The sequence below is a fragment of the Mus caroli genome, unplaced genomic scaffold (genome assembly GCF_978045245.1).
Source record: "Mus caroli unplaced genomic scaffold, Mus_caroli_1 scaffold_2, whole genome shotgun sequence".
Taxonomy (NCBI): Eukaryota; Metazoa; Chordata; class Mammalia; order Rodentia; family Muridae; genus Mus; species Mus caroli.
Genome location: NW_028227257.1, coordinates 95,757,552 through 95,829,640, shown reverse-complemented (window position 1 = coordinate 95,829,640; position 72,089 = coordinate 95,757,552). Strand labels below are relative to the sequence as shown.

The 72,089-nt window shown below is 41.8% G+C and overlaps 1 protein-coding gene across 11 annotated transcripts; it reads right to left on the bottom strand.

Annotated features, from left to right (window-relative positions):
* Positions 1-14,243: 14,243 nt before the first annotated feature.
* On the bottom strand, positions 14,244-65,639 carry Ctnnd1 (catenin delta 1). 11 transcript variants are annotated; one of them, XM_085834723.1, is made up of 21 exons: positions 65,275-65,639; positions 41,449-41,566; positions 39,716-40,004; positions 37,460-37,531; positions 36,136-36,288; positions 35,223-35,758; positions 31,853-32,316; positions 30,462-30,645; positions 27,491-27,608; positions 26,375-26,528; positions 25,968-25,985; positions 25,463-25,531; positions 23,999-24,126; positions 23,543-23,693; positions 22,567-22,759; positions 22,001-22,115; positions 21,367-21,454; positions 18,560-18,622; positions 17,095-17,198; positions 16,650-16,736; positions 14,244-16,363 (listed from the first exon to the last, which is right to left on the bottom strand). In XM_085834723.1, exons 3-21 carry the CDS (start codon positions 39,908-39,910, stop codon positions 16,352-16,354), a joined length of 2,904 nt encoding a protein of 967 aa, XP_085690849.1. In that variant the 5' UTR covers positions 39,911-40,004; positions 41,449-41,566; positions 65,275-65,639; the 3' UTR covers positions 14,244-16,351. The 11 variants fall into 11 exon arrangements, with proteins under 11 accessions (XP_085690849.1, XP_085690848.1, XP_085690850.1 ...); XM_085834722.1 differs by lacking the exon at positions 41,449-41,566; XM_085834724.1 differs by lacking the exon at positions 41,449-41,566 and having other exon boundaries at positions 14,244-16,360.
* Between the last annotated feature and the right edge of the window lie 6,450 nt (positions 65,640-72,089).

The following is a 72,089-nucleotide window of genomic DNA, read 5'->3' as shown; positions in this document are numbered from 1 at the left end:
GTGAACCTCTGTAGAGCATTTTTTTCGGGGGGGGGGGGTGAGGTCGAGACAGGGTTTCTCTGTATAGCCCCGGAACTCACTTTGTAAACCAGGCTGGCCTTGAACTCAGAAATCCGTCTGCCTCTGCCTCCCGAGTGCTGGGATTAAAGGCGTGTGCCACCACGCCCGGCGAGCATTTTTAATATAAGTTCAACTTCTAAACGTTAAGATGGATATCTCCATTGATATAAGCTTTCTGGAAAGCAGCTTGGGAATGTATCAGCACAGCTTTTAATATATTCTACAATTTCTGACTCAACAATTCCTCTTTTAAGAAAATAACCCAGAAAACAAAGATTTAGACAGAAATAAGTTTATTGTAGCATATTTATAATATTATACATAGTTATAATATTTAAGTATTCAACAACTGAAAAAATTAAATAAATAATGGTATAGTCATGCAGCCATGAAAATAATTGGTTTTGAAGAATCAATTTAGAAACATGTCTGAAACAATACTGGGCAGGCAATTGCATCACCTGTATTGCATAAGCTTTATTTTATTATTGTTAAATGGACAAAAAACAGATAGAAGAATAACAGAATGTTAATAATGGTTGCCTCTGGATGGAGAGACCCAAGATTATAAGTACTTATCCTGTGTTAAGAAAAACAAAAATGAAACAAAATAAAACTACTCCTTGATACTCTGTAAATTACCTTCAATTACATTTTTCAAATTGTACAGCCGGAAAAACAAAAAGATAGCTACCCAGTACAACTTCCTCTGCTGTTATCAGTAGAATAAATAGCCTTTTAAGATGTAGGCAAACCGCAAAGCAAGCTTGTTTTGTTTGAGACCAGGTCCCATGTAGCATAGTTTGGCATCAAACTCACTATGTAGCTAAGGATGAGCAGTGATACTCCTGCCGCCACTTCACAGGTCCTGGGATTACAGGAGTACAGCAGCACATCCAATTTCTGCAAAATCCTTTCTCATACCTCTCTAATTCCATTTACCAGTCCTCTAACCGGAACTCTGGCTATCACACAGGCCAATACGACTGAGTAAAATGTGCAGAAGCACAAGGCATCCTTCTTGGGTGGGAACAGTTGGAATGGGAGCAAGATGAATACACAGAGTCCGTGGAAAATAGAGGACTTAAGTGAAACAATCCAGGACAGGGCTTGGCTCCCCAAATTCAAAACTGTTCATAGACTCAAAACCACTGTCAGACTCCAAGGCTTACTCCAGAAGAGATTTCATACCCTAGCCCTAAAGGAAAATGGTTGTTCTCTCTAGCAGAGGACCGAGACTTCAGACACTAACCCCTGCAGCTGGGGTTAAAATATACACATAATAACCATGAGGCAGAGTGGCATAGAAGCCAACGGGCGGACACATGAGGATATATATCTAAAAGATTTTAGCCTGCAAGCCTACAATGTTGACAGCTTATTCTCACTAGACATAGGTAGCTTGTGTGTCTCCATGCACTTTTAAAAAGGCACAAAGATGAAAGAGAGTGTAGCTTAGGAGAGATTAACACGTCAATGGCTTTTCCAATATAGAAAGATTTCAAGTTTGAAGAAAAGCAGGAAAAGATGGCAACTGCAGAGTCTTGTAGTCTGGAATTTAAACAGCTATAAGGTACAGTGGGTTGGAGGAGATGGAAAAAGGTATGGTGGCAAACATTACCAAGGTAACACTGTATTCAGGTATGGAAATTGTCAATTGATAACTTTCTTAAAGGTACAGTGGTATTAAAAGGGGTGATATGGATAAGAAGCAGCCATGGTTAAAAGAGGAGCAATTATGGCATCATTCCCTGCCTTCCAACCTGATTGTCACGGTGCACAGGAAAAGGGCTATGAATCCAGGTGCTCTGGTAAGAGCAGGAGAGAGCCAGGTTGCAGCCCATATAATCCAGCTGCACAGAGGGACTGGCTTTGGTGTTTGATACATGAGATTTCCATGCTTCCCTTCTGGCCTTCCTAGAAACAAATTACTATGTACAAATGTACCTCCTGGGCCAAATACTGTGCTAGCATTGTGGCCAATTTCCCCACTTTGTCTACCCTCTACTACAATGTGCTCCAGTCACAGCCTTTAAAGTATCCAAATGATCCAATAGCCATAAACAAAAATTTTAAATTGTCTACAGTCATGCTTATAAATGAAAATTTTACCATCAAGCCAAGTTTAACAAAACTTAAAAACAGCACTGACCTTGCTAAAATGTGACAGGGAGTCTCCTTGGTTCAGCCTTCCTCTTCCATCCTTATGACTGTTCCAGAATTCCCTATCCCAGAACCTCAGTCTCATAGAAATTTGAAACCTAACCTCTGCCTGCACTTGGCAGGAAAAGAAACTCATAACCCAAAAGCCACCTCTACCTATACTGCTGCTGCCTGTCTCGACTGTTTTTCCTGATGCTTGCTTCGTGGTCCTGCACCTCAGTTCCACACATCTAACAGCTTTAATGACTATTCATGGCTAGTCACATTCACACCCCATCCACCGTGCCACCACAGTACTTAAAAGCAGATTTCCCTATCATGGCTTTTCAACCATGAAGCATTCATTCCAACACACTGCTCTAACTATAAAGCTACAATTATACATAGGAGTGGTGGCATACATAGCTAATCCTAGCAAATGGGCAAAGCCAGGCAGTTCTTAAGTTCAGGTCCAGCCTGCAATATACCTCAATGGTGGCATATGCTTATGATCCCAATATTTATATGCAAAGGCAGGAGTATCAGGAATTTAAAGTTACCCTCAGCTACAGAATAAGATAAAGGCCAGTCTGGGTTTTGTTTTTGTTTTGAAATCTTATATGTCCTAAATCTCAAAACCAACCAAACAGGCTGGAAAGAAGGCTCAGTGGTTAAGAGCACTGACTGCTCTTCTAGAGGACCACGGCCAATTCCAAGCACCCACATAGCAGTTCACAACTGTCTGTAATCTAAGCTCCAGGGGAACAGACATTCTCACACAGGATGCAGGGAAAACACCACAACAACGCACATAAAATAAAATAAGTAGATTATTTTTTTAAATGTAAAAAAAAAAAACAACCATAAATTAAGGCCAAAACGTAAAAGATCCTGTCTCAGCCGGGCAGTGGTGGCACACGCCTTTAATGCCAGCACTTGGGAGACAGAGGCAGGCAGATTTCTGAGTTCGAGGCCAGCCTGGTCTACAGAGTGAGTTCCAGGACAGCCAAGGCTACACAGAGAAACCATGTCTCGAGATTTTGTATTTTCCCCAAACTCACACTTAAAAAAATGATCATCCCTTTGTAACAGGCATTCTATGTTGAAATGTCCAATTATCTCACAGAATATGCTTTTGTGAGGGGAGGGCATGATTGGAACACAGTCTCGTGTAACCTAAGATGGTCTAGAACTCCATTTGTAGCTAAGAAGATCTATTAAGTCCTGATCCTCCCTCCCAAGGGCTGGGTTCTTAAGCATGCATTGAGACTGCAATATTGTCCTTCCTACACTCTTTTCTTATTGTAACTAATTTATCAAAGAATTGGGTCATCTTGATAATATAGTTCAGTATTTCCCCTCCCTTACCTCTGTTTAAATACTAGTTGAATCCAAAGGCTTGATCAGACTCAAAGCTAAATTCTTTCTTTGCTGTGCTTGGGAACCGAACAAAGGACTCCCTACATGTGAGACAAGAAGTCTACTACTGAGCCATACCCTCTACCAGAGTTTTTAAACTTCATGGGTGGTATTTCTTTCTTTTTTTTTTTTTTTTTTTTTTTTTTGTGATATCAACCATTGATGCTCAATGCCTGAAAGACCTAGGTATTAGGGATTCCACATTGATGACATTTTTTTTTTCAAACTACTTCATTTACTAGATGAAACGTTTCTACAACGAGAATTCCTCTTGCCGATTTGGTGTCTACTTTTTGCATTTCTATAGTTTTGCACAGTGTTCCATCTGACTTAAATGACTTCAAATCTTCAAGGAGCAGAATCCTAGCTATCCTTTAATGAGCCCAGTAAACCTCAAAGATGGCGTGCGGCCCTTCTGGCGGTCGGCCTCTCTAGTACATGTTTAAGTCACTATTCTAACAGTGCTTACCTTACTGACTCATTTATCTATGGCCTCCATCACCAGAAATGGAGCACTTAGGGACAGGAGGAGCCTGAAGCCCAAGCATCTGAATCAAATGGTTATTACACAAATATTTTCAGGATGAATAAAGTATGAAAGAAATTGGGATTTTATTTAAGAGATCATTTTCCTTAAATGGATCCATTATAATGCAGTTTACAAAGCAACTGGGAATGAAGAAATCATTACTGGAATGTGTTACCAGAACTAAGGTTATATGGGAAATAAAAGTTGAACCAGAATTGGGTTACAAACGTATCCAGTTAAGTACTAACTGTGTTCAGCAAGAAGAGCTCGAGGTCTCAAAACTAGACAGAAGACATGATGAGAATCCGGAGGAGCTAGGGTTCTTCCTAAAGATTGCATCAGACCCTGGTTAGATGTAGATAGTAGCTTTCTAGCAATTGGGTAGGATTCAATTGTAAATCCTCTTGTCTCTGTACTCACACAGTGCCAGGGATATTAAGCCTGAAGATGCCCGATAGAAGAACTTATTTTCAATGAAATAAGGTTTAAAACAAGTCAAATCTCCTTTGAGAGCTGGAAAGATGGCTCAACAGTTAAAGGTCCTTGCTGTTCTTGCAGAGAACTGAGCTCGAATCCCAGCACCCACACAGAAACTTAAAACAGTCTCTAATTAGTTATAGGGATCCAAGACCCTTTCATGGCCTCTGTGGGGCACAGATACACATGTATACAAAACACCCATATACATAAAATATTTAGAAGAAAAACAATTTCCCTTTGGTATGTTCTGAAGGAAACACGAGGGAAGGAGGCTTAGCATCTCTGGCTAGGGGCACAGCTTCCATTCAAATCTTCTGGAAAAGGAAGCAAAGAGTCTGACAAAAGCTGGACCATAGGGAAGGGTGTGCAAGAACGGTCACAACCAGCTCATCTTAAGGAGGGCTTGTCCCCTGAGGATGTAGCCTGTATGGTTTCCATAGCAGCCAGAAATGAGTGCTTTAGAAGCAGGAAGAAAACAGGCCTAAATAAAAATGTGACACAGAGTAACAGTAAAACAGTCAGTCATTAGAAGCATAAAGCATGAGCGAGCACATACAATCGTATATACAGATGTCACATGTAGAGTATGTGACACCACTGCTGAGCAGGTCTAGGTTATGGGAAAAGGAAAATGCCTGAAAGCAGACAAGGAATGGACAACAGGAGTGGCACGAAGGAAACACTTAACTCTACCGTGCTAAATTTTGCTTTTAAAATAGTTATAGCCGGGCGGTGGTGACGCACACCTTTAATCCCAGCACTCGGGAGGCAGAGGCAGGTGGATTTCTGAGTTCGAGGCCAGCCTGGTCTACAAAGTGAGTTCCAGGACAGCCAGGGCTATACAGAGAAACCCTCTCTAGAAAAATCCAAAAGAAAAAAAATAGTTATGTACACTCTTACAGATTAAGAATTTGTGTCGGGGCTCAAGAGATACTTCAGAGGCTAAAAGCACTGGCCGTTCTTCCCGAGGACCCAGGTTCAATTCCCAGCATCCACATGGCAGCTCACGACTAACTCAAGTTCCACCATCATACAGATATGCATGCCAGGAAAATACCAATGTACATACAATAAAAATAAATAAAGCATATAAAAGTGCTTAAAAAAAAAAAAAGAATTTGTCTGACCTGAGGATTAAACTCAAAAACCATGCATAACAGGCATTTGCTCTATCTATCATTACCAAGCTAACTTTAGCTCCTAAACCCCAACTCTGCAAAAAAAAAAAAAAAAAAAAAAAATCAACATATGAAGTAGTGTGAAGTTGGAATGTGACAAGTCAGAAGGTGCATGCCCTTATGCAGGAGGTGATGGCCTCTGACAACACAGGGCACCCATGCATTGTCTCTCCCTCACTGGTGGTTACTAGGCACTGCCCATTTGGAACCTTCTCCACCTTGGGCAGGGTGTTGCTGTGAAGAGCTGCAGTAAGGGCAGAGCTACAACCGGCATTGGTCCCATATAAGCCCTGCAAGTCTGCATTGTAGCAGTAAGTCTGCTGGGACAAAGATGAAGCACTGGTTCTGCGTAAAAGACCCATGAGTTCCCACAGCAGTGTGCCAGCCTCCCACTAGAGAGAAAGTGGGAGAAAAAGGAGGAGAAAAGATAGGTGGAGACCATGGGACAAGTGAGAGAGACCAGGACGAGCCAGGGCAGCCCAGCATACCATGTCTCCTGACAGATGACTATCTCCATTTCTAAAATTCAGAATCTGAACCCAAGTTTAATACGCCAGGGGAAGAGAGTTAAACAGATTGAAACCGTCCTCTCTGTGATTCTAGAGCACAGAGCCCTGCCACCCTGTACTCATCACTGTTTCCTATTTCAGCTAGTGGCTGGTATCAGCCAGCAACCAGAAAAGCATCCTTAACTCATCTTCATCCTTGTGTTCCATTAATTTTGCCTTAAACCAATTGAAATCAGTAGTTTAAAAAAACAAAGGATTCAGGACGGGGCATGGTGGTTACCAGAATCTGTTGGCAGAGGAATGAGGACTGGCCCCAAGTTCAAGGTCTATACTCCAAGTTCCAGGGCAGCAACAAGACCCTCTCTCAAAAAAACCCAAAACAACAACAAAAAACAAACAAAAACAAAAATAGTACTAAAGATATAGCACTGTAGGTAGTAAATTTAAAGCACTTGCCTAGCATGCATCAAGTTCTCCATTCAATGCCTCACACCCCAAGCCAGACATAATAATAGTGCATACTTATAAACCCATTACAAGAGGTGAACACTCAGCCTTGGTTCCAAAACTAGTCCAAGGGAACAAACAAAAATGAGACCTCAGGCAAGTTAGTTAATTACTTTAAAATTAATTTCTTCATCTCTAAAATGTGGATAATTAGCAAGTTGTGGTAAATATTAAACAGGGAAAAAACATGTAATACAAAGCACAGCCTTAGGATTATTTTGTATTGTACGTTTATGTCACTGCCTTCTATACAGGGCTGATGTAAAGAGTAAATGTCAGTATATACAAAGGACTTTAAAAGTGTCATACAGAGAAAGCACTAGCAGGGTGTGTGGATACAGGCATGGAAGCCCAGCACTGGACTGGACTCAGTGGGAGGGTCACAACTGCAAGGCCAGTTTGCAACTTAGTGATACTCTATCTCAGAAGTGAAAATGTGGATACAGCTCAATGATGGAGAGCTTGCCTAGATAACTCAAGGCCTCAAGTTCAAGCCCACAGGGGGGTGGGGAGGAGAGGAGCAAGAAAGAGAGGGGGAGGGCTGGTGAGATGGCTCTGGGGGTAAGAGCACCCGACTGCTCTTCCTGCTCTTCCGAAGGTCCAGAGTTCTAATCCCAGCAACCACATGGTGGCTCACAACCATCCATAATGAGACCTGGCGCCCTCTTCTGGAGTGTCTGAAGACAGCTACAGTGTACTTACATATAATAAATAAATAAATCTTTAAAAAAAAAAAAAGAGGGGGAGAGGAAAGGAGAAGAGATGGGGAGGGGGAAAGAGAGGGGAAGGGAAGGAGGGGAGGGAAAAGGTGAGGAGAGGGAAGAGGGGAGATACCCGCTGTTACTATCATTATTACATAGACCTTGAATTGGTAATCTTTTTTATAATATGTTGCAGTGGTCTAAGCTATCATTATCTCTTGCCTCAAATTATGCAGCTTCCTGTAGTTGGTTACACAACCTTTCCTACTCTATACTGTTCTCCTTAACAGTGATCTAATAACATTACTATTTCAAACTCTTTCTCTGGCTTTCTTAATACAAGGGCCTGTGCTCATGATAACCTTTATAAGCAGAATAAGTCCTCGTATATAGCAATGTACTTAACAAATATATGTAGCTTTTTATGTGACTTCATCCAACTAAATCTTTTCATAGTTCTCATAGGCTCTGCAAGCAAATTACTTCCTTACCTCCCAAGGATTCAGACACCCAAAAAACCTTGGTATTTGGAAAAAAAAAAAAAAAAAAAAAAAAGCCTTTTTCCATCAGGTTCAAAAGTCTATTAAAAGTCTCATCTAGACTTGATGGATACTTCCACCTGGCCTGGCCATAAAGTGATCTGTAAACCCTGACTTTAATTTCCGCACAGATCATTTCTAATAGACATTTAGAATAGGACCTAGATGAGAGAAGTGTAACTATCTATCAAATAACTAATACCACTCTAACCTAATCTGGGAACTGAACATGTACACTAATTGTCATTTTGGGTGGCCCTTGAAATAATCCTTTAAGAAGTTAGACATAACTTACTTAGCAAAATAATCATCGAATTAATATAAACAAATGCATATACATGTACATATAATTGCAGAGAGAACTATCTAATGATAGGTACAATAATAAAGAAATATGTCAGGTATGGTGGCTCATGCCTGAAATCATAGCCATGAAGAAGCTAAGGTAGGAAGACTAGTGTGAGTTCAAGACCAGACTGGGCTAAATAAAGGGAGCCCATCTCAAAATAGTGCTAATAATAATAATAGCTACAACATACTTGGTATGTGCCAATTACAGTTTAAGTGCAATTCCATTCATAATCTCATTTTATTTTCACCATATGTACATATTAGACTCCATGACAAGAGGTACAAAAGATTAAGAAATCTGCCAAAGAGAACTGGGTATATGATTCCTTGGTAAGTGTGATTGCTTAGCATATGCAAGGCTGTAGGCAACCCCCACCACTGAATGAAAGAAACATTTATTAAAAAAACAAAAACAAAAGACAAAAACAAACAAACAAACAAACCAGAGATTGCAAGATTCCACAGCTATGACAGTGAGAATTTAAATTCAGGAAGCCAGGCACCAAAGCCTGAGCTTGGTGCTGAGTAGTTTACACATTTTCATTCTGAATGACTTCAAGACCCCGAGCTAGATATCAGACATTAGTTTCAAGAAAGATTAAAGCAACTGCCGTTTGAGGAAGACATTATATCATCTGGAGCCCATGGAAAATCTAAGCTATGTTCCATGTAAGTAGGAGTGCAAGTAGGAGTGAGTGTCTATTGGAAATGTGTCTCATGATTATGGACCATCTGCATTCCAGATTTTCAGCTAATGGCCCTGAGAGAGATCCTGGATCCCAGGAAATGATGAATGGTGCCCAAATGACCTGAGATAGCACAGTGCTCCTCATTGGCTCTCTTACCCTAAAGGCAGCAGTCTTTGAACAAAGAAGGTACATTTCACAGCGGAGGAAGGGTTGGCTATGCTCGCATAATGACAAGAGGTCAGACTCTCAGCAGCTGTTACATCCAGTTCTTCATCTCCCCCAGCACTAGGGAATAGAGATAGGCACATCCCAGGAGCTCGTTGGCCAGGTGGTCTAGCTAATTAGTAAGCTTCAAGTTCAGAGAGACTTTCCCCCAAAATAGAGACCAAGAGACGCTAATAGAAGTTGGCCTCTGGCCTTCATGTGTGCACATATGTGAACACATGCATAGATACAAGGTTTTCTTAAAAAGCAATTTATAAAATAAGGCAGCAAGATGTAATAGTATTGGGTCCTACCCTTGTGTTCAAGCTTACATGACCAGCTACTGAAGCTTTACTCAAGTTACTTCATCCTTTTGGAAGACGTCTTCTGTCTCTACACTTGCTTCCCACTTATGCTCCGTTCACTTGTTGCATGCTAGCCCTAGCACTGGGATGACATAGGCTCCTCCTCTACTGCTGCAGCCTTTAAGCCCAGCTCATTCTATCAACTTCAGCTACCTTCTGCTTTTGCCTTTTCTTTAGAAGTCATATGCTCTATTTCTATCCTTCAATAGTTACAGCTAATAGAAACACGTTTCACAAAAGTTTTGATCAGCATCTTTACTTTTCTTCAATACAGAATTCTACTCTAATCACCCTTTCAACTTACATGTCATTGTCCAACACGCTTACTCACTAATTACATGCTGTAAGCTTCACATCGTCTCCCAGGGCTTTGCTTAGTAGGCCTTCTGACCACTGGAGCTCACTGACCCAAATCTGTATCTTGTTATAGTGCGTGCTTGTGCCAACATCTGAAGTATTTAGGGATTGGCTTATGCATCTTCTATCACCATTTCCACTGCTCTTTTACTACTCTGCCTAACTTAAGGACCTGGCTCAAGTTTATGGGAGTTGTTTCTAAATCTTCAGAGAAAATGCACCGACTTCTTTAAATCTTCTAGAGGTGTGACCAATGAAGTACCACTTCAAAGTCCCTATTTACGAGTTTGTGGGTCACACAGGTAGTCAAAATTTGCACTGCAAATTATCAAGATCAGTACAAGGGTCTTTGCTGTCTCTCCCAACGGGGTATTTGTTGCTGCTTAATAGGTATGCATGCACTTTTGAGATTGGTTCTCTTTCCACATTTATGTGGGTTCCAAGCATTGAACTTGGATCACAAGGTTTGCATAACAAGCCATCTGGTCATGAGTGTTTATTCATCTCTATGCTAAGCATTCTGTGGACTCCTTCCCTTCTTCCCACATTCCTTAGAAGCTAAAGGTATGCTGTGCTTGGCAACCATTGAGTAAGGCTAGTTTTATCAGATACTTGCAAGGATCCCAGTCTTAGCTTTGTTTTATCAGCTTTATTTTGTGCCTCTTCAGCAGTGTTTAAAGTTATTTTTATATACAGCTGGATGTGACTCAGTGCTAGTGTTTGCCTACCATGTGCGACGCCCAAATTCAATCCCAACAAGACAGGAGTGAAGGGTATTTTTTAATAAATATATATTATCCTACTTTCATCTATGGAAAGCATTTTCAGGGAATCTAATCCACACCATCTTTCCAAAGCAGAGCCTGAATAGTAAAAAAAGGCCCCACATAAATCCTATAACAAGGATTGAGATGAAAACAAAGAGAGCCAAAGGGATGGGAAAGGGATGTGAAGAGCATCAAGAAAACAAATTTTGTTTGAAAATGACAAAACAAAAGAAAACAAAACATATGATGAAGACAAGAAGCGCACAGAACGTGACTGGTACATGAACAGATGTCCCACCCGCATGTATTCCCTTTCCTGGGGCACATTACAGCATTAGACTGTCCTTCAGCACTAAAGATGACAATCAGAGAATGGCAGCAGGACAAGAATACATGCAGGTTCTAGAAAGACTAGTTGTCACATGCTAACAAAAATGTTTGAAATTCCTTCAGTCATTAGGAGCATGGGGGCAAAGCTCTCAACTCAGTTTACTCGTGGCTTTTGACCCTGGTCACTGTACACCACACAAAATATAAACTCAAAAAACTTGTCACAATGATACAGACAGATCGTTAATGGCAACGGACTACTTCACTTCTCCAGCTTTTCTGTCTGTCAGTAATCCTGGCCGCAACAGCTGAAGAACTGATGTTTTAAGGGACAGGTAGCAGAAAACTCAAAAAGTCTCTTCTATGAAAAAGAAGTTTGTTTTAGGCAGTTATCTTATTTCTTCCATGTTTGCTTTCTTGGGCTAGGCCCTTTCTCTGGAATGATTCATTTCCACACCTGATGTCTCTGGCTTTGGATGATGGGACCACTTGCTCCCTAGTTGAGGTACCCTCTGTAGCCAGAAGAAGTTTAATTATTCATAATCCAGGACATTCTTTGTGCCTTAAAAGGCACCACATTCAGGGTCAGCCTGGGAATTGCATAGATGATTACTAAGATAAAGAAGTACTAGACCTTAGATGCCACAGGCCCAGCCTCAACTCAGCTGTTCTCTTTATGAATCGTCTTTTTACCCATACTCACTACTATTGCCAAGAGTTAGCCAGCCATTCTGGGTTCCATACTGAAAACAAGCAAGTGTCCTAGATCAGTTAGATAGCCACCTACATCAACCACATAATCTACGTCACTTTACAAGGTTCAGATTCCTGAGACCAACTTATGAAACAATTTCAAAGTGAAATGCAGGAGTTTATTGTGGTATTGATACAGTACTATCATCTTGTGCCAAAGGCAGCTGATCTACTCCAGAGATACAAGCTCATCCCAAGAAGGGGCTATGGGAAAGGTTGGTCTTTTTATTTTCTGACATAAGAATCTGGCAATGTAGCCCAGGATGGCATCAAACTTATAGCAATCCTCCTGCTTCAGCTTCCCAAATGCTTAGATTACAGGCATGTTTCACTACACCCAGTTTTGGAATCTACAATTTCAAGCACCAAGTACAGGCAATTCTTATCTACTTGCTCAGGTTCATAAAAGTGGATCTCCAGATTCTATAGCTTACAAAGCACTAAGGGGGATAGAGAGAGGGCCTAACAGTTAAGAGAGGACCCAAATTCTGTCTGAATACCTACACCTAAGCAGCCCGTACGTAATTCCATGACTCAGCTCTGAGAGGCTCTGAAGAGCAATCACACAACTGGCACACACTCAAACACACACACCACACATGTACACACCACACATGTACACACTACACACACACACACACACACACACACACACACACACACACACACACGCTGCTTTTCCAGAGGACCTGAGTTCTACTCTGAGCACCCACATAGCAGTTCACAACCACTCACTGTAACTCCAGTTCCAGAGGATGCCACACTCTCTTCTGGTCTCTTTGGACATTATACACATGTGCAATGTGTGTGATGCAAGACATTCATGCAGACAAAACATCCATAGACTATAAAATAAACCTGGAAAAAAAAAAACTAACAAAAACCAGGAAAGCAATCAAAACAAAACCTGAGAAGAGCCACTAAGAAGGAACAAATTCCAAAAGTTTCTTAATGTTAGTATGAGTGAGAAGTATCAAGAGGGCTGCGTCTAAAGCACTGTCAAGAAACTCAGGCATGGTGGCAGTATAATCTCAGCACCTGGGAAGGGTTGTCACAAGCTCAAGGTCAAACTGGTCGGGCTAGCTACAGTGAGGCCCTGGCTTTCAAAACCAATCAAACCATATTTGGCGCTTATAGGTCAGTCCAACATTTCAGTTTAGGTCTGAGCATGAATAACTGATTCATTGACTGACCAAGACAAAGTCTTGCTATGTAGCCCAGGCTGGTGTCTGTCTGTCACCCGAGTGCTGGGATTAGCAGCAGTGCGTACCACTAGGGCTGGCTTGATCTAGACCTTTGAAAACTCTGTAGCGGAACATGGTGATTGGCACCTACAGTCCCAGCACCGAGGAGACAGGCAGGAGGATCATGAGCTAAGGCCAGCCTGCAGCAGGGTTTTGATCTAACTCAATACCAGTGAGGAAAAGTTGCTGACCAGTGGCCAGTTTTCTCTACATAAAAACAGAACCTTTGCAGCAGAGCAGATGCTGAAGTTTTTGGATTTGTATCTTATTTTTCAGCTCTAAGACTACAGGTGTAAGTGCAAGCCAAGCCTTAATCTCCACAGCTCCACTGCTGGAGCTGCCCGGTTCTCACCAGCCCCCAAAAGCTCTTACATCTTGTATAATGTGGTGATCCTGGGCTATCACTGGGAACAGACCAATAATTTTATAATACAGTGATTGAAAATGTCACTATGTAATAAGCATTTTATACAAATTCTCTGGAGATCTTTAAATTATATGACAGGACATAAGGGCCCTGGAAAAGTGTCTTTCCATGAGTCTGAATCTTTGGTATCTGCAGTAAAGATAACCCCCAGTGATCCGGTTTCTGTTAACCATATACAATTTGGCAGGATGTCCTATCAAACAACCCAACCGATTCCATAGGGCCATGATCTGTGATCAGTGCTCTCGTGCAGAGGACTTTGAAATCTTTCACATTTACTAAGGTAGCTGTTGGGACTGCTAGCTTCTAATCTTCTAGATTTGGTATGTTGTGTTCAAAAGAGCCAAGCGTTAGAGGGCTCTGCTCAGTGCTGATTTTGTTGTGACGTACGAGAACCCCGAGAATGGGGAAGCCAGTGTATGCGCTTCACTTCCTAACTCTAATAGCAGAAAGTTCCCATGTCTACTTCAGCCACTCATTAAATATTTTGAAGACTCTGGAGTGGGAGGGTGTTACAAAGAACCTTCCTTCATAAGAATTGGGACTGAAACTAAAGTAAGCCCATCCTGAGACAACCAACCGCCTTCTGGCTGCTCTGCATAGAAAAACAACACTGGCACCAAAGTAACCAAGAAGGAAAGGAGGGAAGAAGTGCAGCTGGAAGTGAAGAAATGACACAGACCTCCCACACACACACTTTAAAAACTTTTATTTATATAAAAAACTCATTTGTTTTTAAAAGCATTAACAAGAGAAAGAGAGAGAGAAAAGATACAGAGCAGAAGATATGCCCCTTAGTAGTATTCGGTGGGAGGGTAGGATTTTTGGTTTGCTGAAATTGAATGTTTAGTGTTTTTATAAATGAAAAAGGAAAAACAAAACAAACAAACAAAAAAACAGTTAAAGGTCCCCAAAGCCCATGGCTATTCTATTACCCACACCCCACCGAGAAGAAAGAGCACCAGGAAGAGCAGAGGAGGACAAGAGAACCCAAAACCAGAGGCAGATAGATGTGGGTGGGGGAGGCTCCCCTGTGCAGTGTACTCTGAGGGTCACAGAGAGCACAGAGCTCCTTTTTACCAGAAAAGGGAAATGGGACTAGGAAGAAATGGGAAGGAAGCAAAGGTTGCAGGGAGGGGGGCGACTGTAATGTATAAGAAAAGGAGTTGGTGGGCTGTGCACTTTTCTCCTACCCCATAGCCTCAATATATTAAGGAACAGGACAAGAGGGATAAAGAATTCCAGTTGCATTGAATAGAGCTTTTAGATTAAGGAAAGAAAACAAATAAGGAAAATGTTAAAAAAAAGATTGCACCCACATAGTAGCTGCTTCTCTAGCCAAGCTGTAACACTCACTACAACAGTAAAGGGTGTAATGGAGGCATGGCCTGATTCCCTGTAGCCTTTCAGAGATGATGGGAACTGAGGACGACTAAGGAGTCAGAGTCACAGCACTCCCTCCTAACAGCCTCACTTTGAGACTTATCAGGATAGATTTTCACCAATCCCAACTGTACACTGTTAAGCAGAAGCCTGTTGTGGCTGTGTCAGAGGCTTTAACAACACCCAGTAGGGACTTGAAGTTCCCTAAGTTACCACTCCTCTCCTTTGCTTCAGCTACTGGGGGGTCAACAATGGGTAGGAAAATAACAAAGTCTAACTTGCAAAATCATGACAAATGAGACTGCAGAGGCAAAGAAAGGCACCTGGAAGAGAGGGAGGAGATGCACCCCAGGCCAAAGGCACAAAGAAGAGGCAAAGCCAGGGCAACTCCTACCTTACAAGGGCAAAGGGGGAGGAGCTATGTACAAGTCTTGTAAGTTGGCCAACAAATCCAGAGAAGGGGAGGAGAGGGAGGACAAGCTTATAAAGGAAGAAGAGAGATGGGGTGAGGGGGCTGGGGAAAGCCAGCTTTGAAGCTTCCTGCCAGTTTCAGACTAACCACTTCATGTACATTCCTCCTAGAGGTTCATCTTCTCAATAGACAATCTTTCTGTTTCTTCTCAACCAAGGGGTTCCATGGCATTCTCCTTTTTACAAAGCATCTTGCAAAACGGCCAGGTCAAGTTAGCAGGTTTATCACAGGGTAGGAGAGGAGGGTTAAGGACAGCCTTGGTCAGGACAGCACCCCAAGGTTGTCCTGAAGCTAACAGAGAGATGGAGTCTGTAGGTCCTTTGTGGTCCCTGCCTCGAACAAGTGGAACAAGAGTTCTCACTCTGAGGTTGGGGAGTACTTCACTTACTTGAGGGCCCTTGCCAGGTGGAATGTGCCAATGTTTCCAGCCTTCTTGGCTTCAAAAATCGCCACTGGATAAGGGAAGAACTCACACTTCCCCATCCAAAACAAAATAAAAAGTTCCCCCCACACCAGAAAAAATAGTCTTGATTAAAAGTCATCAGTTTGTCAGAATGCTGAACAGACAGCGTGTAATTTTCAGTTCTTCCCATTGCTTCCAGTAGAGAGTTCCACTCTCCCTCCCTCTATGCAAGGCCGAGAGTTCCAGGGAAGGCTGGCAAAAAGAGCTAATCTGCAGCAGTTTCTCAAGATATGCAAATAACTGAGTCAGGTTTCTTGGGGGAAAACTGGAAGTAGGGTCTGGGAGGATAGGACAATTAAACTTCAGTGGAAGATGTAGGTAATTCACGGATGTCGGCAGCCAATTTGGGCTACAAGGGTAGGAGTCAGCCTGGCAGTTGGCACAATAGTCCAGCGAAGAAAGGAAAAAAATCATCAGTCCATTTCACCACCAAAAAATAAAAGTAATATATTATAAGCCCATATGGAGCAGGTAGAGTGGTGCTAAATCTTCTGCTGTAGGGAAAAAAGAGAAGGCTGTTAATAAGGCAGAGAACAGGACAACAGGAGAAACACACACAGCTGAGCAAATCTGGAGGCAGGAAAGCAGCACACAACATAGAATCAGCTCATCCGCTGTATCCCAGCCTTGGAAGAGGTCATGATCACAGAAGTAGAACCCTTGAGTACCATGTGGCTCAAACAAGTATCGCAGGCCTGATCAGATCAGCATGATTGGCAAAGAGTAGGCACACAGGAACCTCCTTCCTCAGGACCATTTAGGGGTGACTGGAGGACATACCATGGGGGAGTAAGACACTTGGTTCCCCTCATCATCCAAAACCAACACATCCAACTCTTCCTCCAAAGATTCCTGCCCCTCGTCCTGCTGTGAACACATGCAATTTGTTAGTAAGACAACCAAGGTAAGACTCTCTAAGTGTGTGCCAGATGGAAGGGGAATCCCAACATCTGTAAAGTGAACAAACACTGTTAGAGAGTACAGGTAAGTGCAAGAGCAGGAAGATGTACTAGAGAGCAGATTAGTTAGTGTCAGTGACATCAGCAACGCTTGCAAAATACATCCACACAACCAATGAGAAACATCCCAAGAAACATCAAGATGCATCAAAGAAACACCTACCAAAAAAGATTTATCTTTCTCTTCCCCCCCCCCCCATTTTATATATCATACAGTTTCAAAATAGTATTAGCCTCATACACAGCAATACATAACAAGGATTTACCATCAAGGGTGCTCCCTTCAATGGTTCCATATCACCCAGATCCCCAGATCGGTCCAGTGTTCTGTTGTGGTCTCCTCTCTCATTCAGTGTGGAATAGTTGTTATCTAGAGGAAGAAAGTACACAGAAATAAGATATTCCTTCTAGTATACAATGTATGTGAATTAGATTGAGAATGAGCTGTTTCAGATGCACCAACAAGATATTAAACACCGGTGCTTTTTAAGACTTACACATAACTTGAGTATAATGGGGAAGATGATGTATGAGAAATACCCAGTACTGGGGATGTACTTCAGTGGTAGAGTGGTTAGTCTAGATTCAATTCCCACCACTGCAAAAACAACAAAGCAATAACAACAAGAAACAACAGTGTATTCTATGGTGAGTGATACTAAAGAGACCTGGCCTACAAAAGAGATACAGCCCTGAAATTGAGAGAAGACAGAAATATGTTAACAATTGAAAGAAACTGATAAAGCAAAACACAACTTGAGTTTAGCTTTTGGGAATGAAAAGAATTTAGAAGAACAAAGGGGAAGGACATTCCCATAGAAGCCTTCATATACCCAAGTAGAATGATAGAATAGCAAATAGGAAGGAGGCACAAGAATTCGAGGTCATCCTCAGCTAACCTGGGCTATGAAATCTTGTTTAAAAAAAAAAAAAAAAAAAGACCAGTAGAGAGTAGGGAGAAAGAACAAAGAGAGTTAGGGCTATACTAGTTATATGCCACACGAGACTCTCTGAGAACATATGTGGGAAGAAGAGGATCTATCAAGAATTCAAGGTGATGATAGTTCAGCAGTTCAGTTTGCTATTGCAGAGGGCCTGGATTCAATTCCCATCACTTACTTGGTGGTTCATAACTATCCCTAACTCCAGTTCTATGGATTCTGACATTTGATAGCATGAGCCACCTGGTAAACATACACGCAGGCAAAAAAATCCCACTCATACATACAGAATAAAATAAATTGGCTAGGCATGATAGTGTCCCAACACAGGGGAGGCAGAAATAGGTATATCCCTGTGAGTTTAAGGCCAGTCTGATCTACAAAGCAAGTTTCAGGACAGCCATGAATACACAGAAAGACCTGTCTCAAAAAAGAAAAAGTGTTTTAAAAGTTTTGTAAGTTCAAGGTTGTCCCATCCACAGCAATATGTGAAAATGTAGAAAAAGAGTAGACTGATCAAATTTTATTATATTTTCAGATCTCCTTTTAAATGAGATAATCAATCATTGTACTTCAGGATGTTAAATGGTAAGTCAGGTATGGTGGAGCATATCTATAGTATCAGCACTTGGGAAGTAGAGGCAGGAGGATCAGGAGTTCAAGATCAGACTCAACTGTAGTGAGTTCAAGACCTGAGTATGTGACCTGAGACCCTGTACAGAGAGAGAGAATTCCTACTCACCCCAATTAAACACTATTCTGCAACATTAGACAGGAATTCACCACCTACCTAATGATTTTGTGTTTGACCCCATATTGCTCATTGGAATTTCTTCCCGGTCAGGTTTCTTATCTATATGGAATTAGAAAGTTATCCAAGTCAAAATCCAATACATCAAAATCTATATAAAGTAGACATTTTTTTTGGGAGTGCCATCTTTCCTTGCCTTTATTCAATAGTTTTACTCAGCACATAGTCTGTGCCAAGACTAATCACAACCTACAGTTCTAGGAAAGCCCTAGCAGAATTCTGACCCCTTTCCTATAGACACCCAAATACAAGAAACCTTTCAGAGGCACTTGTCAAGCCTGATGGCCGAATGTATCCCTGGGAACAACCTGTGAAGAAACTGAGCCCTTCAAGTTTCCCTCTGACCTCCACTATGTACCTTCACACCCAAACAAATTAAAGAATAAATGGGGGGAGGGGGGACGACTTTAACAATATGGGCCATTACATCTGAAAGCCCCTTTAATCTTAAAAATTATAAGGGTCTAGCTAAAGATATAGTTCAATAGTAAATAAAGCATTTGCCTCGTCCTCAATCACACACATATGAAATAAATGAGGACGCAAATGACTTTCACTGGCATGGAATGAGCAGATATTACTATATTCAGAAATGTAAACACCTATTCCACATCAGAAATATTTTTTTGCATCATCATAAATGCCTTCAATTTAAAAAGCACTGTATGTGGGCTGGTAAGGTGGCTAAGGGGCTCAAGCACTTGCTGCACAAGCCTGGCAGTCTGAGTTTGAACCCAGAAGTCAGGTATAACTACAAGAACAACCTCCCCTTGAGGCCAGAGTATACGTGCCCACAACACACATCATATACAATAATACATTCTAATGAAAAAACAAACCCGAGCTGGGGAGCACTGTTGAACACTTTTATAGATCACTTTTAACTCTGGGTTACTAGAACAGACTGAAGTTGAGCATAGTCTCATAATTTTAGCACTTAGAAGGCAGAGACACTACAAGTTCCTGCTCCGGGCAACCATGGTAAGACTTTGCATCAAGAAACCCACAAAAAATAGACGGGTTAAGTAACATTTACTTGTACAGATTTTTGAAATATTATGGCACTGTCTCCCTGAGAGAGAACAGTTTACAGAACTATGCAAATGTAAAAAATTAACACATTTTATTATTTATGTGTATTTAAAAAATACATTTATATCACCACTTATATAATCATAAAAGCCTTGAAAAATTATATTATTATACTGTGTGTGTGTGCATGGGCATGAATGTGCATGTAGGAGGGAGGGGGGGGGGAGTGAGTGTGTATGTCCATGTGTCCGTGTCCATCCACAGCATAACATGGATACAGAGGTCTGAGGACCTCTTTCAGGGGTCAGTTCTCTCTCATCAATGGAACTCAGGCTCCTGTCAGGCTCAATAGCAAGTGAACTTACTTGCTGAGCCACTTGATAGCTCTAGAGAAAGTCCTTTCAGTAGTGGGAAGTTACAAGCTCTGAAACATGGGTATGATTTTCTGGGCTGTACTTTTCTCCTTTGGGATCTTGGGGGCAGGGTCTTATTCTACAGCTCAGGCTGGCCTAGAACCCCCTATGTAGCCCATGATAGCTTTAAATGAAGGGCAATCTTCCTGCCTTAGCCTTCCAAGTGCTGGGATGAATCACCACACTCAGTCAAAATTGGTTTTTTTGGTTTTGTTTTGTTTTGTTTTTTGTTTTTGAGACAGGGTTTCTCTGTGTAGCCCTGGCTGTCCTGGAACTCAGTTTGTAGACCAGGCTGGCCTCAAACTCAGAAATCCGCCAGAGCTTCCCATTTCATCCATAGCACTACACATCCAAATAATGTGTACTTAGGGGTAGAAATATGACGTTTATAGCTCCATCTAGGATGCGCCTAAGTGGAGGTAACTTTCTAACTGTAGAATAGGTGGGAATAAAAATGACTTGTTCAGAATAGCGTCACTACCTCATCTATGTTGGGCCGCCAGCAGCAAGCACTGCTGCTATGCCATTGGCACATAAGTCTAAGAATCTTGGGGTCCTCACACCATACTCCAAAAGCCATGGGTGGAATCAAAAGCCAAAAGCCTTATCTTAAGATAAGAAAGGTTACAGTACATACTTTTAGTGAAATAGAAAAATATATATAATACTAAATATATAATTCATCCATGATAAAGCAGTTTAAAAAGCTCTACCTCAGGGACACAGAAAATTTGCCTAGAAAGCCCTGGATTCAAGCCCCAATACCACACAAACACAAAAACACAATCATACACACAGTATAACAGTGGGTTTTTTTTCTTGGGACTAGAAATAATGGACTTTCTGGTTGTCAATGGTTTTTATTTTTTCCAACTAGAAAAGCACTAATAATTAACCAGATTAGTTAGTCATTAGAATAGAAACTTAAGAGAGGAAGAGATTAAACAGAGAACTGATTCACTCTCCGGGAACTTGAAGCTCACAGGCAAATTAAAGGAGCCCCACTCAGGTTACTAACTATCTTGATTTTGGTTTTGTTTTCCCTTGAGCCAGGGTGTCATGTAGCCAATGCTGGCCTTGACTTACTACTGATCCTCCTTCCCCAATTCAGAGTGCTAGCTGGGATTATAAACGTGCACCACCACACCCCTTACTGCTTTGTTAAGATTCCTAAATTCAAACCTATTCTCTTACACACTATAATTATGATGTAAAACATTATTCCCCTACTCTGGGTCCAACTTATTTAGAATAAATACATGTCCCATTTCTTAGTTAATAAGCCATTAAAGAATTCCAGGAGCACTAAACAGAGAAGGCTGCACTGCTTGGTTACAATACCTGATTTTTGATTCCGGTCAATGAGGGGGAGAGTGCTATCATCATATGAATGGCTGCTCTGGCTTCTAGATGCATTGTTTAGATTCACCTGGAGACAAACATAAAACCCAGTGTCATAGAAACCTGAAGGCACCCACTTCTTCCTGGCCCCTCCTCCTAACCATACACCTCCTGCTTCAGAAGCCCTTAAAGAGCATGGGTTTCCTTCTCCACGTTCACCTACCCAAGCCCTCACTCACACATTCTTCCTAAAGGGTTTAGATGCTAGGTGCCTATTGACAGCGGTAACTCCTCAGAAAGAATCTGAGTCTAGGCAGTAGCACATATCTATAGTGCTAGTGGGGGACAGAGGTATAAGGATCAGAGAATGCTAAGTACATGGAAGGATCTGAGAAGACAGGAAGCAAACTCACAGTGGCCATATATGACCACTGTTTACTACCAGCACCATCTACTTACTGTATGTTCAACATTGAGAGAGTAGAACTACTTCAGCAAAAATAAACTGTGAGCACCACTGTACTAAAAAGTAGTGTCTTTACTATCTTGGAAAAGACTTGGACTTAGAAGAAACCGAAGACATATAGGAGTAAAAGAGAAGAAAAGTCAAAGTTTCTGTCAAGAGTTATTGCACCTGGAAGTCTGATTTCTTCCACCCTTCTTTTTCCAGTGGCTTCCGAAGCTCCTTATAGCCCCAGATTGTCTGCAAGACAAGAGCTGCCGCCCGGACTTCTTTTTCTGAACGATTCCTGTGAAGCAAAGTAACGCCATACAAAGTTTGGTTTTCAGAACAGGGAATTTTAGAACCTATACTCTCTAACAAAGTGGTTCTCAACCTTCCTAATGCTATATATAGTTCCTCACGTTATGGTGACCCAAAACATAAATTTATATTTATTGCTACTTCATAACTTGAAACCCACAGGTGAGAACTACTGCTGTAACAGCACAAGGATATAAAAATGTAAAAATGGGTGGAGTCAAATTTCACCAAATCCTGAAACACTGACATAAATAGTTTGATATAACAATCCATGCCAATTTATAGACAAACATGAAGAATGAAAATAGATCAAGACCTCTCCATATGTCACAGGAAGGGGATGTAATCTCACAGAATGGAAGAGGAGGAGAGTGCTATCATCTTTCTTTCTTCTTTCATACTCAAATTCTTTTAGCTGTGATTAAGTAAAAGCTCACCCTGATTTGTTGATCAACACCAGCTTCTCAATACCCTGGGTCTCTCGAAGCTTTTTGGCAGCTTCTAAGTTCTCAGCGATAACTTCATTGATGGTGTTCAATATAGAGACCACAGTATCTTCAGAGAAATTCCAGGAGGAGTTCTGTTGACCTCCTGGCAGATTCTTTACCAAGTTAGGAATAGCATGTTTGCCTACAGCAGTAAAAAAAAAAAAAAAAGGTCAGGAGGAGGCTCACAATACACTTGATTCAGGAATCAGGCCAAGTGTAAGTTCTAGCCACACAAACCAACTCCATTATCACAAAAGATTATCTCAAAGGGGCAAAGAACATGAGACAGCCATAAACTCACTGCCCTTCATCTATTTCCTCAAGTGAACAGAGACAATGCAATGCTGGATATTAAATATACTATCTGGTCTCTTCAGACACACTAATGAAAACAGTATGTTCAGTATTATCTTATGATAATCTATGAGACGTAGTATTTTTTTTTTTATTTTATTTTTTTGAGACAGGGTTTCTCTGTATAGCTCTGGCTGTCCTAGAACTCACTCTGTAGACCAGGCTGGCCTCGAACTCAGAAATCCACCTGCCTCTGCCTCCCCAGTGCTGGGATTAAGGGCATGTGCTACCACTGCCCAGTAAGGCATAACATTCTTTATGAATTTTTTAAAAAATCAGGAACTTGGACTCTGCCACTAAGTAACTAGTTTAATTCTGGGCAAATGAAAAGAAAAAAGTTCTTAACAATGCCTATAGATAAAGCAGATATTCAACAAATAATAGTGGTTATAATGTTCTAGAAGAATCATCACTTCTTGCTTTTTTTAAGGTGCACTAAACCGTGAACCTTCAACACTAAGAAACATAAACTATGGAAGACTACAGTATCCTTCTCTTCAGTGATGTCAACATATGATTAAACATTTGCTGGAATCCAGGCACTGTGCTAGGCACTGGTTCAAATCCTTACCAATTAACTCTTTGTTCCGAGCATCCACAGCCAGATTTCTCAGTGCCCCAGAAGCAGCTTTCACTACTCGCTCATGTTCACTAGTAAGGAGATCAGCTATGGCAGAGAGAGCCTTCTCCTGACGAAGAGCAGAGCGGATGTATCTGCCATACTAGGAAATATGAGCACATTGGAAGCGGTAAAAAAATTACAGAGTAGCAAACTACTACTTTTTTTTTTTTTTTTTTTTTTTTTTTTTTTTTTTTTTTTTTTTTTTTTTTCCTCGAGACAGGGTTTCTCTGTATAGCCCTGGCTGTCCTGGAACTCACTTTGTAGACCAGGCTGGCCTCGAACTCAGAAATCCACCTGCCTCTGCCTCCCAAGTGCTGGGATTAAAGGCGTGCGCCACCACGCCCGGCACAAACTACTACTTATCTACACCCCCATCCCCAAATCCATTTACTTAGAGGTACTCACTGTCCAACGCCCAGCACACAAGTTCTGGATAGCTCCAGCCGAGGCTTCTAAGATGGCAGGTGTCTTGCTCTCCTTAAGGAGTGAAATGTATATTCGCACCACTTCTGGCTGAAATAAGAGTTCATAGCCTGCACAAGAAAGGGCAAGACAGAAATTACTAATCAGTGCCTACAAACCAAGCTCCGGCTGCCTGCAGTGCTGCTTCTCCATTATTAGGCACCGCAATTTCCCTATTAAGTCATAAGCAAATTCAGAGCCTTGATTTCATGTCTCTTTTTTCTTAGAGGTTTTTGTTTTGTCTTTTAAGACACTGTCTTGCAATGTCAAGCAGACTGGCTTCAAATTCACAATCAATCCTCCTGTTTTAATCTCTGAGTAAGGACTACAAGCATGTACCACCATGCCCAGCTGATCCCATGCTTTTTTTTTTTTTTTTTTTTTTTTTTGGTTTTTCGAGACAGGGTTTCTCTGTATAGCCGTGGCTGTCCCAGAACTCACTTTGTGGACCAGGCTGGCCTCGAACTCAGAAATCCACTTGCCTCTGCCTCCTGAGTGCTGGGATTAAAGGCATGCACCACCACGCCCGGCTGATCCCATGCTTTAAGAATAACTACTCTAGCCCAAAGCAGTGTCATACACTTTTAATCCCAGTACTTTTGAAGCAGAGGCAGGCGGATCTCTGTGAGTTTGAAGCCAGCCTGATCTACAGACAGAATTCCAGGACAACCAGGGTCACAGTGTGGCCCTGTCTCAAAAACAAACAAACAGCAACTAATCCATGGTAAAAAGAGAATAGACATCAACTCAGTCGTATTCAATTCCCCTCTCCTTGACTTGTACCTCATAGCTAACTTTAGACTTGTTTGTACCATAAGCAACCAGGCTTAATGATTCAACATGTAAAACAAAGTATTTCTAATTTAACTTGGTCATTCTCCCCATCATGAATGCAACTAAATGATAGACAACCCGAGATTTAACATAATTTAATTAACAACTTTTATATTTATAGAAAGCGAGCAAGTTTATATTCATTAATATACTGGGTCCAAACATCTAAAGTATGATAAAGACATATCTTTTAACAGTAAGGTTCAAGATCCAAAAGCTGCAGTGGCCATTCAGAGAGCTAAGTCTCTGTCTTGTCTTGTCTTGTCTTGTCTTTTCTTTTCTATTTATTTATTTATTTATTTATTTATTTATTTATTTATTTATTTGAGGCATGCTCTCCCTCTGTACCTCCACAAGGCTTTGAACTGGCAGCAATCCTCCTGCCTGCAGTACTAAGGCTATAGGCATGCACCATTATACTCAGCCTAGTTTTGGCTCTAGACTAAATACTGTGACTTTTCCCAACACTTTCACTGTCACCTCAAATCCATTAAGTCAGAGAGAAATATTAACATAGTGCACAGAACATGTTAGCGTATCCAAAGTCTCTGGAGAATAAGGAGGGTAGCTTACCTCGAGCAGGACTAGTTCTTTTAGGGAAATCCACTGTATCATTTGCTGGATCCTCTGTAGGCTTTTTCCCTATGAAAATGGAGAAAAGGTGGAGAGAACAGGGGAAAAAACTTTTTTAAAAAAGGAAAGATTCAACCTGACAGTTTTTCATCCTTCAGTTAGAATCTTCAGATCAGAGATGCAGCATCAAAAGAGGCAAAAGAAGAGAAACCCCACACATAACTGTCCCAACAGGATGATGCAGAAACAAGGAAGACCAAAACAGGCAGTAGACTGTACAAAAGGATGACCACTCCTGTGGCTGTTAATTGAGTTCTGATAACAGGGACTGCTGCCCAGAAACAACATGTAAAACCACTACCCAGAAGATTTAAACTTATTGCAATGCTTTCCCTCAGCTAAGTCTTCCTACATGCATCCCCGGGGAAGGCTAACACGAGATTTTAGAACGGTAAAAAGCAAACCATGCAGTTAGGAGACAAGCGCCTTAAAACATTGCACTCACCTCGGGAGAACCACTCATCTGCCAGTGCATCACCAAGGTGGAAAGCGAGCGAGCGAGGAGAGAAATGAAAACGCAGGAGAAAGATGTCAACAGGATCATGGGCAAGTACACAAGAAAGCAGAGAAGGAGGAGGAATAGGGAGGAAGGCCCCGGTGTAGCTGAGTTCTTGTCCTTCACTGCCCCAGATGCCAATTCACTAACAATCGTCACCATCCTCACACACCACCACCACCACCACCACCACCACCACCACCACCACCATTACCACCCGTCAAAGCATGTAGAACAAGGGAGGAGCAACAGAGCAAAACAACACATCTCTACTAGGGAGACTTCCACACTATTTATTATAAAGCTAAGTGTTCCTCTTGTCCCATATTAAAGAACTGGAACTAAGCAAAACTCACCTTTGCCCTTCTTGGCCCCAAAGCAACTGGCAGCATGTGGCCCAGTACTATTAGCCACAGTAGGAAGGGCCTCCTGGTAACGCTCTGCCTGTGGGATTTCACGATGAACTTGGTATGATAAGTTCCGGAGGAGGCAAACACAATTCTCCACAAGCTTAGGGACATAAAACAAAAAGGTTCATTGGAAAAGAGAATGCTTATAACTTCCAAGAAAATCTAAGTCTCCATGATTTGAGTATTAAAATATCAATCTTAAATGCATAACTCAATCCATCTTCTCTCAGGTTGCCTTGTCAGTACCCCAAGATCCTCAAAATTCTTGTTTCCTTCATGCTAACAGGTCGTCTAATTATAGACATGTACTGGCTTCTACAACTAGTTGGTGACCCAACACTTAGGTCCCTGTTTTCCCTACTAAGAAAATATATAATGTGGAAGACTACTAAGCAGCGTAACTCTACACGGAACACACACACCTAAAGAAAACTACCTTTGGAGCTGAAGGGACGGCTTCGTCATCAACAGCACTTGCTGCACAACAAGTTTGGCATGATCTTGAATGCACCTATAAATCAGTGCTATAAGAACAGCACTAGGCCGGGCGTGGAGGTGCACACCTTTAATCCCAGCACTCGGGAGGCAGAGGCAGGTGGATTTCTTAGTTCGAGGCTAGCCTGGTCTACAAAGTGAGTTCCAGGACAGCCAGGGCTACACAGAGAAACACTGTCTCGAAAAACAAAAAACAAAACAAAAACAAAAAAAAAGAAAGAAAGGAAAAAAAAAAAAAAAGAACAGCATTGCTGAAGAACTTGCTGCCAGTCTAGGAAAAGCACACAACCTCCAGACTCAAGGTGAGACCTTGTCTACAAAGAATAAGGTGGAACGAACAAGGAACAAATGTTCTCCTGGCTTCTTCTCTGTGTACTTGCACACACACAGACACACACACACACACACACACACACACACACGCTTCTCTTTGTCTAAACTAAACGCCCATTTTAGGGAGAGGGGGTAGCATAATAAATATTTTATATGACCTGATAGCCTAAGGTGGTAGGTCTGGACCACAGGCGCCTTAGTGAACAAAATTCACTTAGTCATTCATTAACTTACCTTACTGTCTGAATCCTTCTGCCCAATTTCTGCCTGAACGATGAAAATTAGGGCATCAACTAAGCCGTCACATTCCCGAAGTTTCCGCCGGGCTTCACTCCTCTCTGAGCTTACGTTCCTAAGGGAAACACAAAATTCAGTAGAGGACTCAAATCCATAAAGTGCCCCCCACAGATATCGTTCTTCATTTCCATCTAAAGCTTCCTTAAAACCTTTTCTACTCGGTACAATAGGCAGTTGATACTTAAAAGCAAGGTATTGCAGTTGGAAATTGACTGAAAGTCTGTCTGCTGAGCTTTCTCAAGCTTGTGAAGTCATGTTGAAAAACATGCTGTACTGGCTATTTTTGTGTCAACTTGACACAGCTGGAGTTATCACAGAGAAAGGAGCTTCAGTTGAGGAAATGCCTCAGTGAGATCCAACTGTAAGGCATTTTCTCAATTAGTGATCAAGGGGGAAAGGCCCCTTGTGGGTGGGACCATCCCTGGGCTGGTAGTCTTGGGTTCTATAAGAGAGTAGGCTGAGCAAGCCAGGGGAGGCAAGCCAGTAAAGAACATCCCTCCATGGCCTCTGCATCAGCTCCTGCTCCCTGACCTGTCTGAGTTCCAGTCCTGACTTCCTTTGGTGATGAACAGCAGCATGGAAGTGTAAGCCAAATAAACCCTTTCCTCCCCAACTTGCTTCTTGGTCATGATGTTTGTGCAGGAATAGAAACCCTGACTAAGACAAATTGGTACCAGCAGAGTGGGGTATTCCTGTGACAACCTGACCATGTTTTGGGGAGGACTGTGGAAGGACTTTGGAACTTTGGGCTTGAAGATCCATTCGTTGTTAAGAGCTCTGTCAGATGTTGTGTAGGAGCTTGGAAGATAATGCTGAGAACAGTGAAGATGATGGAGGCCTGGTTTGTGAAATTTCAGAGGGAAAATTAAAGACTCTCTTCAGGGCCATTGCTGTTTTTATTGTGAAGATTTTGTAGTTCTGGTTAGCTGGGGCTGAAGAATCAGCTGTGATTAACAAGATACCAGAACTACTAAAGCAAAAACTTTGCATTACTGGGACTATTGATGCTGGTTAGCTAGAGCTAAGAAATTAGCGGTGATTAAGAAGAGACCAGCATCGTTGAGGTGACATCTTCTGGGAAGTGTTTTCTGAAAGCACAAAGAGGCTGTGTTCCAGAGATAGGCAAGGTTGTACTCCTTCTGCAGTGGGACTTGGTAATGTGTAAGGGTCACCCAGATGGTACTGGTTTTGAAGGCATGAAGGGGTCACACAGCAGCTCAGGCTCGGCACTGTGAGAGGCCATGGAAGGCCATTGGTGAAGGTGCAGCCCCAGTTGTAATTGAAGGCCCAGGACTGAAGGGGTCACACAGTGTTTTGGAGATGCCAGTACCACGAGATGACCACCAAGAGCAGCAGCAGCAGTGGAGTACAGGCATCTGGAGCCCAGAGGACGACGTGTGTGCTACAAAGGGCATGGCTGGAGAAGTGACCCAAGCCCTTGGAGGAGCCCAGAAGATCGTGAGTTGGATCCCAGACGTTGGACGGTTGGAGATTGATTTTTGCTTTGATTGTGACTGTGCCCTGATATTTTCCCTCTTGAAGGAAGAAACTGTTTTAGTGGAGCCCACAGTTAAGAGACTTTTAATTGTAAAAAGACTTTGGATTTTATATTTTAAAGAGATTGAAATTTTAGGAATATGTAAAGACTGTGGGACTTTTAAAGTTATTTAGATCTTGGGGATGAATAAGAATGTAAAGGTTGAGGCTTACTAGTGATGTGTTTGTGTGTCAAGTTGACAAGGGGTCAATTGTACTGGCTATTTTTGTGTCAACTTGACACAGCTGGAGTTATCACAGAGAAAGGAGCTTCAGTTGAGGAAATGCCTCCATGAGATCTAGCTGTAAGGCATTTTCTCAATTAGTGATCAAGGGGGAAAGGCCCCTTGTGGGTGGTGCCATCCCTGGGCTGGTAGTCTTGGGTTCTATAAGAGAGTAGGCTGAGCAAGCCAGGGGAGGCAAGCCAGTAAAGAACATCCCTCCATGGGCTCTGCATCAGCTCCTGCTTTCTGACCTGCTTGAGTTCCAGTCCTGACTTCCTTTGGTGATGAACAGCAGTATGGAAGTGTAAGCCAAATAAACCCTTTCCTCCCCAACTTGCTTCTTGGTCATGATGTTTGTGCAGGAATAGAAACCCTGACTAAGACACATGCATACCAGGAACTGGAACAGGCAGGCAGTGTCAAGAGCACTAGCACTGGATGCTCTTCTAAGGACTTGGGTTCAACCCTCAGCACCCACACAAGGGTTGTAGCTCCAGAGGATCTGACACCCTCTTTCAGGCTAAGTGGCAGAAATCTAGCCAGAAGTCATTTGTTATGTAGCAGTACAAATAAATATAGACAATGACAAAGGTGTCTAATTTGAAATACAGATAACCATGACAGGAACTAAGACACACAAAAATCCACAACTAGGTAAGAAGCTTGTATGTGGGAGGTTCTAAACAGGCATTTACCTAACTAGATTAACAAAATCAAAGAGGAATAAAAAGTGAACAGGAAGAGGGAATAAACACACAAGCTGATAAACATGGTACACACAAGAAAGAAGCAAAGGCAGGTAGGCTGAGGTCAAGTACACACAAGGTAGAGTAAAGGTTGCCTAGAACATGCAATGTCTTGAATTTGATCCCCAGTACCACAAAATAATCATAAATAAAAGAAGCAAGCAAGCAAACAAACAGAAACTCAACTTCTAATTAAAAAAAAAAGAAAAGTGTCCAACTGGGGTGCATGCATATATGTATGGGACTGAAGACTGCACCTAGGGAAGCACTTTAGCAACGAGTTCCATTGTATCTGCAGCCAAACCACATCCCTTTTTGAGACAGGGTCTGACAGGTTTATAGGCCAGCACTACCAACTCCAGCAAAAATTGAATCTTTATAGTCTTGAAAACCCCCACTTACCGAAGGCAGCCAGCAGTGTTGGTAAGCACTGACTCCCATTCAATATGCCGTGGCTTACAGTCTTCATTAGGTTCTCTCTCCCAACCAGAATGTGGAATGATAACTTCATCTGTCAAGGCATGTAGCGCATGGTCCACAATCTCCATTTTGATTGAATCATGGGATGAGAGATTCCACAGGGTTCCTGACAGGGACAATTCATCAGAGAGCTCTTTAGCACCCAAAACAGTATGTCTGCAGAATATCAGAGGCAGCCCTATTCTATTCCTTCTTCTTCAATGACCACAGATTTACCCATTACAGAGTCTATGACTCCATGTAGTGTTAGTCAGGCTTCTGACCCATGGTAATATATATTTTATAGTGTAGTTTAATATAGGCACAAATAGCTTTACAAAACAATCTACACCAGTTTCTTTAGCTCAGCAACAGTCACTTTGGACCACATAATTCTTTGCTGTGGGAAGTTGTCCTGTCTATTGTTGGATGCTTGCCAGAAAATAAGTATCCCTAGCCTTTACTCATTGGATGCCAAGAACATGCTCTACCTAACCTCAAGTTACGACAGCCAAAAGCAACTGCAGCAATGGAGATGTCCTCTTGGGGCAAGAATATCCTGCCAATTAAGAACCAGTATTTCTTTTTCTTTCTGGAATGGTGATTATACCCCCCACAAAATGGATCACCTTGTATAATCTGGAAAATTATTCCAAATAAATGGCCATAAACTCAAATTTCTAAATGAAACAGGCAGCTTGAGTCAAGAAAGGCAAAACAGATTATAAGGTTGTGGATAAATGGCAATTGCTCTCCAGCTTCTGTCTTTGGAAAACAACTTTCTCTACTACTACAGTTGGTCAAAAATAACAGACTGCGCCAGAAACGATGGCCCACTCATTAATCCTAGAACTCAGGAGGCAGAGGCAAGTGGATCTCTGTGAGAGGACAGCCTAATCTACATAGTGAGTTCTAGAACTTGCCTACATAGAGAAAGACTTTATCTCAAAAAAAAAAAAAAAATGAGAAAACATGCAGGTATGCACAATGTGTTGGAGATTACTGTGTGTGTTATGTGTCATCCAATCAAATCTGTAAAGCAGATTTGACCCAAGGCTACTCACTACCTCGGAACCTATAATCAAAAGATAATGGATTGGCCAGGCATGGTAGTGCATGCTTTTTATCACAAAACTTGGGAAGCCGAAGCAGGTAGATTACTTCAAGTCCAACCTGCTCAACATAGTGAGTTCTAGGCCAGCCAGAGCTACATAGTGAGACCCTGACTCAAAAAGAATTCATTATTCAATAAATTAATTAAAAGGTAATCGTCTAGAAATTTCTAGATCCATACCTGTCTATAGATTGACAGTGACCTCTAACCTGGCACTCACCAGTAATCACTTCAGTCAGGTCCATATCACGAGCCTTCCGGAGCAATCGGACCAGAGCAGGAACACCATCACAGTTTTTTATGGCAATCTTGTTATCTTGGTCACGTCCAAAAGAGATATTCTTGAGAGCTCCACAGGCCCCGAGGTGCACTTCCTTTTTGGGATGGTCTAACAATCCTACCAATATCGGGATACCCTTGAGCTTCCGCACGTCAGTCTTCACCTTGTCATTGCGGTAGCATAAGTGCTGCAGGTATGCAGCTGCATTGGACTTAACAGCATCCAAGCGGAAGCCTAACATGGCAATCACCTCTGGCAGCTCAGGTTGTCTCCAGTTTGAAGGTGGGGGCATTCCCTTGCGCAAACTATCCAAGCTTGCTAAACTTCCCCGCTCATGCTGAGCTAAAGGAGCCCAATAGTACTGATCAGGCGGCACCTCTTCACCAATCATGTCTTCATAGCTCCTGCAATTTTGAAAGAACAAAGAACCAAGCAGTTAAATCTGGCTTCATAGACATTCCGATTACCAATCATCTTCAAGGTAGGCTCATAGCTCTACAGAGATCATGTATCTCCTCTGTATGTCAATTTTTAATAATTTTGTGAGCAAGTGCAAGTATTCTCAATGTCCCTTGACATTATTATTATTATTATTTGAGACAGAGTTTCTTCCCAAATCTGAAGCTTGCTGATAAGCTAGTCTGACTGTCCTGCAAGGCCCAAGGATCCTCTTATCTCTGCCACCACAGAGCTTAGCTTGTTATGTAGGTCCTGGACCTCAAATTCTGGTCCTCATGTTGTGCAAAAAGCATTTCACCAACTGAACCCTCTCCCTGGGTCCAATTTTAATAACTTAAAAGTAACCTGTGGCCGGGTGTGGTGGCGCACGCCTTTAATCCCAGCACTTGGGAGGCAGAGGCAGGCGGATTTCTGAGTTCGAGGCCAGCCTGGGCTACAAAGTGAGTTTCAGGATAGCCAGGGCTACACAGAGAAACCCTGTCTCGAAAAACCAATAAATGAATGAATGAATAAATAAATAAATAAACAAATAAAAGTAACCTGTGAAGTTTGCTGATTGAGAAAGACAAGTATTTGGAAAGGTTAATCACAAAGAGAACAAACAAGGAATCTGCACACAGTAAAAAGCTGGCAGAACAAAACTAAGCTCGCCCTACTTTGGAAATTGAAGAGGCACCGATCAAGAAAAATAGAGGATTTCTGGCTATATTGTTGAGGAGTTAGCTTTAGTACTACTGAGGTATACACTTGAACACTAGTTGTCACAGTTCATCCCAGGACCTCACATGCTATTCAGTCAGACAGGTATGTTCCAAGAAGAGTTCCATCCTTCAACTTCTATACTTCTATGTCTGCCAAAATGGCACCTATACACCAACATATATTGGAATGACCCAGCTCTTGGATCAGAAGAAGAAACTGAAAGATGTCAAATGAGAAGCAACTTTTCCTGTTTCAGTACCATCAATACCCACTAGAGGGTGAGCCTGTCACACTGTTATTTATAAGTACAAAGGAAGAACCCTATTATCTGTGAGCTCATCTCACCCCCACCTCCCGGGGCTCCCACTGGGATAGACTCTCCAAATAAGACTGTTGCTTGTTCCATAAAACCACTCCCACAATCACCAAGCATTGAAAATTAGCCTACCTAGCAGGTATCAACACTGATCATTAAACAATAAAAAACTCAGTAGAAAGAATCATTTCATTAAAAAATAAATAGACTCGGCAGTGGTGGCACATGCCTTTAATCTCAGTACTTGGGAGACAGAGGCAAGGCAAATCTCTATGAGTTCAAGGCCAGCCTGGTCTACAGAGAAAGCTCCAGGACAGCCCTGGTCTTGAAAAACCAAGGGAGGCAGGGGGTTGATAGTAAAAGCACCTTTAAATTTAAAATGTCATTTAAACAAAATAAAGTAAGTTGTTTTAAAAGCAGATTGCTAAACACTATATGAAAAAATATTTCCTTTTAATGAGAAAACAGGATACATGTTTTCAAGAAAACCCCAAGGAGACACCAAACTGTCCATGAGAGAATGGTGTTTTAGGCTGTATGCTGAGCATATTTTACTTTTGTTTAAGAAAAGCAACTATAAAAATAATTGCCACTGCCAGATTTTGTTTCAGTCACTCAAGGAAATCTATCTTTATACTTCCTTCTTTCATAGGCAGTAGATCAAGATTCTTTCACAAATAACAAAACTGCACAAATGACCAAATAACTTGCTTGAGGCTATATAGATAATGGCAGAGGCACAACTAGAACCAGGGTTTTCAAGTTCAGTGCTTTTGCCACTAATCACTGCCTTGCTATGAAAGTTTGACCTTGCACTATTCTTGAAGGCTGAAACAGGAAGCAGAATTCTTCTAGTCAAGAATCTTGCTAGTCAAGCAGGATTCCAAACTCAATGTCACCCTGGAATAAACCCAAGAACCAAGCCCCAAACCCTCTCTATGTGACTGGCACTTCAAAGGACAGCAGGGAACGGTCTGGTCATCCACACCCACCTGTGTCTAATCTCTCTTGGCTAATGAGGAAGTCAGAGCAAGCAGACTTCAGCCCCACTCCTAGGGCAGACTGTTCTAATGATAGCTGCTATCTATCTACCCTAGCTAGCTTACACCAGCTAAGATCTGGTGCCCCTTTAGGAATAAAAGGTGAGTCACATGGGAGTTGAATTTGCTAACCACGCCATCTGAAGAGTGTCAGTGACTCAGGCTTAGATAATAGGGCCTCTACTCCTGTCCCAGACTAATTCAGTTTATGGTTAGCCAATACTAGCTAATATACATTTGGAAAGTGCCAAGACCTTTGCTTTGGAAGGTCATGAACCTACTTACAAAGATTGACAACAGCTGCCAGGGCACCCTCACTATCAAGATAACTATAAGCCTTCCTTTATTTCTTAACTTGGAAAATATAGACCCTGATTTTAAAGTAATGTTTGCAGCCCAAGACCAAACATGTTTTTTGTGCACACCCAGAAGTAAGAGTTTTTAAAATAACCTTTTAAAAATATGAAATCCCAACAAGAGACATGACAAAGATACTAATGAACAGCACACAAAGCCTAAAATGGGTCCTTTATAAAAGGCCTACCAGCCAGAGCTAAATAGTGATACCCTGTCTCAACAATAACAAGAATAAAGAAAGGGAAGGAAGAAAGAAAGGGAGGGAGGACCAATCCCATTGTAAAATCTTCTTCCATGGCAACTACTCATCCAAACAGTCATCATGACATCTTCAGCCAGCAAAGATCAGCTCTAGGAGGAAGAACCCTCAGAACAGACAGGTGCTTAGTGACCTCTGGGAGTCCCTAAAGCTACCTCTTCCCCTACTCCTGCCCACCTGAGGCGTCGTCGAGGGTCAGAGGGTGTTCCTGTCCGACGGGCAGTACCATAATCAGACATCATGCCGTAATCGAGGTCATCATAGCCCATGCTGCGCTGGTCATCCTCTAGCCCATAAGGCTCAGGATGAAAACGATGCAGGTCCACACTGCTCCCACCTACTCGAACCTGGGGCTGGGGCCCATAGACATCTTGTCTACTGGGTGCCCGGTAGCCTTCCATGCTGGGCCTATACCGCTCCTCAATTCGGGTCACCCGAGACAGACTGCCGTAGTTGTCACTGCCACCTGGATAACCATCTTCATAGTGTCGGCCATACCCATCTGGAGGATAGTGGAAGTTCCTAGGAAGAGTGGCAGTGCCTGCTTGCCCCACATAGGGACCAGGGCCCCCATTGCCATTCTTGCGGAAATCACGGCCCAAGGTCTGGATATAGTTATTGGAGACTGCTGAGGCATCCACAGGCAGCCCGTCTGGCCCCATGGGGACAGGCTGTACTGTCCGAGTTGTCATTGTCTTCACAACTTTTTTGACCTTCAGTTAAGGAATAAGAAAAGGAAAACCAACTATTGAGGAAATAAAGAATCTAAGTTTAAATTCCACAGTACTCTAAGATAGAAACCCTACCCTCTAGGTCTTTATACAGAAGTGTGTGTCATCTATATTTCTTCTCCATCCTACAGAAGCCCTCAACGGAAAAAACTGCCCAATCACTAACATCCTCTCCAGAAGCTACTGTAACTGTCATACTCCTCCTCTTCCCACTTCCTGAACTTCTTTTACCTTGTCTGTTTCCCCAGGCATCACTTTCTTTCTGGCAGTCAGTGGCTTTGGCTCACTTAATTCGTTAGCTTCTCTACTAAAATACCACAGAGGACCTATCATTCTAAGACATGAAAATCTCAGCTTACTGTGGTCTCCGTGCGTCTGGTGGTCCCATCATCTGTGGTCTCCACAGAAACAACAGACATGGCTCCTTCAGGGTCCTCCTCGGTGTAGGTTTCCACAATTTGTCCTGGCTCCTGCATCCTGGGGATAGTGCTATACAGAAGGTGGTTGTGATCCTGAGAGAGAAAAGAGTGAAAATACAAAATACAACTGAACTTATGTAGTAACAATCTATCCTAGTAAGAAACATAGGTGCCTCTAGAGACAGGAGGCCTTCATGCATCTCCATTGTCCTCAGAAGGTTTTAATAAAAAATGGTTGTCATCTTTAATACTTGTACAAAAAGGCAGTGTATGGTAGTGTACACCTTTAATTCCAGCACTCAAGAGGCAAATGCATGCAGACCTGTAAATGCAAGGCTACCCTAATATACACAGCAAATTCCAGGCCAGCCAGGACCATATGTAAAAAGATAGTAAATAAAACTTCCTAGTATTAGCTACCTAACAAACATAAATTTAAGAAGGTAACTAGAATCATGCTGACATCGCAGTGACTGAGACAGCAGATTTACCTCCCCTTCTGGTCACCGACTTGGATATTAACTGTGTTAATTGTTACATTTACATTGGAGCAATACTTCAAAAAGAACAGCTTACTCAATAAAGAAAAGATTTTAAAAAATAATAAAAATATCAGTTTTTTGCTTTGTTTTGGGTAGCTAGGCAAGCACTCCGCCTACCACTGAAAAAATTTAGAACCCTCTTCCTACTTTTACTTTGGGATAAGGTTCCAGTAATTTCCCAGGTAGGCCTTGAAACTTTTGATCCTCCTGCCACAGCCTCCCAAGAGACTAAGATTAGACTTGCCCCATCAGACCCATCAAAGATTTTGTTAGCCGGGCGTGGAGGTGCACACCTTTAATCCCAGCACTCGGGAAGCAGAGGCAGGTGGATTTCTGGGTTCGAGGCCAGCCTGATCTACAAAGTGAGTTCCAGGAAAGCCAGGGCTACACAGAGAAAACCCTGTCTCGAAAAACCAAAAAAAAAAAAAGAATGTTTAAAAAAAAAAAAGATTTTGTTATTCATCAGATTCATTCATCTTCTCAGTTAGATTTTAGGTAAGCTTTTCTACAATGCAAAATTATGCTCTCCCTCGAAACAACTGCAGTTTTTGGAGGATTAAATGAGATAGGAATACCATGAGAAAAGCCAATGATTAAAAAAAAAAATCAGCAAAACTGTAATTTGGAATGATGGGCACTCCAGCATACCAATATGATCATAAAGACTGGAGAGGTAAAAAGATGTAAATGAAGCCATCTAGACCTTGAGTCACAACAATTACCTGGGGTCCGTTGAGTTTCAAATCTGAAAATTTCTGTCTCTCAAGGTCAGCATCGCCCACAAACCGGCCGTTCTGAAACAGAGCCCACAGAACAATTCATTTTCTGGCTGACCTTTGTTCTGTCTAAGACAACAACTTTCTTTCAAAAACGAAAGGGCTTTTGAGAAGGTATTTGTGGATTGAAATCCTTCTGTCAGTACTCACATAAGAATGGTAACACTCCTTAATCTTAGATACCACTTTCCTCTACAGGCCTAGAATTCTGGCAGGTGGGATTTCTGGAGCATGAGAATGTAAGTTCCATGAGTACACAGGGTTTGAGGTTCAGTAATTTCAAGGCTACTAACATCCCTAACATCCTGAACAGTACTTGGCACATTAGAGGCATTCAAAGACCATTTCCTTAGTAACACAGACTCAGGTAAGCTCCCTACAGAAAACCTTTTGCAAAGCTTTAAGAATGTAAGTTAGGAAAGCTATAATGAGGGGGAGGGATTGTCCACAAAAAGCTTCCTTTTATTATTGTTCTAGGAATCTTCAAGCTGTGGTACCAGGGTAAACTCCCATTCCAGGAAGCTCTTGAAAGAAGAGAGTTAATTCGCCATTTCCAAATATGAAGTACTCAGCAACGCCCCTCAGAAAGTCTTCAACATCTTTATCAAGTTACAGCCACAGAACACATTCTTAAACGTTCTTAAATTGTTCTATCTTAAGCACCAAGACATAACCTAATGAGACTGTATATATAAAGCACATGTCTTGCTCCTCTCCCAATAGAATACAGTTAGATCAAATAACCTTGGGATCTTCTTCCTCCACCCATTCCCCCTTTACACACAGGGTAATGCTGCTGCAGGGGAGGAAGCTAAACACTGCTTTCAGGAAGCAGGAAGGGTGTGGCTTCATTGCAGAGCAGAGGTTAAACATAGAAGAACAAGATAAACCACTAAATCCTGGGATTCCCCACCACCTAAAGTCTGAGCACCCCCACTTTCCTTCAGTGTATCTCATCCCTATCTCTCTACACTCAAGTTCCTGAAAAATTCCCTGAACACTGCCAACATGGTCTGTTGTTTATTTCATGGTCCTGATTATTTCAAATGATATCTACTAATTTAAGGATTAAGCAAGCAACTGGGCACGATTGTAACCCTAGCACTGGGGAATCACAAGGTTGAGGTCAACCTGAGCTATACACCAATACCTAGTCTTCACAGACCCAAAGGTCTAGAAATGTTGTTTAGTGGCATGCACAAGACCCAGGATTCCATCCCCAGCTCCTCATAAATAAGTAAGTAAATAAAGAGTCTAGGACGTAGCTCTATGGTAAAGCATTTGCCTAGCATGTTCAGGGCTCTAGGGTCAATCCCTTGCACAAACAAACAAGCAAGCAAGCAAACAGATAAAAACAAATAAATAATCAGTTAAAAGAACTGAGTGTAAGCATTGTTCTAATTCCACTCAGAGCTCTATAGTCAGTTCACTAATGCAGTACCCACCCAGCCTGTGCGTGTGAACACTCACTGGTAAAACCTCAGATTACATCACAGTAAAGCCAGACGTAAACCACAGGAACACAAATACTTCTCATTTCTAACACCTGTCCTCCCAAGCCACATCGAAGCCATCCAACGCAGAGACCACTACTGGCTCCTGTGGTTATCTGAGTTAAATAATAGCATGATATTCCCCCTCCCCCAGCTCTAACCAGCAAAAGTAACAATGACTCCTTCTTCCAAAACATGATTTATACACCCAACAATAAGCACACAAGGACATATGGGAAAGGAATATACAATTATGAATACTGTAACACTTTCTGAGAACAGACTGTTCTCTAGTTGAGACTGAACTGGAGCTAGGAGCTCAAGATGCCCAACTTCCCCAACCGCTAAGTAGATATACTTTCCTAATTTTTGACCCTGAGAAAAAAGATATTTCAAAGAAAACAGAAGTGACTCTGTGTGTAGCTCCAAAGTACAGTAGCATAACTAGAAATAACTAGAACTGCATTCCTGTCCAGAAAACCCACTCTAGCAAAACAGGAAGTCACAAAGGGTTTCTAAAGTCCACTCAACTCAGATCAGTAACAAATCCCTTATTTCTTAATCAGCATTTATAATATCCCTGGAACAATTCATCGTGAAGTATAAGCACTGGACAGCCCAGGGCCAGTAGCATCCCATTAAGGATATATAGGCCTCAGTTGTGACCATGCCAATGTCCTACCTGCAGGTTTAAAGGAGAGAGGGTTACCTGATGCCGACGGGTGAGGGTGCCATTGGCCATGAGTGAGTTGGCATCTTGTGGTGAGACCCGGACGCGTTCCAGTTGCGCCGAGACATGGCGCCGCTCCTCTTCCAGCGCCCGGGTCAGCTTCTCAAACTGGGCCTCTTGTTCTTTCACAGAGGCCAAGATGCTGGCGGTCGACTCCACCTCTGAGTCGTCCATGAAGGTAAGGGGAGGAGCCGCCGCAGGGCAGGATAAAAAGTAAGGTGGACCACAGAGGGAGTAGAAAGGAGGGAGTAGGTCCCCTCACTTCACACTAGGGAGGGGGGCGGAGAAGAGAGAAGAGAAAAGATCACAGGTCAGAGAAGACAGAAGAATTGTTAATCCCCAGCGCCAAAGATGTCCTCTGTGGTTTTACTGCAGTGCAGAAAGCAAGCCACCACCAACCAAGCTTGGGAGCCCATCACCAGTGTCTGCTTCAAGAGGGCCCCTTGCCTATTACCCTCTTCAATACTCAGCTATGAACTCCCATTGAGAGAAGGGTGGCAGCTTGACCAAAGTCTCTACACTGCTGACAGGACAGGGAGACCATAGCATGGGATTAAAATTAGATTGTTTTTCTCTGGAAATATTTGCAGGCATCTGCTTGATAAAAGTTTTAACTTCCTGGTAAAGGGACAAGCTACTTCTAGATATAATGGAACAACACAAATTTTATTTAACCTCTCCCAAAACTGAACACTATAAATGCAGCTGTAGTGATGAATTATACTAAATTAAAATGTCAGTTAAGAAATGGAGATATAGGATGCTGGAGAGATGGCTCAGCAGTTAACAGCAGTGACTGCTCTTCTGAAGGTCCCCAGTTCAAATCCCAGCAACCACATGGTGGCTCACAACCATCCGTAATGAGATCTGATGCCTTCTTCTGATGTGTCTGAAGACAGCTACAGTGTACTCATATACATAAAATAAATAAATCTTTAAAAAAAAAATGGAGATATAAGCTGAGCGGTGGAGGTGCACGCCTTTAATGTTAATACTTGGGAGGCAGAGCCAAGCGGAGCTCTGTGAGTCCGAGGCCAGCCTGGTCTACATACAGAGAGAGTTCCAGGATAGCCAGGGCTACATACAGAAAGAAACCCTGTCTTAAAAGTCAATAAATAAATACATAAATAAATAAAGACAAAAGAACCTCATACACGTATGAAGAGGTCTTTCTATCTCACTAAATTATACTATATGACAGAGGACAAAACATGCTAATAGAAACAACAGTGACAGAACCACAGACACTGTATAAAAAGGCTTTGCCTCAAGCCACCTGTGGCGCAGCCCTGTAATCCCACCTTCTCAGAAGGTGCAAGATCACAACTTCTGTGGCTGGCCTACATAAGTTTGTGGCCAGCCTGGGCAACTTAACAAGATCTTGTCTCAAGTTTTTGTGGCCAGGTGTGGTAGCTCATAGCTTTAATCTCAGCACTTGGGAGGCAGATGGCAGATAAATTGCTAGAGCTCAAGGCCAGCCTACTCTACAGAGCAAGTTCTAGGACAGCCAGAACTATATAGAGAAATCCTGTCTCAAAAACAGTTAGATAGATAGACAGACAGACAGACAGATAAAATGTATACTGCTGAATGGCAAACTAGGAGGAAATTTTTTCTCTCTCCTATTCCCTTTACTTCTCACCAAACACCTAAGAAAAAGAAAGTACCTAAAATAATTTTCAATTCTTAACAAATATATATTCCATACACACCTGTTAAGAGAAGGCCCGTAATTGATTGGTTTAGCACAGAGAATAGCCCAGTCTAGACTCAGATAAACCATGGAAGCATCCCAGCCACCTCAGCAAGCAGCAAGCAGGAAGGAGAGAGCTGCAGAAATATTTGAAGGAAAAATAAGAATGGGAAGAAAATAAACTACACCCACTGCATACATGTAAGAGGGTAATGGGAGGTATTAGAAATGAAAGGGGGTTATTTAAGTTACAATTTGGAGTTGCTTAATGAAACAGATACCCTTTAGACTTTGCTGTGTTCAGATATCTAGGCTTTGGATGTGAGATTAATTAAAGCTCAGATTGCACTGTCACCTGCAGTTCCTCTACTTGTAAAATCCATGCAGAACCAGACCAGGTTACAATGTAGATAAAACCCAACATATCCTCTGTTATAGGCAACTGATTTGGGGGTGAAATTTGTTGTTGGAATGCCCTTCCCCCTCCTTCCCACCCTTAAGGCAGAAACCTCAAAGCCCAGTCCCAGCATGCCCACAAAGACATTGAGAAACCAATGCAATAGTCATGGGGGGAAGACATGTGGGGACTAGCCTAGGCTGGGCCTTCTGCTTAGACTCCCTTTCCCACGCTTCCCAGAGCCCCACCAAACACAAAAGCTAGGGCCTGTTTGCCTTAAATGTATCCAGCATTCAGCAAGAGTACCCAGAAGGAACTGATAGACAAGTGCCCAGTAAACTGAATCAGTTCAGTCACTAAGTCCAAGAACACGCTGACTGTCCCTAAATGTGTCCTACCCAGCCCTAGGCTCCCACAATCATTTATCAACCACTGTTCTCATTCAGCCCAACGCCCAATATCCCAGTGCCTCTTTCTCATACTCCTACCCCACATTCCAAACGGCCACTCAAAGGTCTTTCTTTAATACGTTGTTTTTTTGTGTGTTTTTGTTTGTCTGTGACAGTCTCCCAGGCTGGCCTCAAACTCACTATAAAGCTTAAGCTGACCATAAATTCCTGATTCTCCTGTCTTTACTTCTCAAGTACTGGAGTATAAGAATTTATCACCACTCCTGGCTTGTTCTAATTGTTTCCTTTTTATCCCTATTTCTTCATTTTAAACACTTGCCTTCATCTGCTATGTACAATGACCTATGAACCTTCCACATCAAGAGAACCCAGCTCAAGAGAGACTCCTCCAGTTACTGATTTTAAACAGGGCCTGTACTGCAGTTACCACTGTGGCAGCCTCCACCCTGTAATCTTCTTGCTAATAAAAGCCCAGGCGACCACTACTATGGGGCACAGAGAAACAACACTCCCTGCCACAGATGACAGTGTTTGTCATCATGCCATAAATGGTCACTTTTTGCCCCCACAACTTTAATTTGATACAGGGAGTTAAAAGGAAAGTTAGGGAAAATACTGAGGGACCTATGTCACAAAGCACAGTCTGGACTTCTCCATCATCCTGGCTTTAAAGCTGACTCTAAGAGGACAATACAGTTAAGTAGAAAAAGCGGTCACACTCCTATGTCTTTATGCATGGATAGCTTTTCTGTTTAAAAGGGAGAAGCAGTGGCTGTGTGAGTCAGGATATAATTCACAAGGCTGGTTCCAGTCCTGGCTTATGTTCTGGTTATTCTCATCTGTGTGATGTCAATAGCAACAGGCCATTCTAAGTCTGGGCTGCCGTGAAGACTGAATGAGATAAAGTGTGTTCTACAAGGTGAGGTATTAAGTTGTTTCAAGAGTTAGATTCAATCTTCCAATTACATTACTTCATGGTAATGTCTCAGCCCCAAAATATTTTGTGAAGTAGTAGATGAAATTAATCGGATCTAGAACACAGTTGAATTCTACAGAGTAGATGAGCTGGTTTCTCTACTCCAGCTCTATGTACTAGAAGGTCCCAACTAAACCAGTGTTTCTGGAACAGGCGTGTTTCTCTAGTGCCTGTCAGTCACTGTACTAGTACAAATCTGTTACATTAATTCTTATTTCTTTCTCAGGGCCTTACAAGTTTGTTAGACAAAGAGAACATGAAAAAATTACCAACGCTGGAATGGCTTTCATTTATTGCCCTAGCAATCACAGAAACCATAAAGAAGTTAAGTTTTACTGCAAATGTTAAATCAGACTCATAGGTGAAAAAAATTAACCAAGTTCCTACAGTTCATAGAAAATTTAGAACTTAAACCTAGATCTCAAATATTTCTCAAGCCTGTACTCTCTTCTATGCCATGCTGTCCAAATATATGTCTAAGCAGGGCACACTGGCAAATGTCTGTAACCCCTGTGCTTGTGAGGTTGAAGCAAGAGAACCACAGGTTCAAGCCAGCCCGGAGCTACCTAGCAAGAAAGAAAGAAGGAGAATGGTCCAAGGCCCTTTGGCCTATAACCTTTGAGAGCTCTCTTCCTTCCTAACCTTTATAGGAAAAGAGGGAGGGGGAAATGTCTATGTCTACAGCGTGCAAAAACAGAAAAAAGGAAAGCATATGACAAGCTATAGCAGAAAGCAGTCTTATAACTTGATGAAGTCTCCTCTTCCTGCCACATATCATAAAAAGAGGGTGCTGCAAACCAATTTGCAAATCACTGACTGACTTTGGCCAGCATTAAAAAATTCCTCTAAGTCTTGTCTAATACCTTTCCAAGTTCACCACTTACTATTGTCAAAAAGACATTTTTATCAAAAAAGGATCATTAAGGGGTGTTTAACCTTATTATTCTAAGATTATATTTTCTGAGAATAGCTGTGTTTACTTTTTAACAAGCCATAAGTCTTTAACAGATGGATTGATCCTACCCATAATAGAAAGACCTTCCAGGTCTACAGCTTATTCATTTGAGCAATGATAAAGTCAGTCTCTTTTGTCAGAACTTCAAGGTATATTAAATTAAATCAACTGTCTAAAAGGACCAAAAGATTCACATAGTGCCAATCAAATAGCAGGGCAATAAAACCAGTCACCAAATAACAGCACAAGCCTAAAATGGTTTGTTTTACTGTAAACTGGCTACAGAAATCTACTTGGGGGCTGGTGAGATGGATGGTTCCTGGGGTAAGATATCATGCTACTGCTGACCTGAGCTGGAGTCCTGGGACCACGTGGTAGAAGGAGAAACCTGCTCCTGCAAGTTGTCCTCTGACCTCTCACAGGAGTAGCAGTACTCATGTTCCAAACATACACACACACAAACAAATAAGTGTAATAAAAACATTTGTTAAAGAAATCTAATTTGGGCTGGGAATAAAAAGACTTGCATACACAACAGCACTTAGGATACTGTGGCCGGAGAACTGGTATAAATAGAAGCTAACCTAGGCTACAAAGTAATAAGACCTGCACCAATCATCACCTTCATCTTCATACTAGAATATGGGCTTTTCAGATCCAATATTTACACAACCCTGGGCAAGGTACCTCAGTTTTCTTCTCTGTAAAATGTAAAAATAAAAAAAATACATGAGTAGTTATGAGAGCTAAGTGAAACAGTCCACATGAAGTACTTAGAGAAAGCCAAGACATATGGGAAGCCATTGACAATGTAACTGTAGTAATTACTACATTTGAACACAAGAAAGTAGTCTGTCTGAGGGGAAACCACACGCTCTTTCACTGGAATTTACTTTTCTTAATGGCAAAGATTAAATGAAACCCCTGACTTCAAAATATCTAAAATCCAATCACTGGTTCTGTCAAAAAATATCTACAAAACCTGGGAGGAACTGTAACCCTGTAAGTTTTACCTTCCATTACCATCCATCCAAAGCTTCATTTAATGACTACAAATAACAGACTCACACATTTCCATGAAGCTCATGTAGATACACCCATATTTGGCCAGACTTGGGTGAGTACTTGAACACCTTTGCTAGAAGAAACCCCAATTTCCCCCAAGGCAAAGATCTATCTAAGCTTTGACCTTCAGGCTCTGGGGAAGAGATTACAATCTTCTATAACCAGTCCCAAAGTCTTCTCCTTTCTTCCTGTTAAAACATTATAAATAAAAACTAATGGCAAAAAATGTATGTTCTCCCTTAAAGCAAATTCCATTTCCGTGTCTTCTGAGGATATAAATTTTTTTTTTTAATCACCAAGCTTCTTACTGATTACCAACTGGTAACATACAGTACTGTGATATAACTTTCAGCCAGAAAAAACAATGTGTCCAAAACTCACCATTCAACGTTCCTGTTCAAGTACACACACACAGAAAGTTACCATTCTGTTTCTAAATCTCAAAATATATTCTGAGAAAAGTTTTTCTAAGCCTCCATAAGTTCCAGCTACCAGGGCTGGAAAGAAGCCCCAGCAGTTAAGAGCACTGACTGCTCTTTGGAAGTCTTGAGTTCAATTCCCAGCAACCACACGGTGGCTCACAACCATCTGTTATGGGGTCTGATGCCCTCTTCTGGTGTGTGTGAAGACAGAGCACTCATATCCACTAAATTAATTAATTAATTAATTAATTAACAAATTAAAAAGTTCCAGCTCCCAACCCATCCCATGAAAATTCTACCTTAATTAATTGAAACTAACTATAGTAATCCTCACTTCTCTGTTTAGATTCATAAGCATACTAACCCCTGGAAAATAAGTCTAAGTGGAGCCTAAGAATCACAAAAAGGAGTTCAATGCCAAGAAGACCACCTCACAAAAGCAATTTCAAGGGCTGGGGATATTAACTCAGTAATATAGTGCTGAGTACAGTCATAAGGCCCTAGGTCTGGTCCTCTGCCATACAAACCAAAGAAAAGATTCAAAGACAAAAGAGCATGCAGTATGTGCCTGTTGCTTAAGCAAGTTCTAGATCAGCCTAGACAGCATAGTATAACAACAATAATAGTAATATACTATATTATTAACAATTAATAAAAATATTATTAATCTAAGGGGACTCTGCTTATTTCACAATTTCATTTCAAGTACAGAATAACAAAACTTACACTCTTGTAATAGCCTAGTCTTTGCAGTTTCTGCATTTCCCCGAGGCTCCAATTTACTGAAAAGGCTGACCAATCATGCCTTACTGTGTCCACCCTAAGGCTCACTCAGGCAGTTAATGGGACCTCTGGTCCTATCATCTTCCTCTGGGGAAAGTAATATAACTGACTCCAGTGGCAAAGGAACAGAACTTAAACAACAAAAGTTTTGTTTTGTTTTTTTAAACTTAAACATGTGGAACTAGAGAGATGGTACAACAGTTACGAAGGCTTATTGTTTTTCCATAGGACCTAAGCTCAGTTCCTGACATCCTAAGTCAAGTAGCTCAAAACTGCTTATAACACTAGTTCCAAGGGATCTAATCCTTCTCCTGGCTTCCTAGGACACCTACACATGTGTATACATACACATAAATAAAAAGAGCCAGAGGGCAGTGCCACACGCGCCTTTATTGCCAGCACTCATGAGGCAGAGGCAGATAGATGTGAGTTTGAGGTCAGCCTGGTAGAGAAAGAGAGTTCCAGGCCAATTAGGGCCACACAGAGAAAGCAAACCCTATTTTAAAAAGAGAAAAGAAGTGAAAGGAAAAAATAACATAAAAAGTTTCTCTTGTGCCTCTGGGGTAGCTTACACCCAATTGGGTTAGCAATCTAAGTACTGAGGAGGTTAAGGCAGGGAGATCCTTGCGAGTCCAGCCTGGGCTACATAAGCTCCATGATAGCCTGGGTTATGCTGTGTGATCCTGTTCTCCCCTCCCCAAAAACAAACCACCCACCAGGAATTTGATTCCATCTTCCCCTGACTGGTATGGTAGCAGCTCTTCTGAGCTTTCTAGGAGCTATGTGCTAGAGCAATGGACCTGTGCTGCATTAAAACGTTCCTTGGTCCTGAGAGATGACCAGGTTTTCAGTAACCAGGGCCACAAAGGTTTCTGGGTCAGGGTCATCTGAAGAGCACAAATACTTAGGCCATAAGTTGGCCATCCTGGCTTGACTCAGCTCCAGGTAGTATGTAGCCAAGCTGAGAGGTGAGCTTGACTTAGTGATATCGACTAAGCTAGCCCAGAATTCAGCATTGCTCCTCATCTCAGCTACCTACTGATGGAACTATGGGTGTGTATTACATCCACGGCAGAATTTAATGTTTGTTTTCTTTTTCATTGCTTGTTTGAGTCAGGGTCTCCACTCTGCAGTCTAAGCTGGCCTGTAACCCTAAATAGTCCAAACTGTCTTCAAACTCTTGAAGTCATCCTCACAAAGCTGAGAAGCTTTCAGAATGCTAAAACTACAGATGATGGCCACCATACAAGATGAATTTGTAGCTCCAACTGTAAATTTGTAATTTCAGAAAAGTATGTGGATACTGAGGAATACAGTTCAGGGGTACAAAGCTAAGAGGTCTTGTGCCACAACAAAAACTGGTCCACAGGCAGGAAGATCACTGGAGTCTAGGATAGGAGTTTGAGGAAACTACATACTGAAAGATATCATCACAAAAGGAAGATGGGTGGGGGAATCACTTCGTCAAGGCCTAAGTTCAGAAACAACATAGAACATTATTTTTGCTCTCCCCCCCCCCCCTACATATCCTTGGAACCCCACAAATCCTAGCATATTAACACTGGCTAAAGTTGGGCTGGCTTTGAAGCAAAAGAAAGGTGTGACTCTATCAAGGAACCCAAGACTGAGAGAGCATGGAAAGAAACAAAACCTGCTTCTCTTTGGAGCTGTATGACACATACACAGGACTGGTCTAACAAGTCCTTCTGATCTCTCAGGCCAGGCCACCTCCCTCTCCTCCCCCATTAGCCAGGTGCCTCTCTCCAAGGCCCTCCACTGGGACAGATACTGAATTTTTTTCAACAGACACCGAGACAGCTACTCATCTAGATCCCTCTGCAACATAAGCAAAGGGACCTTGCCTAGCCTTATAAGGAAAAAGCAGGGCTTGAGAGAAGCCGATAAGGAACCTAAGATAAAAGGGAGGGGTGGGGGAGGTGTCAGACTCCAGGAAGGGGAAAGGCCAAATGCCTTTCTCCTTCCTGAAAAGGGAGGACAGTAAAGTGAGAAAAATCTAACAGAATTTGATGATACTGTGTAACTCTTATTAAAAGTGAAGGAACGGGGGAGGGGGGAGGTTTATGGGGGGCTTTGGGGGATAACATTTGAAATGTAAATGAAGAAAATATCTAATTTAAAAAATTTTTTTAAAAGGGAAGGGAAGGAAAATTCTAAAATTTGCTGTGATTTATTATATTCCCCCCAGGCCTAGAAGAAAAGCTCAAGCTTTGGGTTTAGGAGAAGTCATTCAACTGACATGAACCACATTCTTTGTTGTTAAAACACAGCTTCTCACCAACCCTTTTACTTCCTCTCTATGTCATTCCTCATCTCTTGCTCATCATTTGAAAATAACTTGGAAAAGGTGGAATCATGTACCTGAGCCATATGCACAAAGTCCCTCATTTTTCAAAGCCTTGATGATACTATCAATAGATACCCCTTCTGCGAGGTTTCGGAAACATTTGTCTTTATGAACAACGGTGCATCTATGAAGAAAGCAGTGACAGGAAGCACGACACTTTAACTCTATCAACAGTAACAGGATGAAATGCTTTCCCATCTGAATGAAAGATAAAACCCAGCCCTAGAGCACAGTGTACTACAATCTCCCCATAGAGATTCTCAGCAGAATCTTCTCAGTACCTTCTGATCCAGTACCAACCTGTCTGTAAGGTGGTCGAGCTAGTACCCGTGTGATGGCCATATTCTCTGAAAACCTGGGTGGGCTCCAGTGGTTCTTTGCCCACAGTGGGTAAGTCTACTTACAGTCCTCTGCTCTAATAAGTGGATACAGTCCTAAGTAGCACTGCTGGTAAGTAGCCCTACTCAAGGCCTTACTACTTCTCCCCACACAGGAGGTGTAGGAACTTTCTATGCTTCCGGTGGTTATGAGTCATCCTAAGTACACAAAAGTTAAAACAAGGGATTTTATTGTTATTTTTTGAGCAGGATATGATAGTATTACATACCTGTAATCCAAATACAAAAAATACAAGGTAGGCTGAAACAAGAGAATTTCAAGCTAGTCTAGGCTACAGAGTGAGCTACTAGCTTCTCTCTCTCTCTCTCTCTCTCTCTCTCTCTCTCACACACACACACACACACACACACACACACACACACGTTTGACGTTTGAGGAAAGAAGTAGCTTAGACATGGGCAAGGAGTAGTGGATCCACCCAGAGAGACCTTTGGGTCTTACCTTCCCTTTACAAGGCAACACATTCCTCAGTTGTGGGGCTCGTATTTTATAAGTTTCCTTTTTGTTGTTTTGTTTTTGTATTTAGAGACAGGAGTCTCTCCTTGTAGTCTTTCTGTCCTTGAACTCAAAGAGATCTGCCTACCTGTGGTCCTCAAGCATGAACCACCAGCTCCCAGCATCTGACTAAGTTTCTTTTTATAAGGAACAAGTACTCAAATCAAAAAAGTAACGGACACAAATCAGGTACTTCTTTGTACCAATCACCTACTTTGATTGGCAAGCCTCATCTAGAAACTTAGCAAAAACAGTCACCCTTACGCCACCTCAAATAAGAAAAGCTCATCAAAATATCGTTGATGGATATCCTTCTAGAAGGAACTAGAAGCAGAGAAGACTGTGCTGGCAGCATGAGAACAGAGGGAAGGGATTGTTCTAGCGGTATGTTAGCAATCTGCCTCTAGGGCAGCTGTCCTCCTGGGCAATCAAAGGCGGGTCTGTGTGTGTGTGCTCGGAGCTAGCCAGCTTAGCAAGAAGTTGAGGACTCAGCCACCCAATCAACAGTGATAAAAGATGCCTACTTCACAGCTGGAATGAAGAGTAGGAAAAACAAAACAAGAAAGAAAAGGGGCAGCAGGAGGAGGACAAACTGTCATGGGTACACTACTTCAATCCCAGGGAACTACCAGCTATGCCCGGTTGGGGGAACACTGGCCACCTGCAGTAGGGGATGCTGAGATCAAATAGGCAGGGTGGGTACTGCTGTGGGTAGCAAGGTGCCACACAGAAAGGCTCCAGGATTACCAGTTTCTTTGTCCCCTTCAAACCCCTAACAACTTCTGCAACCTACATAGTACATCAACATTATCTAACATCATCCATGCCCTCCTAGAATTCCATTCTTAATTAAATCCCAGATCCATAAATAAGCATAGCATACACAAAACTCAGTAAGCTCTTCAACGCTAAGAGATCAAGGCCATTTATATAACTCAAGTGCTGAGATGTAAAAGGCCACAGTCAGATCTCACACCCTCTAATCCCTCAGAGTAGCTAGATGCTCTGAGACCCATTAGACACACAAAGGCTGCTCTCTTCTCAGTAGGGCTCTGCAGCAGAGCTGCTCTCCAGGGACAAAGAGATTTCACAGGAGAGCCACAAAGACATCACCCCTCTCTGTTCCCCCACTCCCAGCTTTCTCACTTCCTGTCACAGTAGCACCAGACCACAGTCTCCCAGAAACAAACAAATACAAAGTGCTGGATTCTGGGCTGCAGGCCAACCACATTCCAGGGCATCCTGTCTACCAATCACCAGTTAGAGCTCCTACTTTGCCCTGCTCAGTTCCTTATCGTGTTCAGGAAAACAACCCTCCTCTCAGCCTGAAGCCAACACTACATAGGACAAAGCTCAGGCCTCTAAGAATCAGCACAAAGATACTATATGCACAAACCTAAGTAAGAGTCTGAGGGGCTGGGGGAGGGGTGGAAGAGATTTTTAATATTGTGCTTGGCAAATTTTTTCACCTTAAGACACTGAAATAGGGATTTAAAAGCTAAAGCTGCTATTCCAGTCAGCACAGCTACAAGTGGCACCCCACTCCCCCAAGAAAGTGCCACCAAGATGATCACCAACAGTAGAACATGTCACCCATTTCCACTGCTTTTAAACTCTTCAAACTTGCCTACATGTGGAACTGATTCCTAAAGCCAGCCCCGCCGAGAACAAACAAAGGCAGCAGACTCCACCCTACAGAAAGGCAGTTTATCAAGTTCTGAGGGCAAAGTTCCTGACTTCCCAAGAGAACAGGAGGAGGGCTACTAGGAATTGCACTGTGGCTCAGGCAGCAAAGAGGCTGACAGGCAACCTTAGTTTTTTCCTGCAACCTCGTTAGAAAAAAGCAGCACTGGCCGACTCTGAGAATGGACCAAACTATGTTTTTCTAATACTTTGCACAGTCCATTGGAAGTTAGCTTCCCTAGAAGGAAAACTTTAGACACAGGTCAAACTCCATCAACCAGAGATTCCTGAGATCCAAAGAAGTAGCAGCACCCTTTGCCCCAACTGCATTCACAGTGCATAAGTAGTGCTCAGAAGAGTTCTAAGCAAGAACTATAAATGCCATCTTTCTCATCGTTTGTCTCCTTCCTCCTAGCCACACACACACACACACACACACACACACACACACACTGGAAACATCATCAGCTAAATCCTGAATATCTGGCTCTATCTTGATCTCTGCAGCACAATTTAGAAGCATTATAGTCCTTCAATGGACCTGGCAAAAGAAGTTGGATAAGTAGGGCAAGAATATATACAACAGCTCTTCTAAGTTGATAGAAACCTAGGACCTACACCTTACAAATCATGTCACTGAAGTACACAAACGATTTTCCAGTCTTTTACCTAGCCCCAAATTTAACTAATTCTCTTTTTCTCAAGAATGTTCAAATTTTGAAAATTTAGTTAGAAATATCAGCATTCTTAATGTTTTCTTGCTCATAGCTCAGTGAGAGTTGCTGGTACACAATGAGATTGGCATACAAAGTGTTGTTGTTTTTTTTAATAAAATTAAGGAAGTTTTCTGAAATAAAACGAAAATGGCTGTAAAAGACCCCCCCCACACACACACACACACATACACACTAAATCCACCCCCATGCACGCTGCTGCTGCTCTGAAAAGGTGTCTGGCAGGTAGGTCTGCTTCAAACTAAACAGGTGAGACATAAAAGGAGCGTTGACTAGAAATGTCATCCATCACCCTAGAGTATGAGCCAGGAAAGGAGACTAGTACTGTCAACCAATTACAGTTTAACTTAACTCCACCAGAGATCCTGAGTCTAACTGTATCTCTGGCTCTTTCCAACGTTATTTAGGAAACTCAACCAAAGGGACGTTAAAGAAGGCCCAGGGCTTTAGGAGGATGAATCAGTTTTGGCATCTCTCTTCCCACGTGATGCTCCAAAGCCATAGAATGAGAGGGAAGAGGTCAGGAGTGGTGGCTCTCATCCATAACCCCAGCCCTTGGGAGATGGAGACAGAATGAATTCAAAAGTTCAAAGTTAGCCAGGACTACTTGAGACTTCATTTCAAAAAAAACAAAAACAAAAACAAAAACAAGCCATCGGAGCACATGGAAGGCAGAGGGAGGGGAGAAAAGAATGTGTCTCATAAAGTTAGGGTACATTTCAACTAGCCAACATCCACAGGGCATCAAGTGTCTGGGCAGCCGGTGCCACTCCACTCTTCAGGTCCAGTTCCTGGGCCACCCCTTGCTCCAGAATAATCTTCACAAAGAATAACTGAAAGGGTTTGATAAAGACACCAGCTGTTTCCATGACTTTCCCCCCTCCTCTCCCCCTCCTCCCCAGAGCACAGTTCAAATTCACATCAAACAGTTAATACAATTGACCGTCAGTAGGAAGGAGAAGCCTGGACTAAAATAGCAGGAATGCCAACTGGCCCCACTTGGAATGCTTGCTTGGCTCGATTTAAAAATAAGAAACTTTTGTCATCCACTCCCTCTGTCCAGTTTAATTCTCTTTACAATCTACCTTTCAGTGTCAAATGGTTTCAGTTTCTTCCTTACAAGTCTATTTTCAAATCTCAGAGAATGCAGAGGGAGTGTACATAAATAAGGCTCAATGCAAAATAATGTCTGAGGGATGGGAAAGATTTCTGAACTGCAAAAACAACCTTAGTCCAGAATTCCCCCTGCCCCCAACAACAACAAAGTACACCAGAGGCAAAGGAGAACACAAAACTAAACATAAACTTGATGGTATCTGTTTCTTATGGCTTTGGTAACCAGGTGAGACCAGTAGTAGCACAGCCTGAATGTAGAACATCCTGAATGTTCAGGATAGAACACTTGCCTAGTATGCATGAAGTGTTGTGCAGCACTGAAAGGTGGGGGGGTGGGGGGGAGCAGCGGGGGGGCATGACCGACCAGCTTGTTCCCACCCATATTCCAAGTTAACCAGAGTTAGCCAAGAAGGAAGTTAAGGAAGCCAGCATTTCCCTTTCAGACAGGAAGTAAATTGGCCCTTCCTGTGAGTTTTAAACAAATTGTACAGCTGGGGTTTCAATGCTAACATCCTCTCTTGAATTTGTTCCACAATTTCAAAATTGCAAGGGGGAAATGGAGACGTGGTCTAAAGATTTCCCTTAACAGGCAACTTGAGTTCTCCACAACTTGCTACATGTTGAAGTAACCTTCAAATCTGGATTAACATAGAACCCCAAAACAACACCGAGCAACACTCAAGTAGATAATTTCAAATTAATCAGCCCCACCTCATGTTTACCACCACAAGCCAGTTAGTCCGCTCAATTCAATTAAATACCCACCCACATGAAAATTCAACCCCGAGGGATCACAATCATTTGGGAATCCAGATTTTCAAAAATGCTACATAGTGATTCTCACCGCCTGTAGAAAATCATGTGGTCTGTTCCTGACAATCTAACCACAACATTCCTTTGACAAAAGGGGCAGTAGTTAGAAAATACATTTGGGTCTGTTTTACTGCCCACTAGACAGTTCAGATCATTACTCAGTCTGGATTAGAAACTCTGAAAGCGTAGACTTAAGTATAAGATGGTTGTAGCAGCATAAAGTTAAGTCCTTTGTTTATTTGCTTTGTTTGGTTTGCTTAGACTAACTCTCAGTGCATAGCCCAGTTTGCTTGTTGCTTGTCTCAAACTCACAGTGATCCTGATTGCTGGGATTACAGACCTATGTCACCAAGTTCAGCTTTAAATATTTTTTTTTTAGACTCAGTACCTAGAAAGAAGAGTACCTTGCTACCAGGCCCACTGCCTATGGACTTGTGAGCTGCTCGCTGGAGTACATGCCTATTTACACTGCAGAAGGAACAACATTGTAAATGTTTTAATTTCCTGCAAGGAATGAAGATCTACGCAAAATTCTTAAAGACTCGTTCCATATTCTACTATAAAAGAATCCAAGTCCTAAATCTTCTTCATTCAAGCATTCATGAGTCCTAGATATTTCTAGCCTAGTTGATAATAGATGAGGAATAACCAGAAATTGAAACAGCAGGAGTTATTGCTGAATTTTTCCAAGCAAGTCACTTTAACTTCTAGTTTGAGACCAAATGAGTAGCAAAATGTCCTTAAAGAGCTATAGGGAAAAACATTTCTATGAAAATTGTGTGAGTGAAAATTTAGGCTAAAAAATAATAAAATATGAAAAAGAAAGGAAAGAACAGCATTATATGACAGTCATGACAATCATACATATACTGGAGAAATAAGCATCAACTAGTTACTTAAAGTACCTTGGAAACCTTACAGAGATCTGTGATTACCTAGAGTACTTCCCACATAATGCTACAACTAGGAGAAGGGAATTGAAATGTTCCTTAGTCAACCAGTAAAGATGTTAATACCTAGCACTGGATGACAACCAGATAACTGTATTTAGAGAGCAGAATAATGAGTAATCAGGTCAAATACCAGATCTAAAGTCTTTAACAGAAAGAAGGGGAAAGCTGAGTATAGTAGCACCTACAGGTTAAACCAAGCCTGGGGAGGCTCAAGAAGGAAAACAAAACTAACTACCTGGACTATGGTATAAGCTTGAGGATACACTCAGAGATCAGGGTAGGGGTGCAGTATCTCTAGCTGAAGTATCCCTAACAAACTTGCTAAACCAGAAATCTTGAAAGGAAAAGTAAGTGTGAGTGACACAGGTCCTCTGGTAATCAGGTATTATCTAACTTTGCTATATGGGTTGCCAAAGAACACCAAATCACCAAACAGTTGATTAGTCTTCAGTTCCATCAAAATCAACCAAGCAAAGTGATTCAGTATGTGCTTTGATGATACCTAATAAATTAAACTTACATACCTGAAAAAGAAAAATAGAGCCCTAAGGTTACTTAACAAAGATAATCACCGCTGATACGAAAGGTAGAAATATGGATATGGTAACAGTGACCATAATTCTCCAGTCTCAGGAGGGGGATCCCTGAAACCTTCAAACCCCAACATTAAAAGGAGGAAGGAGGAACTTCAATCCAAGTATGGTAGCCCAAGCCTTAAATCCCAGCAGAGACAGTTGGATTTCTGTTAGTTCCAGGGAGGTAGATGCAGAGAGATCATCTCCTGTCCCAAACAAACAAAACAAAACACCCAGGAACTTTTGGTAAAATGAGCACAAGCAGTAGGTAAGTGGGGGCCCAAAGCACTTAAACAAAAACAACAAATGTAGACAAAAGAAACTGTACAGGGTCTGGGCTGCAATTTCTCCTTTTCCTAGACAACTATGTAGCTAAGAAGAAAATCTTTGATGTTTACAAACACATGTAAACTTATTATAACTGCACTTGTCTTGTGGTCCTTCAAAACAAAGGTCATCACCCCATACAGAATGTGCTAGTATGGTAAGCACTCTCATAGAGCTTCTACAATGGGAAAAAGAGGCTGGGACAGCTGTTGCCTCAAGTTAGTAGGAACACACAAAACACTAGTCACAGCTGTTGTCTCCATAGACCTAAAGACAATTTTACTTTGTACTCTGTAGTGCTAAGCAGGATCCTATACCAGTACTCTGTCTTTCAGTATAAAGCAGCCCAGACAGGTCTCTGTTGATACCCACCCCCCACTATCTCTCTTGATCAGGGGCCAGCCTAGGTCTGTGCCTTCTCTATTCCTCTCCTGTGTATGACAATCAACCACTCATTTCTTTTGTTCTCTTCCAAATATATCTTACATATAAACTCTCCTTGACCACTCATATAATAATCCTCAACATTTGAGACATGAAGTCAGAAGGATTAGGAGTTCATGAGCCAGCCGGGACCATGAAACCCTGTTATTTATTTATTGATTGATTGATGGATAGATAGATAGATAGATAGATAGACGGACAGACAAACAGCATACAGCAACAAATACACACGAATTTTGCCCCCTTGGCCCCATATAGCTTCCATCCTATGTACTAATGCTTTTTTCCAACAGAATTACATAGTGTAACATATGTGCTTGTATACTCATTAAGTCAATTTAGTTTATTATTATACACTAGAGCATGGCACACAGCATTTTTTTGTGCATGTAGGGATCAAATCCAGGAAGTTGTTTATGCCAGGCAAATGCTCTACTACTGAGGTACATCTATCCTCAACCCTCAGTTTTTTGTTTGTCTTTTTCTTTGTTTTATTTTGGTCTTTTCTGTTTTGCTTTTAGAAAGAGTCTTGCTATCTATCTACCCTGGCTAGATCCCATCTCCTGTTCTCCCACATTAGCCTCGGGTGCTAGAGCTGCATGGATACCACCACACCTGCCTTCTTTTAAGTAAAGACGTTTCTCATGTTCAATGAATACAGTTAAATTAAAAAATAAATAAATAATCATTTTGTTTTTATTTAAATACTTCTTTGTTTAGTTGGTTCCAGGTCTGCTGTTTTTGAGACAAGGTCTCGTGTTTCCCACTAAACTCACCACTTACCAATGGTAAGGTACTTCCTGGCCCTCCATTCTCCACTTCTCCATTCATGCACCGTGGCTAGCTCCTTTTTATTATTTTACAGTAATTTTGCACATGCATGTATATGTATATGAACCTATGTCATAAGGCAAACATGCAGAAGTCATCAAGTTTGGCAGCAAGCGTCTTACCCATCGAGCCATCTAACCAGTCCTATTTATCGATATTTTTGGCAAGGTCCACCATGTAGCATAGGCTGGCCCCAAACTCCCAATCTTCCTGCCCCAGCTTCCTCAAAATACTGGAATTACAGACATGTGCCATACCAGGTTCTCTACTTTTTTTTTTTCTAACTGTGATCCTTAGGTCTATCTATGACTGGGGACTTCTATACACTTACAGTCATACCTCCTCCTCCTTTGGCTGACCTTCAGCAGGGTAGGTACTCAAGTGCCCAATGGTGTCCTAGTTTGCAAAGCCAGCAGAGGAAAGAACAGCAGAAAGGTTACAGAATTCCCCCATTCCAACAAAGCAGCAGCAGAGAAATCAGATTGGCATCAATTTCAGATTGAATACACACACCAGCTACTTTACTCAATGAGATTTACTTCACTTGCAATGAAATGGGAACTGCAGGTGCTTTGATAAAGGTACTGAAAAGTTGACCTACTTTCTATAACAATGTCTATGTCCTCAAACATCAGAATAAATTCTGGTCTCCTAAAATATAAGCTTCTACAAACAAACATCTTGTCATTCAACAGTAAGAAATGTGCTGCTCCATTTCAATACAGAATAACATGGGTCACAAATACAAATGTCATTATTTTGGGGAAAGTAAATTTCTTTTGCTCTACTATTGGCTAAGCTATGAATAACTGATTAGGAAAGATAGATGAGGTCTGGAAAAAATAAAGATAAAAACTGAGGGCTGGTTGTACATGCCCTTAATCCCAACACGTGGGAGACAGAGGCTAATGAATCTCTGAGTTCAAGGCCAGCCTGAGACAGCCAGAGTTACACAGAGAAACCCATAGGGTGGAGGGAGGGGCACTAGTTGAATTACTGGATGCACCTTCATGTCAGCCTAATTCAATGAAACCAGAGCTGCATCCTACACTTGTCTTTATCATCAATACAACCAATTAAAATTAAAAATAAAAATCTTGAGAAGACCATCAGCTGAAGGGAGAGAATACAGAAAGTGGGAAAGCAAGCCAACAGGGAAGGATCAGTTGAAACAGTAAAGAGTCTAGACTGAAGAACTGGGTAAGGGAGCTATCACTTAAGGCTAAAGAGTACTAAAGAAATACTATTCAGAACCCTAGTTGCGTAGGCTACATCATATAAAGAAACTACATAGCAGGTGAGGGGTAAAATGGAGAGAAGGAAAATTCTAGACTGGAGGAAACCTACAAGACAGGGCTACATCTAAGATATGCACACACCCCCCAAGCCCAGCTTGGCTTTTCTTCATAAGAAAGCAGACTTTTCTTAGAAGCACACTTTTCACAGGAAGCATTCATGAACTCAAAATTTTTACATGTCACAATTTTACAATCCATAAATATGGGCTGCAAGTGGAATGTTTCCTGAATAAAAAAAAGAGGGAGCCTATTTCAATAAAAATATAGCAAAAGCCTGCCTTTGTTTCTGCACGTCCATTTATATAACCCAGCATTAGCTTACAAACTCCTGACTAGATAAGCTTGATGTGAAGAACCTGGCTCAAAATGAATTGTGACCAAAAAAGAGGGGGGGCTGCTGGTGGTACCTATCTGTAATCCAGGCAACTTGGGGGCAGAGGTAGGAAGCTCTTCACAAGTTTGAAGGCAGCCCGGTCTAAATTCCAAGTCAACCATGGGTACATAGTGAAAGCCAGAAAACAAAAATCTGGTTCAAGCTGATGATAACAAACCCAATCCAAACCCTTCTCGATCCACTCTTATCAAATTACATTTATCCAGAGTTCTGTTTTGGCTGGACACAAAAGGACGGGAGTAACCTGCAGTTCTGCTAAAGTCTTTGAAGAAATTATGAAGCTAATCTGGTGGTGCTACCTGTTTGTCTCCTTCCCTTTCTGCAAGAGTGTTTTTGAGCCCCCACCTCCACAGCTCCCTAAAAGTTGCTGCCCAGCACCAAAATAAAATGTTTCTGAAAATTAACAGAACACCAGAGGCTTGAACATGTCTGTAACCCTATCACTTGGGAGGCTGTGGCAGGAGATTTTGAGTATAAGCAAGTTTGCTACATGGTGAACTTTGTCTCAAAAAAAAAAAAAAAAAAAAAAAAAGACATCTTGTCCAACAGACAAATAATGTTTATTCAGAGTTCTATGGAAAACAAATGCAAAATATTAGTATGAGCTATATACTTTATAAACTTTAAATAGCAAACCAATTGTAATGACAATCCGATATACAAAGTTAAGAGTTAATACATTTTTTTTGTTTGTTTGTTTCTGCATTAGAAGAATCAAACCTAGGGCTTAGAGCATGTTAGGCAAGCACCCTCTGAGATATGTATCCCCACAGAAATTATTAAAACTACCCCCACCTTAGAGAAAAGACCAGGACAAACAGTAACTAAGCAATTTGTCCCAGGGTAAATCAGAAAAATCTAAGATTGGAACTCAACAGTCTTGCTCCAGCAGCTTTTTTAAAAACAGGACTTTCTTTTACAAAACTTTCCTTTCTGTGTGTGTGTTTTTTTAAGCATCAATTGTGCTATCCTTCTTTGCCTTATAACACTGGAGAGATGTACTCTGTAGGAAATTACTTTTTTGGTTGAGTAAATTAAAAAATACTTAGCCTGGCGTAGTGGCGCATGCACACCTTTAATCGCAGCACTGGGGAGGCAGAGGCAGGCCTGGTCTATAGAGTGAGTTCCAGGACAGCCAGGGCTGCACAGAGAAACCCTGTCTCAAAAAACCAAAAAAAAAAAAAAAAAACCAAAAAACTATGCAGCAGTTAAGGTGCTACGTAAATGGGTGTAAGGAAGAGTTAATGTGATTCTTGAAGTTTTTATTGCAAAATTCTGCATGTGTGAAGTAAAAACTGTAAACACCACTTTACCAACCACCATATGAGATTGGTGATAACTTTAACCAAATTACCTAGCACTAATCAGCACTTGGAAAAAACCAACTCTTTATGACTGGAGGAAGCAGGGTGTGGTAGTACTTATCTCTAATTCCACAACTAAGGAGACAGAGGTAAGAGGATCTCTTTGAATTTGGGGGCTAGCCTGGTCTACAGAATCCAGAACAGCCTAGGCTCCTAAACAGAAAAACCCTGTCAAAAACAAAACAAAACAAAGACTAGGGGTAGCTCAATTGATAGACTATTTGTCCAGAATTTAGGAAGCCCTAGGCAAGGCCAAAGACAGCCTGGGCTACTTGAAACTCTGTCTCAAAAATCAAATTAAAAATAATTACACAACTAAATACAAATCAGTCATATTTCAGCTTCCCCTTTTAATTCTAAGCAGGACAGTGTTCATGCTCTATCAGTGCTCTATTTGAAACCTTGGAGGCAGCTACATCTTTTAGGTCAATCAATTCCCATTTCAGCTTCATGTAACATGGATTTGTTGATTTTTATTTTATGTGTATGAGTGTTTTGCCTACATGTATATATGTGTACCATGCATAAATGGTACCCATAGAGGCCAGAAGAGTTCTCATATACCCTGGAACTGGAGTTACACAAATGGTTCTGAGCCACCATGTGTGTGCTATCCTGTGCTAACCCTACACACACACACACACACACACACACACACATCCCCCTACACAATCTCCAGAAAAAAAAGAACATGATATATCAAGTGTAGTAGCAGCCTAGTCCTGTAATTCACAGTAGCACTCAGGAGGTAGAGACAAGATTAGGAGTTGAAGATCAGCCAAGTTACAGGAGACCCTGTCTCAAACTGAGACTTGTAGAGAGGGAAAAAAATGACATCAACTACATTTTCTTTGAATACTTATAATCAAAAGCTAACATCCCAAGACCTTTGTGTTTTTGTTGGTGGTATATAAACCACTGACCCAAGCAGGGGTGAAAACGGTCTTCCTTGCTGCTCTCCACGTTTTTCCCCAGAAAGTGGATAGGCTGCCTTGACTGACTGAAGGCAACAGCTGCCTAAGCTATGAAAGAAATGCACCTTACTTCTTACACCGTTCTTTAGACTGCCAAGAAAAGCTAAACCTTAAAGATCTTCCATTATTTCCCGAAACTTTGTTAAAAAGAAGCTAGTTGTGGTGACACATGTCTATAGCACCAGCATTCAGAAGGGTCAGAGGGATCACAATTTCAAGGTGATCCTCAGTTACGTGAGATTCCACCCCAAAGAAATTATTAGGGTTGGTGAAATATCTAGAGGATAAAAGAACCTGACACCAAGCATCCGGACTTTGAGTTCTCACTGGGAACAAGAACAGATTCTCTCCCATGTCCTAATTGTTCTGACTTCCATACACCTGGCCTTAGCAGGAGCAGGGGCCTGCCCTTCACCACCTAATACAATGAAATGTATGTAAACAGAAAAATGGAATGCAATAAATAAAAAATCTACACTACAGGTTACCATGAAAGTGTCAAAATTACATGGGAATGCAATGAATTCATGTTGTTCTGATTCCTGTCTCCATTTAAGCCTTCTCAGACTCCACTAATTCCCATCAAGTACCTTAATTAAACAAGGCTTACTTACTGAGCACCCAGTTTGTAGCAGACACTACAATAGGTAATGAAGGGCTAGAGATAAGAAAGTACCTACACACAAGCACCTCAAGTTTAGAGTGAAAGATAGTCATTTTTAATTCATTATGACAAACATTATTTATTACAACTACCTCCAAGCTTCTCATTCAACCCAAAGAGCTGAAAATTCTCTGGAAGACAAAATTTCATTAATAAGCAAACGAAGGTTGAGGCAAATCCCAGAAGTTAAAAATAAAGAACAACAGGATGTGGTAGTGCATGCCACTAGACCCAGCACTTTGGAGGCAGAGGCAGATCGGATCTGTGAGTTCAAGGCCAGCCTAGTCTACAGAGTTCCAGGACAACCAGAGCAACATGGAGAAAGCCTGTCTCAAATAAACAAGCAAGCAAGCAAGCAGAACTGGCGATGAGCTCAGTGGCAGAGTACTTGCCTTGCCTGTGTGAGGCTCCTAGTTCAATCCCCAGTAATACAAAAGGGAAAAAAGGGACTAATGTAACGGCAGTGGCATGTACATGATATGGCCCCTGCTTTTAGGGCTAAGATATCTATGCCAGCATATTCAGCTCTCACTTGCTCTAAAGAAACTGGTCTTTTATATACACTGTCCGAACTTGGTGCCTATAAGTAACTACTAAGACACTCCTGCCTATAGCAAGGCTTCATTTATTTTAGTCCCAGCTGTTATGTCCATTCTCTTTGGGTAATGGCAATGTACCCCTGGTTAAATTCATTGACTCTGTGCTCAATCAGACCAGGGTCAATCTTGACCTCCACCAATTAAATAATGAGATGTTTAAGCAAACCCCAGCTTCTTTGTCTCAAATTCATTTTTAAAAAATGGTTATTAGAGACTAAGTAGTCTATGCAAAATGCTTAGCACACAGTAAAATAAAACAATGACAGGGAGGGTAGGGGATTGGAAGACCTAGAAGATACTAACAGAGGGCCGTCACCTACCACAATAGAAAGCAATAAATTATACACAGCTAAATATTTTGATATTGCAATTGATAGTGATCTAAGCAGAATTTATCTGCCTGCATCCTGTCTCATCTACCCCTAGGAACAATTATTTGATAAACCTAAGGCTGGCATGCGATTACTGGAAGCTTTCCCCTTTCTAAGATTTCCAAGAGTCCCAATTTTAGACCAGCTGAAACCATGATGACCCCCACCCCTGACTGTCCATACTGGAATCCTATGAAAGGCACTAACACTCTATCTAACCAACCACACACACCTGAAACTCAGACCCACTACCTTACTCACGTAACAAAGAAACTAACTGAATTCCATATAAAGCAAACAAGGAAAGAAAATCTATACAATTCATACTCATTTGTCATCATTTTCACCCCCAAACCAAAATAAGAAGCACAAAAAATAAAAATAATGGCAAAATAAAAGATTTACTTATCTGTACTCTTTCCTGTAATTCCTGAAAGAATCAAGGAAGGAGAAGTAAAAGACAAAAATCTTCCATCTTATCACCTCAAAAGGCTCTTCACTATACGGCAGGCCAAACAATACCTTAGTTTGTAAATAGTTCTGGACCCTAATGCTGCGCAACACGGCTACACAAAGCTCAGTTTCCAAGCCGGACCCAGATCACCAGCAGTCATCCAGAATCTATTTTCAAACTGCCTTTGTACTCCTCCTTCAGACTCTCATCCCTCCCCCTAAAGGTTGAGTGAGAAACCGACACTGTGGCAGCAACAAACCGACCCTCCAAAGACACAGTGAGAAATCTCCTTGGAAAAGCATTTCAAAGGAAAATTGGAAATGAAAACTGTAGCCCAACACACTGTACATATTGTCTTTTGTCTTTCTTTTCAATTACTTATTTTAATTCTCAGGTCCACTCGTCAAATTTTTTTCTGTAATCCTTGCCTAAATTATATGGAAAGGAAAAGAGGAACAAAACTTGTTTCCTCCAGAAGCCACAACCGCACAAGGACAAAACCACCACACAAGGAATATCTTCCCAGTAGAAAATTATTCAAGGAAATATTCTAGTCTAAAAAGAATGAGGACAGGGACTATGAAATCAAAAGACTAAAGATTCATATCAGTTTAAAGGTAATGAGGAGCTTAGACATTAAGACCCATCTTGATACAATTAGAGCAATATCTATTCCAGCTCTAATTTCCATGCTGATTTCCATTTTAAAAGAAGAAAGTACCTATTTTCCAGCTACTGATGAGTTGGCTATATAATTATCTAGGATCTGCACATTTCCAAGAATGCATATACAAAAATCAAAACCAAGCAAACCTTAAGGTCAATTATAAAACATGAACCAGTCACAGCTTTAACAGAGTTCTAACTTAGTGGTAAGTTAGTTAATCGAGCAGGCAAACAAACAAAAGACACCTCAAAAAAGCATCATTCCAGTGGCTTAAAAATAAAATTCCCTTTATGCTTTCTCAAACGTGCTTTGCAAACTCCAAGTTTTCATTAAGTGGTTTCTCTTCACCTGTCTATTTACAACCTACAAACCTTTCAGAGACCAAAAGGACCGAGACGACTTTCAGGTGTTTTGCCGTTTCACTCCGGTCAACAGAAAGTATGATTAGAATTTCCTTATCCCCTTAAAGGCCAAACATTACCATATCTGTAAGTTTAACACACAACACCTTCACAAATTTGTGCCACTAAAAGGACTTTTAGTACAAAAAGAAAGGAAGGAAGGAAGGAAGGAAGGAAGGAAGGAGTGGCAACTCAAGTTAACGTAGATCCATTTGTTTTCACAAGGCAAAGCAAAGAGCCTCCTAGGCAGGCAGGCAGGCAGGCGACAGCGGCTCCCACCCACCACCACACCTGGAAAAGTGAAAGAGGGATCCACCCAGGAACTGCAGCGCTGAAACCCTTCTGGGCCGTCCACGTTCAGAAGGAAAAAACAATACCATTGAAACTCGAAAGCTTCCTGCAACTTTCCACTGCCACAAATTCAAAGGTGAGGGGGCTAAAAGTTCCGAAACATGGTAAGAGCCATCTGTACGACCAGCTTCCGACCAGGACAGATTCCTTCCCCAACCCACACACAACATGCCCCCCCCCCAAAAAAAAACAACTTTTTGAGCTCTGAAAAATAAGAGTACGTTAGCTAAATCCAGGGGAAAAAAATAATATAAAAGTACACACAAAAAAAAGGAATTTACACAACTTCTACCCAGCTTCTAACCAGCTTCCGGTATTACACCTAGAAGTTTGTTTCCAGGTCTTGTACGTTTTACCTTTTCCTAACTAAATAAAATACCAAGAAACCTCCAAAGTATTAAAAGTGAAAAAAATAATTGGTTAAAATTCACCGTCAGCACTAACAGGCTTTCTCACCCTTTTAAAAGTCCCTCCAGTTACCATTAAGAAAAAAATTCCACTTGAGTTACCCCTTTCCCAATACACACATTTTTAATAAAAGGAAAAAAATTTAAAAAGCACACACCTCAAATGTGGACTTCTAAAGCCAGTCCTTTAAGAAACAAACCCAAAGCTTCACCAATGTGCTGAGAAAAGACAAATCCAGCGAGGTTCGCCGCCTCTTCCTCTTCCTCGTTCCAGGATCTTTCCTGCCTTTCTCCTCTCCCTCCGTGTCTGTCTCACTCGCTTGCTCTCCCTCCCTCCCTCTTGATCGCTCTCTCTCTCTCTCTCTCTCTCTCTCTCTCTCTCTCTCTCTCTCTCTCTCTCTCTCTCTCTCCCTCTCTCCCCCTTTCCCTCTCTCTCTCTCTCCTTTTCCCCTCAGATCCAACACCTAAAATGGAAGTTGCACCCAGCCAAAGGCAAGGCAGCCTGGGTGGTGACAAACTGATCTGGCAGCCCTACCCTAGCTTTCCTAAGTGATGTCAGCCCCTGCGAGCTTCCAATAGGAACCAGGCATAAATCAGGGAGCTGACCTTATCCAATAGGAAACTTTATTATAGGAAATTAAAAAAAAAAAAAAAAAAAAAAAGGAGAGAGAAAGACGAGGAAGTTTTATACATATATATTATATGTATATTTAAAGCGGAGACTATACAATCTCTGAGGGATTACTGCAGATCTGGGGGGAGGTGGGAGGTGCTAAATAACAAAGCATTTTAGAACGGCTCGCCTAAGCCTCAGTTCTCTTTGATGAGGGTCTTGTTCCCTTTCCCTACCTATCTGGGTGGGAAAACAGAAAAGAGCTTACTTTCTTTACCTGCTGCGGTTTGGTTTGCTGCTTTCTTCCCCAAAGCGTTTTCCCAAAGGAAGTCAGGAAAGAAGGAAGGCGAAATCCCAGAAACTGGACTATATGCTGACTGGGATGGTAGGAAATATCTGAGACAAACTCAATTTCATTGTTTTGGCTTAATTGAATTAAAAGCTAATGGAGAAAATAAATACTTAGACTTCTTAATAGTTTGTTAGCCTTTCTTCTCTAAACTAAAAGAAAGCAGAATCCACTGAGCCGGTGAGGGCCAGCACTATCTTCCCATCAAAACAATATGGTTTGCCTGGGACAATGGGCAGAATCCAATAAACAAAGAGTGTAGACTAGTTAAGAATATCATATCGTCGTTAAAAGAATTAAGAGAATGCTATTGCTTAGTCAACTCAAAATTACCTGGCTTTTTTATTTGACCTAAATAAAATATTATAGGGGTTTTCCTACGAATCCCTTTAAAGTTTCTAAGGGGAAGGGGCTGTGTTTGTTGTTGGATTTTGTTTTTTCTTGGGTGGGGAGGTTGCTTTGTTTTGTTTAAGACAGGATCTCACTCTACCCGAGGCTGGCCTCAAACTCAAAAACCCCATGCCTCCGACTTCTGAGTTATAGGGTTGAAGGTATATTACCACCTGGTAAAACTGGTATGAGTTATTCACTAATTACTAAACGAAGATAATGAGTTAGAAGGTTTCTCCTTATATATTTTTAAATTAGATTTCTTTGTGTGTGCATGAGTATGAATATGACACAGCAGTCATACTCAGATCAGAGAATAATTTGTAGGGATCAGTTCTCTCCTTCCTCCATATGGGCCCAGGGGATTAAACTTTGGTCATTACCTTGGTGGTGACCTCTTCTAGCCCTATTTTTAATTTATTTTTACTTTATTTTATTATTTGAGACAGGGTCTCATTATGTACCCCTGACTGACCTAGAACTCTTGATATCTAGACCAGGCAGACTGGCTTTGAGCTCACAGAGATACCCCCTGTGTCTGCCTCCTGAGTGCTGGGACAATAGGTGTGTGTTCCTATTGGCTGCTGCAAAATGTATCTTCATAAAGCTTTCATAATCTATAATGGTTATATACTGGCTAAGAAGAGAGACTGCAGTCAAACTGCTGGCTTCCAGCTACACCTCTACAAGTATACTAGTTCAGTTTTTTGCACCACTATGAGACCTTGGCCAAATTATATAATCTCTGAAGCTCAGTTTCCTTAGCTATAAAATGGAAATAACTGTCTCTCGCTGGAGAGAGAGCTCAGTGGAGACTGCCCACTTGCTGCTCAACCATGAGGGCCTGGTTCAGATTACAGCACCAATGTAAAGAGCCAGACATGGCTATATGAATGCCTATGGATAGGAGGGGGAGTCCAGAGGGTCACTGCAGTTTACTGGTCACCAACCCAGGTCCAAGCTTAAAACAGTAAGTCAGAGAGTGATAGTGCAGAACACTGGATGCCCTTCTCTAGCCTGTGCGCCTATACATCATATGTCACACATACAAATCTGTTGTCAGAATAAAAATACACATAAGTCACTTTTGCTTTTCAGTCAGATCTTGCTATATAGTTCCTACCAGTGTAAAACTCACTTTATAGCCCAAGATAGCCTTGAACTTCCAGTAACCCCACTGCTTCAACCTACAAACTACCAGGATTACAGAGATGGGCCACATTACCTGGCAACATAAATATGGTCTAAAGATGTCTAGCATATAGTATAAACTCATTCAGAATAAACTGTTGGCCTAGGGACATGGCTCATCAGTTAAGAGCACTGCCTGCTCTTGCAGAGGACCAGAATTCAATTTCCAGTACACACACTGTGGCTCAAAGTCATTCAGAACTCCAGTTCCAGGAGATCTGAAGCTGCTACTTCCTTGGGTAATGAATACATATGGTACACACACATACATAAATAAATAAATTTTAAATGAGATGGCTCAGTGGGTAAGGTGCTTGTCATTAGACCTGGAATTTGATTTTGATTCTCAGGCTCCACATGGTGGAAGGAGAGAACTGAACCTCACATGTTGTCCTTTGGTTTTGACACACTCACCCTGGCATGTGCATCCACACACATATACAAAAACTAATTAAAAACTAATTTAAAAAACAAAGAAAAATGGATTATTAAAATGGGTAAGCTAGAGAGAGGCTCAGCAGTTAAGAGCACTGACTGCTCTTTCAGAGGTTCTGAGTTCAATTCCCAGCAACCACATGGTGGTTCACAGACATCTGTAATGGGATCTGGTGCCCTCTTCTGGTGAGTGTGAAGACAGCTACAGTGTACTAATACACATAAATACATATATCTTTTTAAAAAGCGGGCATTGTAGTGCACGTGCCTGTAACCCCAGCATTTGGAAAGTGGAGGAGGCAGAAGGATCAGGAGTTCAGGATCAGCCTTGGCTATACAGTACACTTGAGGTCAGACTGAGCTATTAGGGTTTCTCTGTGTAGCCCTGGCTGTCCTGGAACTTGTTCTGTAGACCAGGCTGGCCTCGAACTCAGAGATCCACCTGACTCTGCCTCCCAAGTGCTAGGATTACAGGCATGGGCAAAAAAAATTTTTAAAGAATGAATTGTGGATTAGATATACCTGTTTGTTGCTAGTGTTTGCCTAGCATGAATGAAGCTTTGACTTCCATTCTCAACACCTCATAAAGTAGGTGTTGTGGCAAATACCTGTCATCCCAGAAGGAAGATCAGAGGTTCAATGTCTTCCTTGGCTATTTTGCAAATTCAAGGACTGGGCTACATGAGATCCTGTCTCTTGAAATAATAATAATGACAACAACAACAATAAAAACAATGGGACTAGAGAGATGATTCAATATCTAAGGGAACTAGTTCTTTTCTAGAGCACCTGGGTTCGAATCCCGGCACCTACATGATGGCTCACAGCTCCAGTTCAAGGGAATCTAAGTCCCTCTTCTGGCCTCCAAGGGCACCAGACACACATATAATACACAGATATATCAGGCAAAACACCCATACACATAAAAAATAATAAAATCATTTTATAAAACAAAAAGTAGGGGGCTAATGTGTGGTAGTAATACTCTGGAGGTGGAGGCAAAAATATCTTTGTAAGCTCAAAGCCAGCCTGATTTGCATAGCAAGGACAGCAGGGTTAAAAACCAAACCAAACCAAACCAAACAAACTAACCAATCAACCAAACAAATGAAAATGCAAACAAACAAACAAACAAAAAACAACAAAGGGGGAGGGCTAGGGAGGATAGCTCAGGAATAAGAAAACTTCTTGCTCTTCCACAGTTTAGTTCCCAGACCCATAATTGATGATTCACAACTCTAGCTCTGAAGAACTAAACACCCTATTTTGGCCTCTGTGGGCACCTGCACATGCATGGCATATATACACATATTTTAAATTTTTAGTTTTAATAAAAGAATTGGCATGGCCAGTCTTTACCCTGACACTCCCCACCCTCAAAGTTTTCAGTGGTTCACCACTGCCAAGTAATGCCACCAAGGAAGCATCTGCCAAGTGACATACACTTAACTCATTAGTACGTCTGTCTTCTAAAGTGGCACAATGGAAAGAATACCACCACTTTACAGATGAGAAATGAAAGCTCACCAAGGTGGCAGATTCCCTGTGCCTTCCAAGGTACCAGATTTATACACTTTACATATGACAGTTATCCCCATTAACTATATAATCAGACCTTTCTTTATCTATATAACCTGGAATTCCATTCCTGCTCACTTAATCGGGCTGATATAATCATTACCTACCCTCATGTATTTAGTTAACCTTCATGAAGACCCTCATATTTACTCTATAGTGGTCAAAGACCAAAGCATATTACATTTATTTTATATGATCTAGTTTTTAACCAAAGTAGAAAGGGGAAGAAATATATTGTCCAGAAGATAATAAGAATTATCTTCTCCCATTACTCAGGATATCTTCTATATCCAGACATCATCCCTGCCAAGTTCAAAAGTCAAAGATAACTTTTAGAGACAATCAATACTAGGGAAGCAGAAACAGGATACCTAGCCCGGACCATATAAAGTCCAGCTAAGCAGCCGGGCATGGTGGCGCACGCCTTTAGTCCCAGCACTTGGGAGGCAGAGGCAGGCGGATTTCTGAGTTTGAGGCCAGCCTCGTCTACAGGACAGCCAGGGCTACACAGAAAAACCCTGTCTCGAAAAACCAAAAACCAAAAACAAACAAACAAACAAACAAACAAACAAAACAAACAAAAAAGTCCAGCTAAGACTAAACAGTCAGACACTGGCCTAAATAAATAAATAAATAAAATACAAACAAAAATGAGTTAGTCAAGTGAAGTACATTTTAAACATACATGGCTGCTTTTTTCTCTCTTATGTTTTTTTCTGTTTCTCTTTTATCTTTAATCCATGAAACATTATATTCAGTGTTCAATAATATTCAAAAATTTAACTTCTACATCTATAACCAAAAAAGCAAGCTATCATAAAATGATGAAAGATTAGGGAAGAGCTGGGGAGAAAAAGTCTAAAAACCAAAAAAAGGAACTGGGCATGGTGACACATGCCTGTAATCACAGCACTTAGAAGATAGGAGCAGGCAGATCACTGTGAGGGCTAGACCAACCTGGTCTACACAGTAAGAAAAAGAAAAATAAGAAGTTGGGCACAGTGGTGAACACCTATAACCACACCTTCTGAGGAAGCTGAGGCAAGAGAATTGCTAATTTGAGGAAGTCCTAGGCAACATTATGAGTTCCTGTTATGTTTTTTAAAAAAAATAAAAACAAAAAGAGAAATGTGGTTGGGGCTGAGATTTAAATAGCTCAGTGTATTAAAGTCCATGGTCAGCCTGTATAAAGGAAGGCTGTGTTTCAATAATTAGCAACAAAAGAGGGAAAGTGAAATCAGCAGACAGAGCATAGTGTAGAGTGCCATGCACTATAATCAATCTGGTTTTATTGATCCATTGTTTTACATTGATCACATTTATTTATTTGTTTGTTTGTTTCTGTGCTAGTAGAGGTCAGAGGATAACTTTCCAGAACCTGCTCTCTCTTTCCGACATGTGAGTCCCTGGGATAAAGCTCAGGTCAGCCAGCTCAGCAGCAGGCACCTTTACCTGCTAAACCATCTTTTTTCACAGGGTTTCTCTGTGTAGCCCTGGCTGTCCTGGAACTCACTCTGTAGACCAGGCTGGCCTCAAACTCAGACATCCGCCTGCCTCTGCCTCCCAAGTGCGCCACCATGCCTGGCTCCTGCTAAACCATCTTATCAGGCAAATTCTTTATCATCTTCATCTTCTTCATCTTCATCCTCTTAGGTTTTGAGACTGTCTCATGTGGCCCAGGCGGGTCTCATACTGCCTATGTAGCTAAGGGTGGCCTTGAAGTTCTGATCCTCCTGCTTCCCCTCCACAGCTTTGGATTATCAGTGTGCCTCATCCACTCCTTACTGGGTACTATAAACTGAAACCCAGGTCTTCACATGTGCTAAGGAACCTGTCTCGTCTTAGAAAATACATATCGTAATCAGCAATCTTGCAAGCAGAAACGTATGTTTGGTTTTTTTCCTCCAAAAGATCTAGAAGGATCTAGCCAGGACAACGGTTATTTTGCAGCCTCTTCAAGAAGAACACGCGCGCGCACACACACACACACACACACACACACACACACACACACACACAAAAGTACCTCAACCGCTTCGAAGCCCTTCCAATTTAAGCAGAAGTCTTGGCCCTGTCCTCCATGTGCTCTGGGTCAAGGCCGATTCCAGAAGAATTCCTCCCATGCAGGCCCGTGCGCCCTACCTCTCCCAGCCCAGACGGCTCCCCTCAGCGTCGTCAACTCCCTGGAGACTTCGCCTCCCACCAAGGCGCCCCTCCTCGTCTGATTGGCTCGCCCAGGAGCGGCCGTCCAATGAGGATGACGTATTCCAGACGCGCGGAGGGAGGAAGGAAGCAGTCAGGAACCCTCGACGCCCGGAGCGCGAGGCTGGCAGCGCGCGGTGTTTAGCCTGGGCCGCGTGGCCTCAGACCCTCGTCGTCGTCGTCATCACTCCCAGTGCATGTGGGTGCTGGAGACC

Coding starts and splice junctions, on each gene's coding strand:
- Ctnnd1 (XM_085834723.1), bottom strand. CDS start 39,910: ATGGACGACTCAGAGGTGGAGTCGACCGCCAGCATCTTGGCCTCTGTG. Junction 37,532..39,715: donor CCCTCACCCGTCGGCATCAG/GTAACCCTCTCT, acceptor GCTCTGTTTCAG/AACGGCCGGTTTGTGGGCGA. Junction 35,759..36,135: donor CCAGACGCACGGAGACCACA/GTAAGCTGAGAT, acceptor CCTTAACTGAAG/GTCAAAAAAGTTGTGAAGAC.